Here is a 72,089-nt window from a genome sequence, read left to right as displayed (position 1 = left end):
CAGGGTGTAAGAGCCGCTGCTGGATCGTCATCGACAATTCATCTGACATCAAGCACCACTACTTCTGACAAACCTTCAGAGGTATTCCTTCGATTTTACATCTCATCTGTTAAATATTATACCTTACACTTGTTTTGCAGCAATAAATGAGTACATCGGCAAGCGTACCAGATGTCCAAGCTCCACAACCAACAAGTGCCGATGCCCCCCAGCCAACTGTTGCTGAGGCCCAAGCAAAATGCAAAGCCTTAACAGATGTCGAGGCACAGCCAAAATGACAGAAGTCCATGTCGATCCCCACATCTGCCCCAATGTCTGCAATCCGGCCAGAATCAGTCGTCGCAACTGAGCAAGCAATTAATCCTCCTGTATGGGACATACCATCGGTCATCATACCCCAAGAGCCAACCACCGATGAGGCCACAGAGGATATCCCATCAGCAATCTCAACCGATCCTCCACACGGCATACTCCAGGCCGCTTCCTCCAGCCAAGCACAGGAAATTGCCTTAAAACAGATAAGCCGATTGACCTAGTCGATTTATAATATTCATACTTATCTTTAGCTGACCTCTTTTTCCTTTCCCCAGGAACAAGACTCCCCAAACAGCCTATTTTCCTTCGCCATTGACATTTTTGACGATGATGGAGAGGAAATAAGTTCTTCCCTTGCACTGGGAACAATATCGGTAGAAATTAAGTCCAAGTTGGAAGCTCTCCTGCACTTGCTACAGCAGGATACCGCCCAACTGGTAGATGACTCGGACCCTGCAAAGGCAATTTTCAAAACGATCCGTGGCCAGGTCCCTACCGATGTTGAAGAAGTACTCTTCCCAGCAGCCCATTTAGAAAGCCGCCAACTGCAATACCAACAGGCTGCTCAACGCATTGCCGATAGAGCAGCTCAAGCTTAACTCAAAGAAGAGATGCTACAACTGAAACAAATTGCCGATGAGAAGCACAAGGGCATCGGCAACTTGCAGACTTCGGGCGCTGAACTTAAGCAGAAAATCTTAGATTTATCAGCAAAGAAGATTGCTCTATTGGCTGAATTAAAAGAAGTCGAGGTAGCCTTAACTCATGCTCAACAAGAAGAAAACCAGCTACCCAATGCCATCAAGGCCCTTCAGCAAGAAAGAGACATCCAGGCTCGCAAAGCTTTGGCCATGAAGAAAAAACTCAAGCCTGTGGAGGGTGCTGCCGATGAAGACATCAAAGAAATGGAGGAAGCCGACCAGATTCGCCTACGTGCGATATTAGCTATCCAATCTTTGTTAAACTTGTAAATCTTGTTTATTGCATCGGCACTTTATGAGACATTAACACCCTTGCATAATTCTAGCCGATAGGCCTGTTATCGGCACTTATACTTTTATGCATCCATCCAGATACTAGGGTAATATTTCTTTAAATACTTTCCATTTAATGCTCTGGGAAACACAACCCCTTCGAGGGTTTCTAGAATATATGCGTTACCAGGAATAGACTGATTTATCCGATATGGACCTTCCCAATTAGGAGACCACTTTCCAAATTTTGAACTTTTAGTCCCAATCGATAAAATCAATTTCCAGACTAGATCTCCATCGGCAAACTCCTTTACCTTCACCTTCTTGTCATACCATCTGGCTACTCTTTTCTTATTTTCTTCGATGCTAACTAAAGCCCTTAACCGATGACTCGCCACATCTTCCAACTCATCCTTCATAAGAGTATCATAATCATCGGCTGTCAGCTGATTTTGAAAACGTATTCGCCTAGAGCCAATTTTAATTTCCCAAGGCAATACTGCATCGTGTCCGTATACTAACTGATAAGGCGTTACTTTGGTTGCACCATGATATGACATCCGATATGACCACAAGGCTTCATTTAATACTGTATGCCACCTCCTAGGATTTTCTTCAATTTTGCGCTTAATGAGTTTGATGATCCCTTTGTTAGAAGCCTCAGCTTGACCATTAGCTTGAGCATAATATGGAGAAGAATTTAAAACTTTAATTCCCATACCTACAGCAAACTCATCAAATTCTCCCGATGTAAACATAGTACCCTGATCGGTAGTGATAGTCTGAGGAATACCAAATCGGTAAACAATATGCTCCTTCACAAAATCGATCATATTAGCCGATGTTACCTTTTTTAAAGGAATTGCCTCAACCCATTTTGTGAAATAATCGGTAGCAACCAGAATAAATTTATGTCCTTTGCTCGATGGCGGATAAATCTGACCGATGAGATCGATAGCCCATCCCTGGAACGGCCAAGGCTTGATTATAGGGTTCATAGCCAATGCAGGCGCTCTTTGAATATTACCAAACTTTTAACACCCCTGACACCCTTTAAAATATTTAAAACAATCTTTAAGAATAGTCGGCCAATAGTATCCATTTCTTCTGATCATCCACTTCATCTTGAAAGCCGATTGATGCGCCCCACACACTCCTTCATGAATTTCACCCATCAAGCTTTTTGATTCATCACTGCTAACACATCTAAGTAAAACTCCATCTATAGTTCGATAATATAATTCATCATCGAGGAGCACATACTTGGTAGCTTGGAACCTTACACGTCTTTCAACCTTTTTATATGGATCCTTTAAATAATCGACAATCTCCCTCCTCCAGTCATCGGTATTAACTGCCAATGTTAGCACTTCCTGAATAGGCTGATACCCTGAAGCATGCTGAGCTAGTCGATTAGCCTCCTCATTATGCAGTCGAGAAATGTGTTCAAGACGAAAATCTCTAAACCCTTTCAACAATTGCAAACATTTTTCATAATACGAAATTAAAACTTCACTTCGGCATTCATAAATCCCAGCCAATTGATTTATAACTAGCATAGAATCACTAAAGATTTCAACAGCATCGGCACGTATCTCTTTCAGCAATTCTAACCCTTTTATTAAGGCTTGGTATTCAGCCTGATTGTTTGTCGATGTAGCAACAATCGGCGATGAAAACTCATACTTCCTTCCTTGAGGTGAAATCAACACAATGCCGATACCTGCTCCTTCACCACATGTGGACCCATCGAAGAAAAGTGTCCAAGGAGCAACCTCCAGAGAATCCACTGCATTACAATGCTGAGTGACAAAATCAGCCATAACCTGCCCCTTAACTGCCTTAGTCGATTCGTAACGTAGGTCAAATTCTGATAATGCTAAAATCCATTTGCTGATTCTACCACTTAATATCGGCATCGACAGCATATACTTGACTACGTCGTCTTTGCATATGACCATACATTCGGCAGATAACAAATAATGTCTTAATTTGACACAAGAAAAGTATAAGCACAGACATAATTTTTCGATGGCCGAATATCTTGTTTCAGCATCCACTAATCTTCTGCTCAAATAATAAATAACACGTTCTTTCCCTTCAAATTCTTGAATAAGAGCTGAACCGATAACGGTATCATCAGTTGACAAATACAACCTAAAAGGTTTCCCGTGTTGAGGTGAAACTAGCACCGGAGGATTTGTTAAATATTTCTTAATTTCATCTAGGGCTAACTGCTGCTCAGCTCCCCATACAAATTCCTAATCGGCTTTCAATTTAAGTAATGGACTGAAAGCCTTGATCTTACCCGACAGATTAGATATGAATCTTCTGATAAAATTAATCTTACCAATCAAAGATTGCAATTCAGTTTTATTGGCAGGAGCAACCACCTTGTTAATTGCATCAATAGACTTCCTACTGATTTTGATGCCCCGCTGATGCACCATAAAACCCAAGAACTGACCTGCCGATACACCAAACGCATATTTACTAGGATTCATCTTCAATCCATGCTTTCTTGTACACTCCAATATCTTTCATAGATCGGCTAGATGTTTTGTGATATCTCCAGACTTAATCACTACATCATGACTATCCACTCAAACAGCCCTACATGACCTGGACATCTAAAAGCAGTCTTGGGAATATCTTCTTCAGCCATGAATATTTGATTATAATCTGCATTACCATCCATGAAGCTGATAATTTGATATCCAGCTGCAGCATCAATCAACAAATCAGCAATCGGCATTGGATAGCCATCCATCGGTGTGGCTTTGTTGAGATTCCTGAAATCAATACAAACACGAAGTTTTCCATTTTTCTTATAAACAGGAACCACATTAGAGATCCACTCTGCATATCGACACTGCCGAATAAACTTTGCCTCAATTAATTTAGTTATTTCGGCCTTAATGTCAGGAAGTATATTAGGGTTGCATCGGCACGCTAGCTGCTGATGTGGCCGAAATCCAGATTTGATAGGTAACCGATGTTCAACTATCGATTGGTCTAATCCAGGTATCTCAGTATAATCCCAAGCAAAACAATCTTTATATTCTTTTAACAAATCAGTCATTTGCTGCTTACACTTGGAATCTAACTTAGCGCTAATAAAAGTAGGTCTTGGCCTATCGCCATCACCAATATCTACTTCTACTAAATCATCTGCCGATGTGAATCCTTGACCTAATTTTCCATCATCGGCAAACCTATCCATTAAAATTCTTCTTCAGAACCGACTGCTTGGATCGGTGGAATTTCATAGTCAGCAACTCTAAGGAACTCTTTTTCCCAAACTTCTCCTGATATGCATTTAGTTCGCTCATAAGTATCTGATTCTGCCGATGCGATGATATAAGAAGAATCACCAGGAACAACTTCAATCTTATCCCCAATCCACTGTACGAGGCATTGATGCATTGTAGAAGGAACACAACAATTAGCATGAATCCAATCCCTCCCTAGAAGCAGATTATATGCACCCTTGCCATTAATAACAAAGAACATCATCGGCAAGGTTTTGCTGCCGATGGTCAATTCAACGCATACTGCCCCTTTAGCCGGTGACACATTGCCTTTAAAATCCTTCAGCATCATATCGGTTTTGGTCAAGTCTTGATCTCCCTTACCAAGTTTCCGATACATCACATAAGGCATAATATTAATCGCAGCCCCTCCATCGATAAGTATCTTAGATACAGGCTACCCATCAACTCTGCCTTTCACAAACAAAGCCTTAAGATGTTGTCTCTCGTCATCGGTAGGTTTCTCAAAAACAGCCATCATTGGATCTAGTGTTAACTGAGCTACTTGGTCAGAGAGAACAACTTCCTCCTCACTATCAGATAGTGCCAGAAATTCCATCAGCAACATGAATACCATATTAACATCTGCCGATGGACCCTTATTCTTGTGTCTTACCTGCCACTGCTGATGACCGGACCTCTCATTGGAGAAATTTTCCTCTCGGTATAAATCTTCCTGATGCTCACGTTGCATCCTCCTCCTCTGTGTCTTTGTTAGACCCTCCAGGCACCATCGAGGAATCTTGGTTTTCCACACCGGCTGATAACAGGTCTTAGTTGATTCCACATGGCGTATATTAGGGTCCCTGTAGAATATTTCTTCATCGGGAACTCTTGCGTTTGCCATCTCCTCAAGCTCCTCTTGATTCCTTAGAAAATATCCAGCGCGTTTACCAAGCCTCTCATGTACACTAAGTCTGCCCCCAACCGATCATGCACTGATGCTCTGCCTTTGATCGGCTCATTAATAACTAAACCTTGACTGCCAGGTTGAAACCTCCTTTCTGATCGATTGACTCCATAATAACCATTGCACTCAGGGCAATTTTCAATAGTTGGCAATTTAATACCTTCTTCCCAGCAATGGATGAAAAATGGGCACCTCCAATGATCTTTATGCCGATACCATTCTTCCTGACGTCTCTCTTCTTGCTGTTGTCGATATCGGTTATTTCGCTGACGCCAACTCTCCTGCTGCCTTCGATGAGTAATCACAATGCCAGGTCGAGAAGGATTTTTGGAACTACTGCTTTCTCCCAGCAAACCCTTACTTTTTGCATCATCGGTAGTTATCCGATGTTGGGGATCTACTGATGCGTTTTTCTCAGCAGCCTCTGACATCAACACCTTGGTCTTCCCTTTGGCCTCCAACATATTTGCTGGAAAAGGGTGTTGATCAATTTTCATCGGCTTCTGGGCCTTGGAAGTACCAAACTTAATTCTCCCAAATTCAATAGCCGATTGTAACTGTTGCCTGAACACCTTGCACTCATTTGTACTGTGTGAAGTTGCATTGTGCCATTTGCAGTACAAGATTTTCTTCAACTCTTCTGCCGATGGGATCACATGATTAGGTGACAGCTTAATCTGGCCCTTTTGAAGCAGAAGATCAAATATCTTGTCGACCTTGGTGATATCAAAGGTAAACTTTTTTGGCTCTTTTTGACCAAAGGGACAAGATATCGGCTTTTTATTCTTAACCCACTCAGCTAAACCGATAACTGGTTCTTCATCAGAATCAGAATCTCCTACTTCTTCAACAAATGATACTTTTTTACTCCAATTCTTTTTAGGTTCAAAAACCCTAGTATCTTGATCAGAGATCCTTTGCACGAGATGACTGAGGCTTTCAAACTCCTGAGAAGCATATCTGTCTTTGAGATGTGGCAATAACCCTTGGAAAGCCAAATCGGCAAGCTGTCGATCATCCAGCACCAGACTATAGCACTTATTCTTTATATCTCGTAGCCTTTGCACAAAGCTTTCTACCGATTCATCATTACGCTGTCTCAATTTTACTAAATTGGTAAGCTTCTTTTCATGGATCCTAGCAAAGAAATACTTATGAAATTGTTTTTCTAGATCGACCCAAGTAATAATAGAATTTGGTGGTAATAAAATGAACCATGTAAATGCCGATCCAGACAAAGATGATGAAAATAGTCGAACTCTCAATTCATCTCTGCTGGCTGCCTCTCCACATTGAATAATGAAGCGATTGACGTGTTCCATTGTTGATGTATCATCTTGCCTAGAGAATTTAGTGAAATCTGGCACCTTGTACCGATTTGGAAGAGGAATTAAATCATATGCAGGAGGGTATGGAGTCCAATAAGAATAAGTATTGACCTTGGGCTTTATCCTAAACTGATCCTTCATAATTTCTGCTATCTTATCAGCCCAAAAAGCATCAGCCTCCTGCTGACGAACTGGTTGAATTTCTACGGGAGGTGCCTGCTGATATCCCTCCACATATCTTTGTGGCCCACGATCTCCAGCAATCGGCATATTTGCCGTTACTTGTGGTCCATTAACCTGTTGGAAAGGATTCATTGGCTGAGCTGCCGATGCTTGATTCTGGAAACCAGTTTGCATATGACCTTGTTGAATCCCTACAACCTGCTGATTTTGCTGAACTGTATGTTGAATAGGTAACTGTCCTGACCAACCATTATTAGAACTCATCGATACAAAACTTACCGATGGCTGGTAATTTGCTGACATTGTTGGATAATTATAACCAGCTTGAGGCATAAACTGAACCCTAGTTTGACTCATAGCAGGGGCTTTCTGCTGTATCGGCAGTAAGCTTGCCGATGGACTTGAATTGGGTGTTTAAACCAAAGGCATCTGGAAACCTCCTGGAGTTGGTTGCACAGTAGTTGCTATGGCATATTGAGGCACTTGAGCCATCGGCGAAACAGCCGATGGTATAGGAGCTTTTCCTACTGCATCAAACACTTGAGGCAACCCAGGATTGAAAGCAGATGACTCCGGAGGCATACCATATCCCCACCAATTAGCAAAAATCTGGCTATTCTGAGACACAGGGCCTGACATAGCTGATGCCGATAGATCTGTATTAAGCTGAATTCGTCCTGGTAGTACCGGATCTGATCGTATCGGTGTAGATTGAATATTAGGTAAGCCTGCCGATACTAAAAGGGAAGTAACTTCTGTACCCACAACGGCTGAGGGAGCCAATGGAGTATTGACAGATGCCGGCTCTAGTTGGTGATAGGCAGGCCCAACGTAATGCGGTGCCGCTTGTCCTTCTTTGAGAGTTCGAACCACAGCATTATGAACAGTATTGGACAACACATTGGAATGATTAATCAAAGCATGATTTACTGCAGAATTAACCATCTCTTGAAGTTTACCAGGATTGGAGTCAAAGGTAACCTGCCAAGGCAACGACAAATCTTGCTTCTGGATGACTTGTCCACTCTTGTTCAGGCTAAACGATTTCAGACAAAGCTGCTTGTATTCTTCTACAGCCTTTCCATAGCTTGCCTCTGCTCTTCCTTAAGATCTTCTTCTGATACCGCGATAATGTTCTCTGAATTAATCTCGGAATTGAACATATTGATCGGATTGATTGGTCCCACCGAGCGTGCCAAAAGATGTGTTGATGCAAAAGTGAACCTACAAACACAAAGGGCTAATACCCGAATCGATATCCAAAGCGTGCCAGTCGATTTGACCTGTTAATCGACAAGGATGAAGATACGAGCACTTTGGTCCTGACAACAGCGATACGCCCGAAAGTCACGGCCAAGAGGTACTCACGCGGAACTTGAGAATCGCCAAAGGTTGCACTGAAGCTATGCAACTCGCCGAATCAATGGGAACTCGTAAAAAGGAAAAATATGCAAATTGACGAAGTCGCCGAAAAGTAAGTAGATGCAAAATAGGAGTAAGAAATTGGTTTTGATATTGATTGATATATATTTTTACATTGCCCCTCACTCTATATTTATACCCTGATCTAAAGAGACATAACCAAACACAACTAGGACACCAAGCCCATATCTAAGGAAACACGTGACTCTTACACGAATCATACTCTAACAAATATAGAAAAGGAAATCAACTCCTATCTATTTCCCTGTCCGCCTCAATTACGATGGAAATCTCACCGTCCTCCTTTCCATCGGCATACTCCCTGTCTCATCGGCAGTAGTCTTCAAGCCTTCCTTCATCGGCATCGACAATAACATTTCCAACCTTATCGGCAACACCCGAGTCTAAATCGACCTTTCCATCGATCACCACCATTCATCGGCAACCATCTTTACAAGCTGATTTTCATCGGCTGTTAGCGTACACAGTAACTTTCCTCTGCCGATTAGCCCACTCTGATCATTTTGACACGTGCAAAAAACGTTGTCAACAACATGTGAGCTTGTACTTCCGTTCCATTATCAGCAAGAAGTGTGCATGCGGCAAGCCCCTCTTCTAGAACTCCACTACATATACATAGGCCTTCACCTTCCCAAGTATGTCTTTCTCCATCAACATTTTCCTCATCGCCTCTAACTTTGCTCTGAAGACCCGTGTGATGAGATCTGGGCGGTCTTGTGGTGTCTGGCCTGGATAAAGTTCATTCTTGATCTCATCCCAGTTAGGGTTGCACGTCATTGTGAGGAAGATATCAGGTTTACCATACTTTCGCACCAGAGCCATTGCATCCATGTATTGACGCCTCATATCACGGGGTCCTCCGATGAATGATGAACACAGGACAGTACGCCTTTCAACATTCTCAGCAGATCCTTCACCTGAATGCATGCTGTCCACCAGGCCTTGGTATAGGTCAGTCCTCAAAGTATCCTGATTGTTCCTCATGTAGTCTAAACATGAGCTCTCAATCTTGATGTAGGTGTCGACGATGAACTACTGGAAAAGACGTTGTCCATAGAGTATTGGATTAAATATCCCTGGTCGCATCTAGAACTTGTAGCAGTAGTAGTCGTGCATAGAGACACATGTATTCGAAATAGGTTCTACAGGGAGACATTGTTCGAATTAGTATCATACATTAACAGAAAAGAGTTTATATTGCATTATTGAAAAGAGTTCAAGTTACCTCCATCATCATCGTCACCATTCTCAGCACGCTTTTTGTGGATTGCTCAAGCTCGATCAACTTGAGCCATAGTCACACCCACTTTTGGAATGCAGTTGTGCCACCTGAGCTCACCCATTAGAAAGAACACCGGGTATGACAGTGGGTCATAGCATGCATTATATGAGCGGATGCCATGTATAGACTGATCCTTCCCTTGCAGGAGAACACTATGCTCAAATTGGCCGTGACGCTCACTCCCCTCAACCCAGACGGTGGCCACCTCTAATGTCAATGGCACGTTATATGTTCTCTGGTCAAGCCGCTGGTCAAGGTTCAACTCGACCGTGTAATCCTCGAGGTTTTCAACGTGTCCCATACTCCTTAGTTGCTGAGAGTAGGGATTCCCATTAAAGATACTAACCAATTGCTCTATAACTTCTCTATCTTTTTGGGTGCATTGCTCACGACACTTGCTCATCTGATGCTCGAGGGATGGATCATCGTCATAAAAATAAAGCTCGAGGTGTCGCTTTTTGACACCATCCTCTTTACCAAATGATCGTATATTATGGTAAATCTGGCCATGGGCATGGAATGTGTAGACACCACAATTTGCATGTTAGTGGTCACACGATCTAGGTGGCAGTACAGAGAAGTGAAAGAGAAGTGGCCATTGAAATATCTGATGTTTGCACGAAAGTGCCTAGCATCAGTGTCCGAGCTTGACCACAACCTCATGAGCTCTGGTGGTGTCTCAGGAGTTGAAAGATGAATCTTTTCACCCCAACAACAGAATCCAGATGGTTCACCCTCTAATTTCTTTGCGTTGTAGTGCTCGTAGTTTGGCATCGATGGTAGCATGTGTGACTCTAACGGGACATTAGCGTAAACTCTATCGTATGGATCCAGGACATTAGGCTCACTGTTCTCTTCCTCATCCATGTCGAGAATGTGCTCAAGTCGGTCCCTCCTCGTCGTCTTTTGACAAAATGTTGATGTGTTACGCGTTGAAAGAATGTTTTGACTATTACATGATGTACCTTGTCCGGCGAAAAAGTACGCCTCATCCTCTTCCTCGTCCTCCTCAAATATGACATCCTCATCATAGTCTGTGCAACACGGCCACATATATGATGAGAGAAACATAATGGCATACAAAAAAGGATAAATTTAATAAAGAAAATATCATCCTCGACCTAGAGTCTGGCGTATGAGCTTGTGCACCGTTTGGAGGCATTGAAGAGGTACCGTCAACTACAGACGGTTGTGTCTGTGTACCTGTGCAATTATTAGGTGGTGGAACTGGAGTTTCCTGGGTGACACCACCTGTAGTAACAAAAGGTATGAGTTTTTAGAATAGAAGAGCAAAGGTGAAAGTACAGACAATATATATTGATCAAGGCTAATTACCGTTGTAAACCACACTCGGTTGAGTTGGGTCGTTCGAATCATTGCACTTTCTATCCGCACACCCTCTAGCACTTCTTCCAATGTTTGCTTCAAAAGCCCGATTGTGATGGGATAGAAGAGCATTTCTCTCTCCAGTGATCACTCGTTGCCTATGTATGGTCTGTGTCGCAACTACTTCAGGGGTCTGGACTTCTAGATTTTGAGCTACAGTCGACGTGACATTAACAGGCGTGCCCCTCAATTCACGTATTTCCATCTCGTGTGAAGACGCTTCATGCGATTGAGGTGAAGAAGGGAAAATAAACTGAGGGTTAAAATGAGGGCTCTCCATGGCTATTGAGTCTGGATGCAAATTGTTTGCTCGGTGTTCTATCACCATCCTATTATATTTTTTCTTGCTCTATTTTCGTTTTAACTCCTCTTGTGGAGTCATTTGTAGTTTTTTGTAGCATTTTTCTATGCATACAAGTCACGCCGTCTCTTATTTAAAAGCACCTTTTGTTCAGAAGACATTGCAGCCCTTCATGCTCTATCTAGCTCACGCTTACGCTCTTTTAGACACGTGACAATATTGTCGATGGAACTGGATGCATTTACAACACCTATATATAATAGAAAAGTACGGTCTCAAATAAAATACAGAAGGGCACATATTGTAAGAATATTAATTTATTATTACAGTATCATGAACCACAATTGGGTTGCCCACTATACTTTTTCTTCTCAAATAGATAACATTAATGAAAAAAACAATGTACCTAGGTTTAGATCAGATGATGCATCAGTCATGTCAATCATGCCACTTTGATCTATACATTTATCAGAGTATTCATCTACATATATATAATAACATGATATTAACCTTGGCCTCGGCATCATACAATCACAAGAAAAAATAATTAGTATTTAGGAAAAAACCAAAATGATACATGTGTTATCTTTATCAATCTTCATGGGATTGTATAAGTTGTTTCGATGTAGCCGGTCACTATCTTCATAGACATCAGTGCTTTCCGTGGTCTAATCAACTCCAACTGGTACCACATGGCATTCACTATATATTAAATAAACTAAAAATGGCAACACTGAATTCAGAAAAGCAAAATCAGATTTACCTGCTTTTTCTGATGATATTGTTCACGATGCTTTCTATTTTTTCATTTCTTTCTTCCTGAGTCATTGCCACCAATCGTGCCTTTTCCCTTTCCCTTTTTAGTTTGATGGCATCCGTATTTTTCTTTGTCTGATGATACTTTTCCTTAAGTTTTTTATTTTTTTATCCCTTTCTTCTTGAGTCATTGATGCATGTCGTACTTTTTCTCTTTCTCTTTTACGCTGCGCACGTTCATCTATTTGCGCTTGTGAATTTGATGTTGTATGGTCACCTGTTTGAAAATAAGTTGATAAATATTTGCTTAATTACCATAAATAATACAAGTGAATGCATCTATGGACATGAGTATAAACAATTACCTCCATTGATGATGTTTGTCAAGTCTTCAAATGGTGCACGACCTTCATTATTTTGCATATGTTCCATTGTGATTTCACTGAACACAAAATTAATCAATAAATTCGTATTATCAAACTTGTCCATGAGAGAGTTGATAAAAAGTTCCATTGACGCTAGAAAGAGTGAAATACTCCATTCGTCTAAAAAATTCCAAGCGGGGAGTCACGGAGGGGAGGGGAGCGATGTCGCGATCGCAAGGGGAGCGACGAGCAGGGAGGAGACCGAGGCAGATGGAACACGTGAGCGTGAAACCAAATGAAAGAAGAAAAAAGCTGTTCCTTTTGCAAATGCAAAGAGGGGAAGTAATTAAATGTAGACAGATTTGGCAAGGTTCTCAGAAATGCAAAGAGGTTTCCTTTTGTCTTAATTCTTTTTTCTTCTGTGTTAATTGTCTTTCCTTTTGCTCGTTGCCATGTATGCTGGTGCATGCAAACATGCAATGTGTATATGGATAGCACAATAATTTTCTACTTCCTATTTTGCCGTGATTCCTCTATCACATGACAGGCAATATTCAATCAAGGAAGCATGCAATGTATATATGGATAGCACAATAGTTTTCTACTTCCTATTTTGCTGTGATTCCTTTATCATATGACAGGCAATATTCAATCAAGGAGATGTCGTGGGATCGCAGGCGTGGATAGACGGACGAACCAAAACAAATGTCGTACAAAAAAAATGTCCACACTTTATTCTTTTTAGTTACAGGAGATTATAGCTTATTTGTTGATTTGTTGACTAAATATGAGCGGCAAGCAATGACGGTACTAATTTTTTTAGTTTGTGTAAAATAATCTAAATGTCCTTAAGAGGCTTACACATGATATTTATATTAGGTGAATTAGAGCTCGGTAAAATTGTTGCTATTAGGAATCATATTTATTCTAACCACTTTACTCTAGTATTTTTGTAGAGATTCTTAATGAGTTATTCAACAACCCCCTTCTCATTCCCCTCTAGCCATCAAAACCATATAGGCTATTCACTTGATGTGATTTGTGCTTAGATGCAATCTGGATATCTTTCTTTATTAACTTGTATCATGTGATGTTTGCAAAATATCAAATTTGGACATCTGTGCAAAAATATTACATTTGGGTATTTATAAAAAAATGAGTTGTCATTTGTATAATATATACACAATAAATCTGTAAATAAAAAATCATATTAATTATTGGGTCATTTATGCCTGTGTCTTTTAGGCTTCACTCGACACCGTTAAGTCCCCTTCGGGTGGAATCGGAGCAACGGGAAGCTTCGGATTTAAAAAAAACAACTAGAATAAATACACAAATACAAAGTTAAAAAAAAAACAAGAGCATCCATGCAGTTAGAATTGAAAACGAAGACAATAATATAATTGGCTCCCAACCGCCGCCCGACTCACTCGCTTGCCTTCTATCCGCTTTGACGCACGGCCCACTCGCCTTCTCTTACGGCCGCACGGCTCGCCTCCTCGTCCGCGCAGCCTGGCCGCTCAGGCCCTGGTCTACGCCGTCTGCCAGCCCCCACTCGTCCGTCCAAGACCAGCAGCGCAAGATGCCGGCGCGGGTGAGGCCAGTGGCGGCGCATGGGCTCTAGCGGCGTGGGAAGCTGTTGTGCCTCATCCATGACGGGCTGACGGCCGGCGTGGTGTGCGACGCTTCCTCGTGCGTCGTCTCTGAAGGCAGCGCCGCGATCAGATGTGGTCGGTGGCCATGGGTGAACACGGACAACCACGAGCTCTGGTCTCTCCAGGCCTAGTCCAATGGCTCTCGGTGGTACCTAATGACATATGCAGCGGTGGTCAAGTTCCGGCCCCTCCCGCCGCATAGCTCCTGCGGCACACCATGGGTGCTCGTATCCCTACCACTGAGGCACAGAGCAGCTTGCCCCATTGTGGATCTCGGCCAGGTGCGGATCTAGAGATATGGCGGGCCGCCAGACCTCACCACCGGTGAGAACCCCCTCCCTCCCCACGTGTGGACTGTTTTTTCTTTGCTGGACGTAATGCTGTCGAGATTGACGCGAGGTTGAAGACGACGGAACATGATAACAATGGGATTTCCAGCTTTGCACGTGCAAACAGTAAAGTCCTACATATTTGCCACGGTCGCTGACGTGGCACGCCACGTGCACACCAGCTCGGCAGCCCCCTACGAACCTCTACAGTAGATACGAAATGACCTATTTACCTTCGCTCCTCTCCCTCCTCTAGCTGACGCGTGGGCCCCACACGTCAGCTTCTTCTTCAACCTCTAGGCTCGATCCGTCACGGCGAACCAAGCTCCTCTGTCGGCCCCTATGGCCCTATCCCCTCCATCTCCTCTGCCTATTTAAGCAGCTCTGAGGCCTTCTGCACACACGCCGCATCCAACTCGCCCAAGCTGCCCTCCTACTCCAGCGCCGCCGCCGCCATTGTCGACCTCGCCCGGAGCTCCGATCTCCCTGCTCTGACCACCCCCGTGCTACGCAACAGCGTGGGAAGGAGACAGACCTCCACCCTTGGCATCATACAGCACCGGCGCGCGGTCTGGCTAGGTGTGCCGGAGGTCAAGGAGGGGCAGCAGCAGCGCACCCGGGACTGCACGAGCACCTCCCCTTCCCTCGTTGCCTGGTGACAGCTAGATGTTGAAGGAGAAGATGGCACGTGGGGCCCACGTGTCAACGAGTGGAGGGAGAAAAGAACTAGGGATAAATTGGTCATTTTGTATATCGTGTAGGGGTTCCTAAGAGTGCCACGTCAGCGAAAATGATAAATATATAGAAGCTCTACCGTTTACGATAGCAAATCTATAGATGCACACGCAAAGCTAGAGGTGCCGTGCGTAAGGATGATAAAAAGTTTAAAATCCCAATAACAATTGGACTACTTGCTGGCGGTGGTAAACCTGGGCCACATAACTTCTCTCTGTGTTAAAAGATAGCACAGCTATCCAAGGAAATAGTAACAATTTGGTAATTGCCAATTAGCGTTGTATCAAAGAGCTATTTCTCGCTACAAACAAACCATGGAAAAGAAACAACGACTTCATAAAGCAAATCTGCAGCCCACTTAGATTTGGACACCATTAGGACTTTGGATAACCCATTCCCTCCCAACACAGGTGGACTAAAGAGGGAATGAACTAAATTCTCTCCCAATCCCTCCAAGTTTATAACTTTATATCGAAACAAACCCTTAGTGCCATTTAATCTAGAAAAGGATCCTCATGTATATCACATTTAATCTAGAAAAAGGATCCTCCTGTATCATTTTTCTAATCCCTTAGCAGAAGAATTTCAGACATACAAACGTGAATTATTCTATCCCAATAAGATAGGTACGACCCTAATTCTGCATTTTCCACATTGATTGGAGCAAATCTGCCAGGAATCGCGGATTAGAACATCTGTAATGAAATTGGCATCTAAAAATCATTATAAATTCCTTTCACCGATACTATGGTGAAACGGCAACATCCATACCTTCGCAGCTCTGCGTGTTGGCCAATGGTCCACGGCAACAGCGTCGTGAGTTTGCTGGCTAGCAGGGTAAAGAAGAAAAAGGTTTGTGCGAAATCACAAGTGATAGGTCAACCATGTTTGATTTTGCATACATAGTAAGTTTGCCATAGGTGAAATTTCATCCTGCATCCGCCACTGAAGGAGGTTGAGTTCTATTGTTTGGTTTCATGTTCCGTTTTTGTCCGATTTTCCAATACCCTTCCGTTCTAACTTCTTCTATTTTTTCATAAACATTAAAAAATAAATAATAAATATAATACTACGGATTTTTGAACTCTTGATCTCTTTCTTAAGAAAAAGAAAGATTTTCATCAGATGTTAATGCAATTTTGTTGATTAGGGACAAAATTTATCTTACTATAACCAGTTTAGCTTTTGGTCTACCTAATCAAACTGTGAACTAAAATTTTGACGAAATTGTGGTCAATCCGGTCTAAATAAATTTGTCTAAACTGTATATACATACCAGTGTAATCCCAAACAGAGAGTTACCATATGAAAAATTAAGAGACAACTCCTGTCATAATTATTAGCGGACAGACCAGTGCTTTGATTATGGATCCACAGAGAAAGAAAGTAATGCAACTCGATATTTAACTATATCAAGGCATAAATAGTTTGGTAACTATCTCTGTGCTTTGTAATGAAAGAAAAAAAATCTATCAAGACTGTATTGTAAATTTGATACAAACTTAATAGGATATTGTCATACAATTGCCAACATTAGCTTATATTATGGATGTTACAATCATCAAAAAATAAATTACAGCTTTTAAAGTTTATATAAATGATAAACATAAATAGATATGTACCATTCCTATAGTTGTTTTTCATGAATATTTGATAGTTTTTCCCGTTGCAACCTACGGATATATTTGCTAGTTTCTTTTCCTATATGTGAGCTTCGTATGTGTCAATATATCTCTGAACAAAATGCATGTTTACAATAACAAAACTCTTCCCATCTGAGGTCTATGTATGTGACTGAAGGCCACAAACCTAAATTGTCGCTAGACACGATTATCATCTTTTGATAGGTATCCAAGTTGCTTAAGATACCACAGAGCTCCCTCTGCCGCATGCTCATGCGCTACTTTCTTTTGTAGCTTAGGATCGCTATAGCACTCCAAAAGGGTCGCTGAAGTTCCCGTGATCTGAATAAGGACCTTACAAGTGAACCTGCATGTAAAAAGACATAAATCATAGGTCACTCGACACCGACATTGTTTCCCATACATAGAATAGTTGGCCACAAGCAATATAGTCCAAAAACTACAATGATAGATATAGTTCAGCTTTGCTAATATAGAAAACTGCATGAACAGAGTTATTTTAGCCAATGTTCCCAAAAGTGAAACGCTAATTACCACTCCTGAAGCTAGAACACAAACATAATTCCAGCTTCAAGGACAGAATTCTGATTGTAAAAGATACAAGTCAATAAGTTTTCTCGCTCAGATATTTAGTAAGTAGATGAGCTTACTTTCGAAGGTGGCTTGGTCCTTCATCTTTGCATAACTCAAATTCAGGAGGTTTCCAATAGTTTGCAGCACATAATTCATAAAGGAATGACCTTGCTGTTTTGCGTACCATATCACCTGTCAAGGTAGGAGTACTAAACAATATAAGGATATTACCTCCAAAATTGATCAAAATCACAATATGGTCACATTTCACGTGCGAAACATAACCTCCAAACATGTTTTATTGTATAGTGAAGTTATAAATTTTGTAACTTTTCATTCAAAAATGTTTTTAAAATAAAGTGCACACTTTATGGGTACTGGTTATGTTCCATGCAATATATTAAGTAATAAGTATACACTACAAGGTTGAACAAAATATGCAATTGCCCCTTTCCATGCAGAACTTTGTTGTAGCATATTTCCTATGCTAAGTGTGTATCACAGATATTACGTGTAGTTTGACAAGCACCACAGGCATCTAGATGCCATAAGGATATATAAAAGATCAATAAAGGATTGAAGACCAATGGCTACTGTAGATTTATAAATGTCATTAAGGGCACTTCACATGTTCATCAGGTTGGTTGGAATCTGTAGTTGACACCTTGCTTCATTCGAAGCTTTAGATGACAAGCATATTTTATAGAGAGAAAAAATGGAGTTTAGAAATTACCATACCATGATACTCTTTTTGGTTTATTTTATCAGTTAGCCCCTCTAGGTAGGCAACCATTCTGCACGACCACATTGGACTTATTGTTCCTTCCATTATTAACATCATTCTTGTCAACCATGTTATCTCCTGCTGTACTCTGAATGGAGGTTTCAGACCTCCCGTTCAAAGACACTTCTTTATTTTGAAAAAAGATGTTTCCTTCCATTTCTCCATTTATCAGTAGATTCTTCATTTGTATGTCATCCTCAACATTGATTGGTTCTTCATCATAGCCTATCAGTTCTGATTCTTTTTTCGTGGTAGCACGCAAAATTTCCTCCAGTGACTTTCTTTTATGCCTGTATCCATTATTCTGTGTAAACGTGCAAGGTTTCATTATTTCCACCAATAAGTTGACTTTGCCATGCCTTCTAAGTAATTAATAAAAAAAATCAAGAGTATGAAAACTATGGTGCTAGAGAAACATGCAATTTCCGTTTCATAACATATTGCCAAAACAAATATACCTTCAGTTTTGAAAGCGCTTCTTGTGCAGCTACCTTTCTAGCATCTTTCGAATTCCGGTTTACTGCAGTACAGCTTATCATCTTGCCATCTATGTTAACTTCTACTTTGACATGGAACTCTCCATTGTCCTCCGTAGGTTTGGGAAGTCTTAACTCAAAACCATTATATTGACAAATTTCTCGGAGTTCTCTCATAGGATCAATGTGCATGCCACAGAAGCTCAATATTGGCTTTAGAAGCATTAGCATTAGCTTCCAAACATGGTTCAGGTTGAAGCCGGAATCTAAAAGCACCGCACCAACACAAGATTCAACAATATCACCAAGAACCTGCATGGTTACAGCAAAAGAATGCAAACTTTGATGAAAAACAAAATACCAAGGTGTCTCCTATAAACTACATGATTCATTCAGAAAATCTATTTTCAGAAAGAGTTCCTAATGTATTAGATAAGCTGAACAGAAGTTTTGAATTAATCCTATACTTGAATGATCTAGGATTCCAAATACCTGTTTATCTTGCAATAGCTATACCTCGAATTCCACTCTCTAATCTTGTATTCCCTCGGTCCCAAATGTGGGCTGTTTTAGGATTCTAGCTGGTCAAACTTCTTTGACTTGACCCATCGACATATTTACATAGGTTGGCAATATATGGTTGATGTTGCTAGATTCATCATGAAAAATACTTTTATAACATATAACTTTCACTATTTCAAATGATATGATTTATAAAAAATAGGAAGTCAAAGTGTCGTTGGAGACTGTCACTGTCCTCAATAACTTACATTTAGAACCAGAGGGAATATAGAAAATTCAAGAAGCTCCTTTAGCAGTAATAATTAATCGTGACTTTTTGTTTCAACTCAAAGAAAATAAAGAAGTGTTATTAAAGAAATGTAGGAAAAATACACTGAGAAAGGGGTCATTCACAAATTCTATAGAAAGATAACTGAAGTTTTTGCAGCAAGTAAAAAGAATCAAGGAAAGCATATACCTTTGGACATGTTGGTTCTTCTAACAAGTCTTTCTCTGAACTGGAAAGATTAACATAATTCTCAAATTTATTTACCGCTGCCGTAAGAGATTTAGAATCCTTTATGAGATATTTATGGATAGATTTCTTAACGGCCACATAAGCAAATGAATTATTATTCACAGCTAATGATTTCAGATCTGTTAGTTGACCAGGCTTGAGATCAGGGTAAGCTGAGTAGAGGTACGAGGCCATCAAATATTCCAAAACAGCATCTCCAAGAAACTCCATCCTCTGATTAAAAATGTACATAATATGCTGAAGTGAGTGTGTTCTTTACTATCAGAATAGCTCACTAGCAATTAGATAAAAAGGGAAAAAGGAAGGTCAGACCTGGTAGCATCCTCCAGAATGCTTATTGAATGAAGGGTGTACAAATGCTTGGAGAAGAAGACCCTTGTGCTTGAAGGTGTAGCCAATCAATTCTTCAAGCTCAGAAATGTTCATGTAATTCATGAGAGACAAATTGGAGGAGCTTGCATCTAATACTCTATAGAGAGCTGAATTTTCGAAATCAACTTTTATCCCAATCCAATGTAGGAATGCAAATGCAGCTTTGAATCCACACTCGACAATAAAAGCTCCAACAAGTGACTCAACAACATCTGCAATTGTCTTCCTATGCAACCAATGATGTGATTTTGTACACCTCAAGTTACAGTTTTCACGTCTATCTGGGTCGATATTCTTCGGGTGTAAAGTCGCTTCTCTGTCAGGATTGCAAACAACTTTACAAGGTCTTCCCAGTGCAAAGAACTGAGTAGGTTCAAAGTGTTGATCCCGTATGTATACCTATATTTTGCATCAAGATGTTTTAAATTTTGTGTAACACCGCGAGCAACAAATTATTCTCACCTGAGGTGGTAAAGGGAAAACATGTGCACAAAATACAGGAGTCATGATTCTCTACTTAAACTTCTTGAAGGCCAATAACCATAATGTAAACAAGAAACATGATAAAATAGATCAGAAACAGAAACAAATGTGTTCAACAGCATTGGATGGTAATTAAGAAAGAATCAAATTAACATCAAAGCTAAGTTGCACAGGGGCTGGACAAGGGGGATTTGATGCAGGGGTGGAGCCACATTGTGGCTTCTGGGTGTGACCGTGCCATCAAAAGAAGTCAGAATCAAGTTATAATGCCTAATTTTGCACCCTAGCAGCCCAAGCCTATGTACCGACAGCCCAGGAGCCTAGGCTATTGCTTGAATATAGTGCATATGAATGTAATTGTCCCCTTTAGAACGGATTTGGTAAATCATGGGCACCACTGCTTTGTAAGTTTTTCATGTGATCGGCAATTGTTAACCGATGCTGGACCACTGATAGGCTAGATAATACCCACTGCCTTATGTGTAATCAAGCTCCTGAATCGATGCAGCCCCTCCTGATTTCTTGTGTGGTCTATGGCTGCGTATGGTGGCGCTGCAAGGCTGACACAATAGGGTTTTCCCCATGTGGAGCCAAGCTCTTAAACAGGCCAGCAAGCAACTTAAAAAGGGATTTAATTCCTTGGTTATTCTGGTTGCGTTGGAGTTACGAAAATACTGCAACAAAGGAACCTACTATGGTGCTTCTCTAGATGTGAACAGGGTTGGTGTTTTTTGTGGTTCTTAAAAAGGAGCTCCAGCATGGCTATTAGTAGGACACACAAAGCGCTTTAAGGCCTTTGTTTTTTTTTTGTCTGTTCTCTTTCTCAACCACTGAGTCATATGCCCTAACTTATTTTGCATGGGATATTTGATACTGTACTCCTGCATGTTAAAAAATGCAACACTAAGTCCCAAGTCACAATGTGGCTCTGTTTATAAATAGTTGGGACAAAAATCATGATTTAAACTTTTGCCATCTTGTGCTTGAGGTTCAACCGTTCAACCATGTAACCATGTCAGCACAAGGACAAGCACATTGGATCTCTTCTACAATAAGATAGGATGAAATAACTGCTATAACTATATAAAACTTAGCATAAAATAAATATTGGGATCATTGATACAATCAACTCACCTGCAAATTTCTTCTAATTGATAACTCGTATAAATTCGAATTACTCACTATATCAGAACGTCTCCTGGTCAACTGACCTTCATCAAGTCCTTCATATGAAATAAAGTTATGGCGCCCAACTACATACTTCAAGAAAGCATCACCTAGGACTTCTAATCGCTCCAAAGAGATCCTCTCTAAACACCTTTCAGTAGTCAGTGCTTCAAGGATCTGTAATGAATGTCATAAATCACAATTACCTCAGCATAGATAACAAAATCAAATTAGAAGTTTCAGCCTCAACAGTGCGAAAGTTAGTATTACTTACACCCGAGGCACTAATTTGAGAAGCCTCTGGGAAATAGGATGACATGACATCCTTCAACTCAATAGCCACCAACAAATTCTCCAAGCGACACATTAATGATGGTAGCAAGGACAAAGAACTACCCATATCTTTTGAGAACCCAGTTATCTTCAAAGAGCATAGCTCTGGAGGTAACTCCACAAAGTGCTCCATCAATTCACGACCCTCAGATTCTTATAAGAAACAGTGAAGGAAAAACATAATATCAAAAGTACTGTACAAGGATCAGAACCATCAAAGAATCACAGCAATCATCTCAGTGCTTAAAATCCATAAAAGCAGGAAGTAGCAAAATACCAGATCAAATACATTAACATGCAGTTCATGAATCTGATTAAAATTTACAGTTGAATTGAGTTGAAAGTAAAATAAAATAAAACAAATGGTTGAACGAACTTCTCTCCAATATATGTATAACTAGACAAGTTATACTTTGCTTGGTACTGCGTAAGCCACAGCCATCCATGAGTGTCAATCAAATGGATGAGATCTTTTGATACTAGGACATGCTCAGTTACCTGTTAGTGGCAATACCAAATTTGGTTGGTCCCGACACCAATAATCATAAGGTAATTATGATATTGCTCATCTGGATCTGAGAAGAAAACCCTATTAGGCTCATACCCACAGAAGTGGTCATCTAACGTCTGTTAATATACTTCTGTCTGGCAACTGTACATTTTAGCACTTATGTATCTCCTCAGCCAGACAGCTTCGAGGCGCCAATGTTGCCGTCTGGACTCTGCACACTAATGAAAGTATCGTTCATATCTAACTAAGAGAGTACTGGGTACAGGTAACAGCTTTAACTGTCACTGCTCTAGATGCCATTGACTGCCCCTTTTACAGTGCTTCCTTTTTTTCTTTTTTCTTTTTTTTGGGGGGTGGGGGTGGGGGTGGGGGGGATGGGGCAATAACAGCGGGGTGCTAATATAAACATCAAGATAATATAAAATCTGCATATTCTGTAGTAAATGAATTCAATATGCGCTCATGATCACTCACATTGTTGTCATCCAATGTTAACATTGTCTAACGTAGGGCCTTGGTTGTAACACCCCGCGTCCAAAACTGCTTATATGGCTCAGTTCCGCACGTGGAACGGGCCTGCATACGCGTAGCACCTCTCTTACACTTTCGTCCTCGCTTCGTGTAAAAGGGTTAACCCGGAGGTGCTACATTTGGAACAACAAGGCTTATAAGCTGGCCCTCACCTTCCTAGACTTCCAAGGTGGTACTAAACCCACCAATCACAACCACACATAAGCCACTTGGACCAACTTCACAACTACTACAGACTACTAATGGGCTGGGGTGTTACATTGGTCTTCTGAATCAATATTCATCTGGGTTTTTTTTTCAAGTGTTCGTATTACTCTGGAAAAAATTGTCACGGGATCTTTTTTATGATTCTACTAGCTCATGTATTTTTTTCTACAATTCTAGATGCATGTTTTCTTTACATACTTGAAAAAATAAAAAAACAAACTGGTAATTGAAATCTAAATAAATATGATCATGATTCATCAAAGCATTGCTTATTATAAACAATTAATCCATAATTCATCATGTACTAGAACTACCGACTAGCTTTAGGGCGAAGATGGAAAAGGCATAGCTGCACGATAGGCGTACATACTATCGGGGATGGTTTGATCACTGGTTCACGCAATCCGGCGTCGCAGACTCAGCAGGTCCCATTTAAATAGCGAATCTTCGTTCGCCAGCACCAGCAACTAAATTTTTGCAGCCAAGTCAACGGAACATGGACCAAAAAACAGATCAAGAACTACCCTATGACTTGCATTTTTTGTCAGGACCAGCTGTTTAGGTAGTATATGTATATATACATACAGCAGTATGTTTCTTAGAGTTCTGAATACAGCTGAGTCTGTAGTATGTATACTTAGTGAGGCCCTTGATTTTGGGGGACCCGTGGGCCGTGGCAGCTGCCCCGCTCACACCCCTCGAGGACCGGGCCTGGGAAAAAAGAGGGCAGGGGCAAAGAGGTTACTTTATGCCTCCATGAGCGTTTGACACTTTGACTTGCCAACAACGGCGTAAAAGGATAGAATTTGTAGCCAGATACCATATAGGGGATAATTCATTTTTGACGGCAAATTAGGGATTCAAGTAAATTGCAATGGCGTAGAAAGAATTATCTCTCGTGGCATACAATCATAGCTACACAAGCGAGGATTAACTAGGATGCTGCCTGGTCTATCGGTCAAGCAAGCAGAGGACTGACTGCACAGGTGCTTGCACGGTGGTGTGATAACTTGCACGGTGGTGTGATAAAGATACGCCATCTGCCATTGTTTCTTTTTGGCATGTAATAGCTTCTGGGTTGTATGGTTGTGCCTGGAACCGTTGTTGTTAAACTGTGTTTGTGTGGGTTTTGATAGAGGCTTGTCTCTTGAATAAAGTAGGTTAGTCCTAGGTCCTTTCTCAATCCGCCGTTATCCCTAATCTATTTCTGGTCATCAAACTGCTTGAATTTCCATAATGAAAGTAATGGAAATGGTGTCTCATACTCTCATCATTTCAAAAGAGAGAATTATCTCCTTGAAGAAGACTAACCTGTGCTCTCAAGTTGTCGATTATGAAGCAGATTACGCAGACAGAACAGTTGCTTAGCTTTCAAAAGTGGCTGCTCAGGATGGGAAAGCTTGATATGTAACCTGATTTCAGTAAAGCGTAACATTATGAAGCAGTTCAACAGATGCATCGCCTACCTCCGTATTATAATAATGATACAGAAATAATGACGCATGGCTAGTATAAGATCAAGGCAGATACTGAAAACTACGAGTGATACAGCTCTATTACAGAAATATGGATAAATAAATCCAAAGACACAGTTCTGCTGGATATTTGTAGCTAGTTTGTTCTCAACATAAAGGATGTATGCTATCATAGGAAAATTCTATTTACTACAACTGAATAATCCACTTTGTCCATTTGACACCCCTAAACAAAATTTCAGCTCAATTCACTCCCACAATCTAATTCAATTGGCCTAATCTACACCCTGGTGTTTCTCTCTTTTTTTCACGTGCAGGTTGAGATTTAAGTTCAACATTCTTGGGGTGATAGAGTACACGATATCCCATGTTAGAAAAAATACATTAAGAGTTTTTCATTACAGAAGGATACACATAGGAAAAAGTTCACTTGACTACCCCAAACAATCAACTTTGTTTGTTCGACTGCCTGCAAAAAATTCGGCTCAATTTGCTCCCCCAAATTATTTCAGTTTGTCCAATCTAACCCCTAATGATTTCTTTTTCTTGTTTGTTGCTTTGCATGCAAGTTTAGTTTTGAGTTATAATTTTGCAGGGGATAAAGGACACGATATCTTATCTCATTAAAATACATTAAGAAATTTTCATCACTATTTTTCATACAATTTTGTGTTTCTCAGGTTAGTTTATGTGGGGGTATGCCCCCCGGTATCCTCAAGACAAGACATGGGCCGCACCATCAGAGGTGGCCCGGCCCACAACATCAAGGCGTGCACGGCGCTGCTCGGCGTGCACCGCAAGATATTGTATAGTACCAAATAGGATACTTTACTTGTAACCCTGTCCCTCCAGACTATATAAGGAGAGGCAGAGGGTCCCCTAGCGGACAAGATACATACATCTACATGGTCATCCAGATCAATACAATACACCAAAGACACAGGACGTAGGGTATTACGTCGATCAGACGGCCCGAACCTATCTAAATCGCTGTCTCTGTGCCTTGTGTCACCATCCGGTTTCTGATTACGCGCACCCCCACCGACAAATCTACCTTCGCGGGATACCCCTCGGTGGACTGCCGACGATATTCTGTCAACAATTGGCGCGCCAGGTAGGGGTGTGCGCTTGATCCATGGCGAGCCAGATGGACCTCAAATCAACAGCGCGTTCTTGTCATCAATCTCGTGGAGATCCATGCCGGTCCACGACGACGATTCATCACTGGCTACACCAGCCCCCGCGACAGTAGATCCGATCTCGGAACCACCTCCGAGGTCGTCTTCACCAACAACTCACCGCGCGCCAGGTGCTCGCCATCAACGCCAACCGGATAACGTCATACGTCGTCGACCAAACTTTCTGCCTAAAGCTAAGTCACGTTTTAATATTCTTCTAAATATTCTCCAATCTTCATTAATCGTCATAATGTTTCTCCGAACTGTTTTCTCCATATTTGCTCTCCAAACGATTTTCCGAACCCCCGAACAGTCATGTTGATGCTCGGACGCCTCTAGAGACGACCCTATCTCCGGCTCCTCCCTACACGTACTACGGGCTCCACGCTCTGCGTTATGGGTGGTCGGCAGCGGCTCCTTGGTCACGCCTGTTCCTCCTACACGTGCACGGGCTCCGCGCTCGACGTTATGGACTATGGACTAGCTAGGGCTGGAGACTCAGCTACACACTAACTGTTCGGGCGGTTTATATTAAACATAAATATATCTTCACGAACTCCGCCTATGGTGGGGCGCCTTTGGTGTCCCAGCATAGCAGGTCCCAAGCCCTGGTAAAGGAGGGGGGTTGTGTTAGGCGTGGCGAGCCAATGTAAAAACCTAGCCACTTAAATGGAGATGAAACCCGAAAGAAAATCGTTGGGGCGTAACCCTCTTAGCGACGCGCCATATCGGAACCCGGGTATGGTGTTAAATGGGCAAGGGCCGGGTCGTCACCCCCGTGACGCGCCGTGTCGTGATCTGGGCATGGTGTCAAGTAACCAAGGATCGGGTCGTCGCTTCCTTAGTGGCGCGCTACATCGGCGCCCGGGTGTAGTGAAAAATGAGCAAGGGTCTTTGCATCAGAGTCGACGGGTGCGAAGGGTAAGGAAGCTAGTCGAACCAACTAGGATCCGTTTAGGTAGTTGGAATGTAGGGTCACTTACAGGTAAGTTAAGAGAATTAGTTGATACCGCGACTAGGAGGCGTGTAAATATATTATGCGTTCAAGAGACTAAATGGAAGGGTCAGAAGGCGAAGGAGGTGGACAATACAGGTTTCAAGCTTTGGTACACAGGGACAGTTGCAAATAGAAATGGAGTAGGAGTTTTGATTGATAAGAGCCTCAAGAATGGTGTGGTGGAAGTGAGAAGGCAAGGAGATAGGATTATCTTAGTCAAGCTTGTCGTTGGTGATATGGTTTTGAACGTAATTAGTGCGTATGCCCCCCAAGTAGGCCTCGACGAGAGTGCTAAGAGACAGTTCTGGGAAGACTTAGATGGTCTGGTTAGAGCTATACCTAGTAGTGAGAAGCTTTTTATAGGAGGAGATCTTAATGGGCATGTAGGTACTACAAGCGCAGGTTTCGAGGCAGTTCATGGAGGTTTTGGGTATGGTAGTAGGAATCAGGAGGGGGAGGAAGTTCTGGACTTCGCGGTAGCTTTTGACTTGATGATAGCCAACACTTTCTTTAGAAAGAGAAAATCTCATCTAGTGACCTTCAGTAGCGGACAACACTGTAGTCAGATTGACTTTGTCCTCGCAAGAAGAAAGGACAAACGAGCATGCTTGGATTGCAAGGTGATACCAGGGGAGTGTGTTGTTTCTCAACATAAGCTTTTGGTGGCAGATTTTCGTTTTCAGGTGCGTGCCCGTAGGGATAAACAAGCTAAGATTGAAAGAACAAAGTGGTGGAAACTGAAAGGGGAGACGTCAGAGGTATTTAGGGAAAGGGTTATCAAAGAGGGCTCTTGGAAGGAAGAAGACGACATAAACAATATGTGGGACAAGATGGCAACCAACATTCGGAAGGTAGCCTCAGAGGTGTGTGGAGTAACCAAAGGAAGGGGACGCGAGGCTAAAGATACTTGGTGGTGGAACGAGGAAGTCCAAAGGGCTATTAAGGAGAAGAAAGAATGCTATAGACGCTTGTACCATGACAGGAGTGTGGACAACATAGAGAAGTACAACTCAGTGTTATCCTAAACGCTAAACGGTAAACAGTCGGTCACCTACCGTTTAGCCCATTATTCGGGCAAAACGGGTGTTTAAACGGGAAAAACGGCCGTTTAAACGGGAAAACAACCGATTAAACGGAAACGGTGTACCACCGTGTAGCGTTTAAACGGTGTGTAAACGGGCTAAACGACCGTTTAGGCGAACAGTGAGTACAAGGTGGCAAAGAAGACTGCAAAGCGAGCTGTAAGTGTGGCAAAGGGTAGAGCGTACGAGGATCTTTACCAACATTTGAGTACGAAGGAAGGAGAGAAGGACATTTATAGGATGGCTAGGGTTCGTGAGAGAAAGACACGGGACTTCAACCAAGTTAAGTGCATTAAGGATGAAAGGGAGCATCTCTTGGTAAAGGAGGATGAGATCCGACATCGATGGCAAGAGTATTTTGACAAATTGTTCAATGGTGAGAATATGGACACAACCTTTCAGTTGGATGACTCTTTTGATGACACCAATAGGCGCTTTGTGCGGAGAATCCAAGAATCTGAGGTCAGAGAGGCGTTGAAAAGGATGAAAGGAGGTAAGGCGATGGGACCGGATGGTATCCCAATCGAGGTGTGGAGATGCCTCGGGGACATAGCTGTAGTATGGTTAACCAAGCTGTTCAACCATATTTTTCGATCGAACAAGATGCCTGATGAGTGGAGGAGAAGTATATTGGTACCGATCTACAAGAATAAAGGAGATATTCAAAGTTGTACAAATTACCGGGGAATTAAGTTGATGAGCCATACTATGAAGCTATGGGAGAGAGTTATCGAGCATCGCTTAAGAGCAATAATGCGGGTCTCTATGAACCAATTTGGTTTCATGCCCGGAAGGTCAACCATGGAAGCCATTTTTTAATAAGACAAGTTATGGAGCGGTATAGGGAGAAGAAGAAGGACCTACATATGGTTTTTATTGACTTGGAGAAGGCTTATGATAAAATACCAAGGAATGTTATGTGGTGGGCTTTGGACAAACATAAAGTCCCAACGAAGTACGTCGGGCTCATTAAGGACATGTACAGCAATGTTGTGACTAGAGTTCGAACAAGCGATGGAGACACGGATGAATTCCCGATTAAGATAGGACTACATCAAGGGTCAGCTTTGAGCCCTTATTTGTTTGCTTTAGTGATGGATGAGGTCACAAGGGACATACAAGGGGACATCCCTTGGTGTATGCTTTTCGCGGACGATGTAGTGCTGGTTGATGAAAGCCGGACAGGAGTGAATCAGAAACTGGAGTTATGGCGGGAGACCTTGGAGTCCAAAGGTTTTAGACTTAGTAGAACTAAAACTGAGTATATGAGATGTGACTTCGGCACTACTACTCGGGAGGAGGAAGATGTTAGTTTGGAAGGTCAAGTAGTGCCTAGGAAGGATACCTTTCGATATTTAGGATCAATGCTACAGAGGGACGGGGATATTGATGAAGATGTTAGCCATAGAATCAAAGCAGGGTGGATGAAGTGGCGGCAAGCGTCTGGTGTCCTATGTGACAAAAGGGTACCACAGAAGCTAAAAGGCAAGTTTTATAGGACGGCGATTAGACCTGCTATGTTGTATGGTGCAGAATGTTGGCCTACGAAAAGACGACATATTCAACAGCTAAGTGTCGCGGAAATGTGTATGTTGCGTTGGATTTGCGGTCATACAAGAAGGGATCGAGTTCGGAACGATGATATACGTGAGAGATTAGGGGTAGCACCAATTGAAGAAAAGCTTGTCCAACACCGGTTGAGATGGTTTGGACATGTGCAACGGAGACCTCCAGATGCACCGGTGCGTAGTGGAATCCTAAGTCAGGATAGTAACGTGAAGAGAGGCAGAGGAAGACCGAAGTTGACTTGGGTAGAGGCAATAAAAGGAGACTTGAAAGGATGGAATATACCCAAAGACTTAGCCTTAGATAGGAGTGCTTGGAAGACAGCTATTCACGTGCCTGAACCTTGATTGCTTCTGTTGGGTTTCAACTCTAGCCTACCCCAACTTGTTTGGGACTTAAAGGCTTTGTTGTTGTTGTTGTTGTATAAATATATCTTCACGCCAACTGATCGTCAAACTGCATACGTCATTTCATCACCATTGCTGATTTTTCTCTAGAGTTCATTTATTTTTACATCATGTACTACCCGTTCTACATGTTTGTATTGCAGGATCATCGTCCACCTGGTGCTCGGACTTCTCCACCGATCAACTGGTCGGACCGCTTGGTTCATGGACTCCGTCGCCGACCAGTTGATCGGACTGATCGCCAGCTACGCCGGTTACTCCTCGACGCACGGATACTTCGTGCTCGAGGACTAAGTGGGCACACTTCACTGCACGGACGTCGTCAGCTACGTCGGTGCTCGGACCTCGCCGCCTACGCCGGGGACTCCTCGGTGCTCGGACATCACCGCCTACGCCGAGGACTCCTCGGTGCTCGGACATCGCCAGCTTCGCCGGGGACTCCTCAGTGCTCGGACATCGCCGCCTACGCCGGGGACTCCTCGGTGCTCGGTCATCGCCGGCGACGCCGGGGACTCCTCGCTCCACGGTGCTCGGTCATCGCCAGCGACGCCGGGGACTCCTCGGTGCTCGGACATCGCCAGCTTCGCCGGGGACTCCTCAGTGCTCGGACATCGCCGCCGAGGACTCCTCACTCCTCGGTGCCCGGACAACGCCGCCTACGCCGGGGACTCCTCGCTCCTCGGTGCTCGGTCATCGCCGGCGACGCCGGGGACTCCTCGCTCCTCGGTGCTCGGTCATCGCCAGCGACGCCAGGGACTCCTCGGTCATCGCCAGCGACGTCGGGGACTCCTCGCTCCTCGGTGCTCGGACATCGCCGCCTACGCCGGGGACTCCTCGCTCCTCGGTGCTCGGTCATCGCCAGCGACACCAGGGACTCCTCGCTCCTCGGTGCTCGGTCATCGCCAGCGACACCGGGGACTCGCTCCTCGATGCTCGGTCATCGCCAGCGACGCCGGGGACTCCTCGCTCCTCGGTGCTTGGACATCGCCGCCTACACCGGGGACTCCTCGGTGCTCGGACATCACCAGCGACGCCGGGGACTCCTCGCTCCTCGGTGCTCGGACATCGCCAGCGACGCCGAGGACTCCTCGCTCCTCGGTGCTCGGTCATCGCCAGCGACGCCGAAGACTCCTCTCTCCTCGGTGCTCGGTCATCGCCAGCGACGCCGGGGACTCCTCGCTCCTCGGTGCTCGGACATCACCAGCGACACCGGGACTCCTCGCTCCTCGGTGCTCAGACATCACCAGCGACGCCGGGGACTCCTCGGTGCTTGGACATCGCCAGCGACGCCGGGGACTCGCTCCTCGGTGCTCGGACATCGCCAGCGACGCCGGGGACTCCTCGCTCCTCGGTGCTCCTTTGGTGGTCGGATCTTGCTACGTCTCGTCGGTGTGCTATCAAGCTGCTCCATGTTGTTCGGATCAAGGTGCTGATCTTGGGTAGCACGTCTGGGGTCTTGATACGAGCATGTCAGACGACGTCGGCAAGCTTTGAGACTTCTTTTTCTTTGACCCTGCTACAAGATTCATTCTTCATCTTCTAGCAGACTCGGGGACTAAGTGGGCACACTTCACCTTGCGGTGAATGTGCTTGTTCTCGTCTCGAGGCTACGCCCGGGGACTGGCTGCCTGCTCGGCTGGTCTTCTACTTTCTGACCCTGGCACCACACGACTACGTCACCTACTGTCAGGCTCGGGGACTAGCTGTGGGGGTATGCCCCCCGGTATCCTCAAGACAAGACATGGGCCGCACCATCAGAGGTGGCCCGGCCCATAGGATCAAGGCGTGCACGACGCTGCTCGGCGTGCACCGCAAGACATTGTATAGTACCAAATAGGATACTTTACTTGTAACCCTGTCCCTCCAGACTATATAAGGAGAGGCAGGGGGTCCCCTAGCGGACAAGATACATACATCTACATGGTCATCCAGATCAATACAATACACCAAAGACACAGGACGTAGGGTATTACGTCGATCAGATGGCCCGAACCTGTCTAAATCGCTCTCTGCGCCTTGTGTCACCATCCGGTTCCTGATTACGCGCACCCCCACCGACAAATCTACCATCGCGGGATACCCCTCGGTGGACTGCCGACGATATTCTGTCGACAGTTTAGCTTTGCATGCTCCTAACTACGAAAACAATCATGAACAATTCTTAATATATACTTTTTTAACACAAGTTATGATGTCCTTTGTCACTCCACACAATCTGAAATTAAAAACTAAATTTGTATACAGGGAAACAAAAAAAGATATCACTAGTAGGGAGTAGATTGGACCGATTGAAATAGTTTGGCGGAATAAATTGAGCCGACATTTTGTTCAGGGGTTTAAGCAGAGAAAGTGGATTGTTCAGGATAGTAAAACAAACTTTCCTGATTATCATATTACATAGCATAATACTTATAGTTCTGAAATGGTATGCAAAACTCTGAAATCTTAGAGCTTTGTGATCTAACTATATTTGCCTTGCTGGAAGCTCAACATGGTATAGTACATTTTTGCAATATTTGTAAACAACAATGTATGTTAAGAATGGCATGTAAGAAATAATTCATCCTTTTACCTTTCCTTAAAATGTTCTGCATAAGTTGCACCGTTCAACTCACTTTTAGCATTTGTTCCATCCAGAATGGAGTCAACGAAGAAAAACACGTCGGTGTGGGGAGTATATACCAAACTGCCAATGACATCAGCTTTCTTGTACGTTCCACCAAGAAGCTTCAAAGACTCATTTGGCAAACATGAATCAGGCAGAGACAAACCCATTGGATCTTGAAATGCAGGTGACGATAAACACTTCTTTATTGTTGGCCAATCAATCATATTATCACCATAGAATTTCTGCTTGATGGGAAGTAAAAGGTAAAATGTTGAATCCATGTTCAATGCAGCATCATTCCCCAACAAAATATAAGATGAAGTGAACTCGGATCTGTCCAGGAGAACTTTCAAAAACATTTCTTGAAAATTGTGTGCGAGTATCATCTGTAAGATAAAAGAAAAGAGACGTGTCAGGCAATGTTCCCTGAAAATTGTGTCTTAGCATTTGAACAGATAAGCAAGACAGTGCCTCTTCTTTGTTAAACTCAATCTTTCCCAAATATTTAATTCCTGCTTTCACAATCCTCGCATGAGCAAGATGCAATTCAACATCCAACTTTTCAGATTCCTCTGGAAGGCGATTGATCACAAAAAGACCAAACATCTGATATCGTCTATCTGCTGGTTTGGGAATAAATTCTATGTAATAGAAATGCAACTTCAATGAGCAATCTAGTTTGCATCTTGAAGGTCTCAGAACTGCAGGGATTAACATCTCATGAAGCTCTTCCCTAAAACTTTCATCTGAAACATGGAAAAAAAATGCTTAAGCCAAATTACCAATATTATCCGCATCATATTCTGAATAATGAACAATGACCATACCCTCATCTTTGTTGCTTTCTGAAATATTTGTTGTTGATACCTTCATCTTTCTAGAGCCTTGGCCAGGTAGAAGAAAATCTGTCAAAGCACCGAGTTCATGAAGTTTAATGCATGCTTTCAAGCATGCATCTCTCTTAGCTTCATCTTTCGATGGACAGGGTTGACCATTCACTTGACGGAAAGCAGCATTTGGTGGAAGAATTAGTCTGCAAACTATTCCATCAATGTCATCGACAAAGAAGAATGATGGGGAAGGAACAAAAAACCTGCAACAAGATGTATCAAATTATTCTAGTAGAGTATTTACATGACGCAAAATGGGTAGAATAATAAACGATCCTTTGCATACATATCTCTAGGAAGGTTATCACAGTAGCGATGTAATAGAGATACACTGCAAGCAGTGCTAATGGAAGCACCAGTATCATTGACTCGATAGATGTTCTCCTCAAGGCAATCGAACATATCATTTGATGTTCTCAAGTTAATCTCTTTATCCATAATGCTTTCACCAGTAATATAATCATCAAGTAACTTCTCCTGAGACTGATTTCCCCTGGTAAATATCAAAATGAAGGGCTTCAAGGTCTAGAACCAAAAACAAGGAACTAAATTCAAGGAAACATTAATAGCATTATGATAGGTTTGTGTAAATTAGCCAGTGTAATCGGTGAATGCAGGCGCGTGCTCGTGGGTGGGTGTGTTATGACCGGCGTCACATATACCAGGCGGAGGCCCATTAGTGGCTGAGCTTGTGCGCCGGCATTAGAGGGCTAACAGCCCATATTATCTATTATTTAGCATATTTATTAGATATATCCCTTATTTGTGAGAGCTATATATATGGCTTGTAAGACATTTGGATAATTAAGCAGAAACAATCTATTGTTTCCGGCTTCCCCTGGGAGCCGGGAGTTCCTAACCCTAGCCGTCTCTACTGTTCACGCGTTACTGTAGCCGCCGTTACTGTAGCTACGCGAGGGTTAGGGCTACAGCCGCAGCCCCCATCCTCCACCACGGCGTCCAGCCGCCGGCAGCGAGGTTCCCAGCCTGCTCCACCTCCCTCTCACCCCTACAGACTCCGTGATCTACGCGGTAGGATCCGTAATCCTATCAGGGTGTTACGAAAATGACCTCTCCAGGAGAAAAACATATTTAGATTTACTCATCCGGGCACGTCCCCTTGACTGGATAAAGCTATTAACAGTTTCAGGGAGATCAAACCGCACAACAAGGCAGCAAGTCTGAATGTCAAGTCCCTCCTCACCTACACTAGTAGCGACCAAAAGGTTCACCTGCAAAAAAAAGTGAGGAAAAAGGGACTGTAACACAAGAAGCATAAACATATATACTGGTGTTAATGGAGATAATAAAGATAAACCTGACAAGGACTATTAAGGATGGACAGACTCCAGATTATACCTCACCCGAAGAGAACTTTTCAATGATAGAACCCATCTTGTCCCTTGACATGTTCCTTAATCCCGAGTGGCATCCCACAAGAAACTCACATTTCCAAAAATCAAGGCACTTCAGATTTTGGAGAATATGTGCTACTACTCTTGCGACAATGATTCTTTTCACAAAAACAATGCATTTCATGTTTTCCTCCAGCCTGTAGAAGAAACCAAAGAGAAAACAACCAGGATGATGCCAATAGAATTGAAGGCAGAAACTTGTTTTAAAATGGTTACAGCTAAAACATTGAAATTGCTTAGTTTGTTGTTGGGTTTTGAACATATTCAAGGCCTACAGCAAACCAATAGAATATATATAATTTCAACAATGCGGCAAACAAGTACATCACTGGCTAGGATGTATGTAAGTATAAACTTCAAACTCATGCAGAAGTCTCGAAGTGGCCATCCTAGCTGTTATGTGGGATAAAGATCGATGATAGATCTATTGAAACAACGGTTGATTCGCCTTCCCTCTGGCCAGGTGCATATTATGATGGGTATTGTCATCTCTCAGCAGAGACCACAGGTTATGTATGTAAAGTAGTAAGGCCCTTGTTATCCCAACTCACACCAAATTAGTTAAGCTATGAATTATAATGTGTATGAGGTGTTTTCAGCTAATGAAGTTGTGTTGATGTTTCCAATTCATGGCATAACTAGTCTTTCTGGTAATTCATAGTGAACTTAATAACCATGTTGTCAGCACCATTTTCTATATGAAATCCCAGAAATCAGTTGTATACCTTTCAATTGTGCAAAATCTTATATCCTGACATGTATCCCCTTCATATTTGTTCATAACTCCATATTAGCTTGCTAGCTACCATAGCCAGCTGGGTAACTACAAATCTTCAGTGGATGCATATGAAGCTGAGTTGCCTTAAAGGGAGAGTTGTACATCTAACTTGATGAAGACTATGAATTCATATTCTAGTCATTTTAGGCTCAAGCGTAGCCTATAAAATTTCTAACTGCTTGTTTGTGTACTATAAGATTGATCCTGGGGCCAACCAATTACTGTAAGCTGGCAGGCTATTACCTGTAGTCTGTACAGTTATGAGATTCTCAATGCAAGGCAAGGTAGGGATTGTATAATTATATACACAACTGATATCATATTTGATTGAAAGAATGTGGTGGCAGTGAGACCAAACTCAGGCACCTGGCAGGACTGTAGCTTATAATGCCTTAAGTACACGACTGAAAATCAAAGATATGTCATATGTTTCTGAAAAATGATAGTAGCACAAGTGATCATGCTTACCTGTATCTCGATAGAACGTCAATAAGAACTGCAAATTTTTTTGAGAAGAAAGGTTCTTCTATTGTCTCTAGGTCAAACGAATCAGCATCTGCACCTTAAAAACAAAACCGTCAGATTTTTTAATTGATAATATAAAAAAATTATGCATTTTCCAATTATTTCCAACAAAAAGTAACTCCAAAAGGTCCACTATAAACTATATGTATGACATATGCAGATCAGCTTGTTGAATAACATATCCAAAACACCAGCAAAGTGTACGAGGAGGGGAGTTCACCTTCTAAGATGCCGCGGCTTAGAAGAGACGTTGCTTTGTTTACATAGTCATTAATGTCAACCCCCTTTCCATCTAGACTACCGCTACTGGGAGAGAGAAAGGTCCTTGCAGCCTGCACTACAATCAAACAAATAATATCACATACGTGTTAAGTTCACACCTAATTTTGACATTAGGCAACAAAAAAAAAATGTGGCGGCCGAAATGGATGCCACAAGTGGGGAGTAGTGAATAGTCTGCCATAAAAATAGTTCAATGACATGTATGGCATGGGGCTAAGAATGTGTGGTAAGCCACAATCGTGGCATTAAGCAGAACACATACTTCACAAACTGTGGCAGGTCAAGGTTTTATCCCAAATTAAATAGGCCAACATGGAGGGGATCCAAGATTTTTTAATAAAAACAAACCACCATCCATCTATTCGTTGTGGTTTGGGAAAAATATTTGGGCCTGTCATCTTTTCAAGCCTCTCCTTCTGAGTGCAATGAATCTTGTGTTTATTACTTATGAAGAAAAAGGCAATACCAAAGCACACCAAGATAAATGTAATTAAAAAAAGATCTTGCAAGGATGTAAGCTATTTGGGATCAGTAAGCCTTCAAACATCTTCATATTGAGGAGGTTTGTCAAGTGAACATAATCACAAATGTCACTCAAGGATGCAAAAAAAGTACATTATAGTCAGTTTTTTAAAACAATAAGAATAAAAAATCACGTATACAAGAAAACACTGGGTAGCTTGAAACACATATGCAAGCTATTGGTTGTTACAGACTTCCAGTACAACAGTTCTACATTCCTACTGCTGCCAAAATACAAGGAAGTGAGGAACAGTGAAGAAGGAATTCAACTGAGGCGAGATTGTATAAAGATTTAAATGCTGGTTGAACAAACTGTGCAAACTCACTTGGAGAGCTCCAAAGAGACCAACTTCTTGCAAACAGAAAATCAAATTTTCATGCAACCTCCATAACGACTTCAGTTTCTTCTGTGACTCCTTGAAATTGCATGCACTCTCTCTTAACATGTATTCAGACTGTTCAAAGCACATTAAAAGCTGTTGAAGGACAAAGAAAAAAGAAAATAACCCAAAATTTCATGTTAACTGGACCAAAGATAAATCCTGTATAATTAAAAAAAATCACCTGAGACTTATAGCCATCAAGCTCATTGATGTAAGTCGTAATCAAGTTAGAGTGACCAACTGGGCCATAAAAGTACACTTCAATCTTAGGAGAAGCAATCACACTTTCAAGTTCTACATTATCAACTGAACAAACCTAGAGTACAAGTTTACAAAGCAAACAAACTGTCAAAATCATCTTAAGCCCAGCAGATTTATGGAGAACAGTAGTGGTATGTACCTTTGCATTAAGTAATTCCTCGAGACTGTTGATACATTTAGTGTAGGTAAGCTTGTTAGAACCACCTGTCATAGAAAGTATAGGAATGATAATTAGCCAGCCATGGGGAAGAATAGCTAAATTGGATGACACAGCTTTAGAGGAAGAATAACATATTGGTAGGCAACACTCCACATTTCATCTGTTTGTGTTAGTTTTGTTAGGAGAGAATGAACTCTATCCATTCGGTAGGCTTGAGCCCAAACATGTACATGGGCATATATGCATAGAAGCCCTTACACAAAGAGGAAAAGTACACAGACACATATACATCTATATCTAACCCCCCCCCCCCCCCCTCAAACTCAGGGTGGATCACGAAAACTGAGTTTGGAGAGAGAGAAACGATGTTGAGCTCTTGTTTGTGCCTTTGTGAAGAAGTCAGCCAACTGAAGCTCCGAAGGCACATAGCGAAGAGCTCTTGTTTGTGCCTTTGTGAAGAAGTCAGCCAACTGAAGCTCCGAAGGCACATAGCGAAGCGTAATGATATCATCCTGCACTTGTGCCCGAGTGTAAGACGCATCAACACCGATATGCTTGGTGAGGTCATGCTTCACCGGATCACGAGCTATGCTGATAGCACCGGTACTGTCAGACAAGAGAGGAGTTGGCACAGAAACTGAAACACCAAAATCCTCAAGTAGCCAGCGCAGCCAAGTAACCTCTGCTGTCGCAAGAGCCATAGCTCGCAACTCAGCCTCTGCACTCGAACGAGAAACCGCAGTCTGCTTCTTAGTCTTCCAAGCAATGAGAGAACCACCGAGAAAAACACAATAGGCTGAAAGAGAGCGACGATCAGAAGAGTCGCTAGCCCAAGTAGCATTGGAGTAGGCTTGGAGTTGAAAAGAGCTAGAGCGCGGGAAGAACAGACGGCGAGTAATGGTCCCACGAAGGTAACGCAAGACACGAAGAAGATGACTATAGTGGAGGTGAGTGGGAGCGGAAACAAACTGACTAAGAATATGCACAGCATATGAAATGTCAGGACGAGTCACACCCAAATTCTTGGGCGCCCCCTAAGTGTCGTTTCTTCATGTGGCTGGTTGCTCACAATCGCTGCTGGACAGCTGACAGGTTGGCTCGAAGAGGTCTTCCTCATCCGGACCATTGTCTGCTATGTGATCAAGAAGAAGAGAACATCCAGCACCTTCTCATTGGGTGTGTGTTTGCAAGACAATTCTGGTATGACATCCTACATAGCATCGGACTGGCAGCACTAGCCCCGCAGTCAGATGTTTCCTCCTTTGATGATTGGTGGGACAAGGCGGTCTTGACAGTAAGCGAAGATGCGCGAAAGGGACTGAATTCCCTCATTATCCTAGGAGCCTGGACCATCTGGAAACATCGAAACGATTGTGTCTTCAACGGAGCTACCCCTAGATTATCTACAGCTTTGAACCTTGCTAGGGAGGAAGCCCTCCTTTGGTCTTTGGCTGGTGCTAGGGGACTGTCCCCGATACACAGCTCTTGATGTTTAGAGGGTCTCTGGTCATGGTTTTCTTCTCAAGCATAGGTGATTAGTTCCAGTCAGTAAGTGGAGGTGTGTTGGTGTTGTGTTTGTGGGTGTGGGTGTGTTTGGGTCTCTGTATGACTCCTTTCTCTTCTATTAATACAATGATACGCAGCTCTCCTGCGTATTCGAGAAAAAAAGTCACACCCAAATAGACAAGACTCCCAACAATATGACGATATCGAGTGGGATCAGTGAGAGGTTCACCATCAGTTGTGTGAAGATGAAGATTAAGCTCTATGGGAGTCTCAATAGTGCGATGATCAGTGAGGGAAGAACGATCAAAAAGATCTTGAATGTACTTTTCTTGTGACAGATAAATGCCATCAGAGGTGGAAGAGACCTCAATCCCAAGAAAGTAACGAAGAGGGCCAAGATCGGACATGAGAAACTGCCCACTGAGACGTGCCTTCACAAATGCAATATACTCAGAATCATCACCAGTGATGATCATATCATCAACATAAAGAAGAAGAAGAGTGCGGCCACGAGATGAATTATGAACAAACAAGGCAGGGCCATGAGCACTCGGAGAAAAACCAACATTGCAGCTTTACGCCAAGAGCATTTGTTGCAACAGGGTGATGCTACAATTGAGGAGTTCTTTAACTAGCTCTCTAGTGTGTGGCATGAGCTTGACACTCTGGGTCCTCAGCTATCCCCTGCCACTTGTGAGTCCTGCAGGAAGCAACAGAGCCACCTTGAGCTTCGGTGCACCTACGATTTTCTGACTCGTCTTCGTGCTGAGTTTGAGCCTCTTCGTGCTCAGTTACTAGCTCTGATACCATGTTAGTAGAGAATGAACTCTATCCATTCGGTAGGCTTCAGCCCAAACATGTACATGGGCATATATGCATAGAAGCCCTTACACAAAGAGGAAAGTACACAGACACGTATACATCTATATCTAACAAGTTTGACCACTATTTTGTGTGTCCCTAGATACTTATAGAATTTCAATCCAAAGAACAATTCTGCTGCAACAAAATAATGGAGTTATACGACTATACGAGTATCCTTCAGTCACTGTACTTTGAGCTTTTGGCACTCACAAGGTTTGGAATAAAAGGATGAGAAACAGGTGTCCATCTTATTCCACTCTAATAACTCTTCTCCTTCTCTCCTAGGATTGCTCTCTAGTATGTTTCTATCCAATTTTCTTGCTTGCTATACTCCTAGTTTTGTAATACAGCTGAGCAAATTACCACAAAGACCTCAAAAGTATAAGAGATCATCCCTCCCTGTCATTTCAACTGATTGATCAATTAACCCTTTGGTATATTATCCTTGCTTTCATGCAAAACCTTATGTGTTGTGGATTGGAAAAGAATACCTCCACCACCTAGATTCAAGTTCTCCTCAACTTGAATTTGGATGCCTATTTCTTCTTAATGCAAGTTCAACCATATTTTTCGATCGAACAAGATGCCTGATGAGTGGAGGAGAAGTATATTGGTACCGATTTACAAGAATAAAGGGGATATTCAAAGTTGTACGAATTATCGGGGAATTAAGTTGATGAGCCATACTATGAAGCTATGGGAGAGAGTTATCGAGCATCGCTTGAGAGCAATAACGCGGGTCTCTATGAACCAATTTGGTTTCATGCCCGAAAGGTCAACCATGGAAGCCATTTTCTTAGTAAGACAAGTTATGGAGCGGTATAGGGAGAAGAAGGACCTACACATGGTTTTTATTGACTTGGAGAAGGCTTATGATAAAATACCAAGGAATGTTATGTGGTGGGCTTTGGACAAACATAAAGTCCCAACGAAGTACGTCGGGCTCATTAAGGACATGTACAACAATGTTGTGACTAGAGTTCGAACAAGTGATGGAGACACGGATGACTTTCCGATTAGGATAGGACTACATCAAGGGTCAGCTTTGAGCCCTTATTTGTTTGCTTTAGTGATGAATGAGGTCACAAGGGACATCCCTTGGTGTATGCTTTTCGCGGATGATGTAGTGCTAGTTGATGAAAACCGGATAGGAGTGAATCAGAAACTAGAGTTATGGCGGGAGACTTTGGAGTCCAAAGGTTTTAGACTCAGTAGAACTAAAACTGAGTATATGAGATGTGACTTCGGCACTACTACTCGGGAGGAGGAAGATTAGTTTGGAAGGTCAAGTAGTGCCTAGGAAGGATACATTTCGATATTTAGGATCAATGCTACAGAGGGACGGGGATATTGATGAAGATGTTAGCCATAGAATCAAAACAGGGTGGATGAAGTGACGGCAAGCGTCTGGTGTCCTATGTGACAAAAGGGTACCACAGAAGCTAAAAGACAAGTTTTATAGGACGGCGACTAGACCTGCTATGTTGTATGGTGCAGAATGTTGGCCTACGAAAAGACGACATGTTCAACAGCTAAGTGTCACGAAAATGCGTATGTTGCGTTGGATTTGCGGTCATACAAGAAGGGATCGAGTTCGGAACGATGATATACGTGAGAGATTAGGGGTAGCGCCAATTGAAGAAAAGCTTGTGCAACACCGGTTGAGATGGTTTGGACATGTGCAATGGAGACCTCCAGATGCACCAGTGCGTAGTGGAATCCTAAGTCAGGATAATAACGTGAAGAGAGGCAGAGGAAGACCGAAGTTGACTTGGGTAGAGGCAATAAAAAGAGACTTGAAAGGATGGAATATACCCAAAGACTTAGCCTTAGATAGGAGTGCTTGGAAGACAGCTATTCATGTGCCTGAACCTTGATTGCTTCTGATGGGTTTCAACTCTAGCCTACCCCAACTTGTTTAGGACTTAAAGGCTTTGTTGTTGTTGTTGTTGTTGTTGTTGTTGTATTTCTTCTTAATGCAAATCCCCCTACTTCCTTCTAGATCGATCTATTTTTTCTTTAAAAACATAAACAATATGTTGCACTATCATAAAAAGCTAGTAATCTCATTCTGTATTATGCTGGCCATTTAACAGATTACCGATCAAACAATGGTACAGATTGTACGAAGGCAAGAATAATGGACTGCATAATTTGAAAGCTAGGCATAAAGGGAAAGAAAATAAGATTCAAGCACTAACCAAATGAGAAAAGGGCAAGAATATATTCTGACTACAACATAATTTGAAATATGAGAAAGATGGAAATTAAGTTAATACAGTTGCTAGCAGGATAGGTTAAGACCATTGACGAGGAATAAAACATTTAAGTAAGAACATCATTACCTTTTCCAATAATCGGTGAAGCAGTCATGCCAAAAACACGAGGATGTTTATCAGCGCTATTGTAGAATTCCTGAAATATTGTTATAAATATTTTAAGACTAAGAAGTCCGCAGTTCATGTAACTTTTTTTTTTTGAACCAGGAAAACAGCAGGGGAAGCCCCCACTGTTAGATTTTATTAAAACACAAAAACAAACACTGAGCAAAACAAACGGAAAACACTTCAGCTAACCCCAAGCGAGGCTAGAACAAGAAGAAAAACAAAGAACCACTAAACACAAGAATCAAACTAGGAGAGAAAAACAGATAGCTTGTTTTCAGAAATCTTATACGCTTGTAGTCGAGCTTCATTTTTTAGAGATCTTCTCCAGGAAGAGAAGGAAGGAGGTCCTCTCATAAAAATGAGGTTATTGAGTTCATGTAACTCTCTAAAGAGTCTTTAAGAGGTATAGTACAACTTCTGCATATGTTCAATTGATTCAAAGCAATGAAATTTCATCAATTTGTCATTCCAACTACCTGATCAAACCTTCATAACTGCATAAGAGTGTTTGTCATGTATTCAATTAAACGTTGAGAGGAAAAGAAGGAAACAAGTAGCTCTGGATCATCACCAGGTTGTGGCTCAATGCAACAATACCATGCATCATGAAGAATACAGTGACATATGTATATAAGAACAGCAAAAGCCATAAAAGATGATGCGCCAATGTGATAATAAATTATATCTGGTGCATCTACCATCCATAACAAAGTAAACGGCTATAGCATACTCTAGCTCAGTTGATGGGAGGTGCGGCTGGGCACCCTCCACGCCTGGGTTTTCGAGTCCTCTTCAACTCGAATTCAGGTGCCTATTTTCTTTTTATTGACAGTGCCACCTAGTTACTCCTAGGTTGGTTGAGAAAATGAGAAGTGAATGGTAATGAAGATTTAGCAACTACTCCCTCCGTTCCAACTTATAAGTTGCTTTGACTTTTTTGGTAGACATAGCAAATTCGATGTACCAAAGAAGTCAAAGCGACTTATAATTTGGAACGGAGGGAGTACTATAAGAAACAAATATGAATGCCAGATATTGAGAAGCATATGGTTGTGAAGATTTAGCAATTATTTTTCTAAGAAACAAATATGAATGTCAGATATGGATTCGAATAAATTTTAAATACTCATATATGTATATTAGAATATTGTGATAATCTGTATCTTAGGATGTCAATGGAACCATTGTAGAATTCTGAGAATCCTTTGCACACATTAATATAGGTACAAGCACATGCGTAATCTCAAGTTATACCAAATGTATTCCGCATACTGATTTTATTAGGAAAGGATCCATTAGGATCAATTGGTATTAGGACAGGATCCATTAGGATCAATTGTTATTATTAGGATAGGATCCATTAAGATTAATTGTATAGGATAACTATCCATGTATAGCCTAGCTTCCTTGTATTATACCACCTACCTTGTACCACAGGTTGATCATGGCTATATATATGCAAGGCAACCCCCCCCCCCCCCCCCCCCCACCCCCCACAATGGACGTGTGGTGTGATTCCCATACCTTTCTACAGTTTTGAAACTGAAAATATATAGGCAAGTTCATCATCAGCAAAAAAAGGTTGTACATCCAATCTGTTCCAAAGCCTCTAGAAGTCTAGAGGCTGAAATTACCCACCCACATGTTTAGCACCGAAAATATCTACAGTATTAGTTTCTTTTTTTTCTTTTTTTTGGCAAGTTACTACATTAAAATCCTGTCAGCCATAGCAACACACTTCCTGTCATCAAGATAAATTCAACAGAAATGAAGAATTAATGTTGCACAGGTACAGGAGGAAGTTCTGTGACCTGAATATTAATTTCCAGAGATTGCAACAGATGATAGTACAGGCACTGAAATTGTACGCGAGCAGTTACCTTCATAATTTGTGCATATGGATGCCTTTTTTGTGCTTGTGCATGATGGCATTCATCAAATATCAAAAGTGCAATTAAGTCCATCTTGATGAAACAATGACGCAAATTGTGCAATAATATTTGGGGAGTCATTACAAGGACCTGAAGCGGCAGAGAAAGCAGAACAAGTTAGGAAGAAAAAAATTATGCATAAGAAACAATGATGGTACAGATAGATTATGTTTGCCCAAAGTTGCGTGCAAAAGTTGATATAAATAGGTTATGTTTGCCAAAGTTGTGTGCTGATACAACTGTTGATTTTTCATTTTACTCAAGAGTCAGAACACTGGTTGAAAAATGATCATAGGCTAAACACATCTCTGTCTGAATATTTTTCTCCACAACATGTCAAGTACTATAGCTTTATTAATTTATACTAGCTACTAAAAATCTTCAAAACAGGACTATCAGTGGTCACTTGGCAGCTGCCAGCAAAAAGAACATATAGCACACCATACCTCGTATTCTCGCATCTCTTTCTCCCATGCCTGGTGATCTCTAGAGTTTTTACCACTTCCATAGTAACGTTGAACTTTAAAATTAGTGGAATCCGCAATCACCATTGCTTGCTACAAAATACAAATACAGAAAAAGAGCACTGACTAAACATGTAAAGGTGCACCTGGTACCGAAAGTTGTGGTCACAAACATCCATAAAAAGAAATGAGCGTGTACTCATAAAAAAAATGATAGCATGACTTCATCCCCACCAAAAATGAATATAGATATAGTGAGAAGAGCAGGGAGCTATTCTACCTGACGGACAAGGGGTATGGTCGGTGCGAGGAAGACGCAGACCTCGCGGCTGGGTTTGCGGATGAGGTGTCCAAGCTCATACATGAGTAACACGGCAATGTGTGTCTTCCCACATCCTGTTCCAAGGTACACCACGATGTTCTCATCGACTGCCCTCTTGCAAAGATCCAGCTGATATCTAAATACCAAAAGCTAGCAAACCATCAGTGTTTTTTCCATACTCCCAGTATTATTTGAAGGAAATCCTTGATTAACAAAAGCTAAGGTAATGCAGCAGAGCGACACTAATTTGTCTGACAATATTTTAGGAAAAAAAAAGAAACTTAGGGTCTCATTGCTGCTACATGCAACATTCAATGAAAAAGCTGCCCACCATTTGCCACAAAGTAATAAGGCCTTGTTTAAATCCAGAGTGTAAAGTTTTGGGGTGTCACATCGGGTGTTACATGGGGGTGTCGCATGGGATGTTCAGATACTAATAAAAAAATAAATTACAGAATCCGTAAGTAAACCGTGAAACGAATTTATTAAGCCTAATTAATCCACCATTAGTACATGTGTTACTGTAACACCACATTGTCAAATCATGGACTAATTAGGCTTAAAAGATTCGCCTCGCAAAGTAGTCACAATCAGTGCAATTAGTTATTTTTTTAGTCTATATTTAATACTCCATGCATGTGTTCAAAGATTCCATGGGATAGTGTGTAAACTTTTGGGGAGGAACTAAACGTGGCCTTAGTAGGGCCATGTTTAGTTCACCCAAAATCCAAACTTTAGCACTATGCAAAAAGAAGATTCCCCGTCACCTCAAACTTGCGGTTCATGCATTGGAGTACTAAATGTTGACGAAATCAAAAACTAATTGCACAGTTTGGTTGTACTTTGCGAGACGAACGTTTTAAGCCTAATTAGTCAACGATTGAACAATTATTACCAAATACAAATGAATGCTACAGCGCGTTACAGTAATGAACAGTGTTTTCGGTGGCGCCGATTCGGGGCAACTAAACATGGCCAAGGCCTTAGTAGGAATGATGACTACAAGGCACAATCACCACGACATCTCGAAGAGTTATTACTTGTTCATTTATGCATTGACACGTATCTGGGGTGCTGCATTGCCATAAAGTAATTGCGTAGACAGGCTGAGGATCACACATGCTTTTAATGCCGAGCAGGCGATCAACAGGACCGAATCCTAGAGATTAAGGGATATCACGTTCTCGATCTTCGTAACAGGAGGCATTAAACATCCATAGCTGCAAATGGCGGCAGGGGTATTCTAGGTATTCCTTGGAATACCCATATTTTCTGTAACAAAGTAATAAGTCCTTGGAATACCCATATTTTCCCTGATCTCTCTGTATTGGGTATACTAAAATGTCTAATTCTACGAGTGCATTTAGTTCTTGCTGTTTGGTGAAAATTATTCTCGAATACCCTGGTGGAGAATCCAGGCTCCGCCGTCCAAATCGCAACTTATGCGAAAACTCAAACTCTCTCACGAAACGCTTCCTATCAAACAATCTAAAAAAAATGTGGAAAACCGAAACCGGTAGTATCAGCCGTGAAAAGTAAGTTAAATGGCAGGAAGAACAAAAAAAACAATCGCGTCTCAAAACCTGCCTAAAACCTTCACGAACTCCCGACAGATGAGCAATACACAGCGAATCGATGATCTCGCACAAGAAATGAACAAACAAAAATCCGCCACTACCATAGAAACTGCGCAGACAAATACGCCCGCCGGCCCTCCGCGCGAAAATCTAAAAACAGATCAGAAGAAGGATAGGAAGGGGCGCTTACTTGCGAGCGATCGTTCTCGGATCCTTGGGTTCGCCCGCGGCCGCGCCGAAGCTAGAGCTCTCAGCCTCGTCCTCGCCCTCGCCCATGGCGGAAGCTTCGAGCGGAAGCACAAGGATGTTGGGGAAAGTAACAGAACAGAAGGCGGAGGTGTATGTGAAACTGCCGTGCGCTGAGAGGCTGCGTTGAGGTAAGCACAGAGAGCTGGGAGCTGGTCTTGTCGCGTCAAATGGGTCGGAGGGAGCACGAGAAGAGAAGGCAGGGTACTGGGCCCCGCTGAGGGGGGGTCAGGGTACCCGTCTAGTCGAACTGTCTCGCCGGGTTTTTGTCTGCGGGCTGCGGAATTGCGGATCTGCCGCAGGAGGCGTGCGTCAGTGCGTGCAATTGATGCGGTAGGCGAGAGGGGCCAAACGGGTTGCCGCTGACGCGAACGGCGAGCTACTGGCCCATGGGCCTAGCCGAGGTATATTGACTGGCTTTCGGCGTGGCGTGACTACAGCCTGATGACGGGCGACTTGGGAGTTGGGACCGTGCCGCGTGGTTGGGGGAGTATCTCGTAAAAAATTAGTATTCAAAATCTATTCTAAAATTCATATCTTATTATTTTAGCGTACAAGTCTCTCCTTAGAATACAGTAATTTCACACAAATTGTGTAAGAATTTCACAAAAAATTGCTACAAACTCTGTGCTGTAACTGTTTCTGTGGTCTTTTATGATAATAAAGGCCGGGAATAAAAGGCCGGGGCAACCTGCCCTCAAACTCTAAAAAATTTAATAGAAATTATGTAGGAATTTTACAGAAATTAGTTCATTTTTACTAAAAAACATGAGAAATAGGAAAAAATCATTCGTTCGAAAAGGGTTCTATACATTTGATACTGTTAAATATTATACGGTTTAGGCCCATATTTTATTTAATAAATCAATTAATTCTATGCCCTTATTAAATGATGTGGTACAATATAGTTTCAGTCCCGTATAGGATTTTGACTGATTGTTGACTCAACTTAAATAGGCTACACACTTGTTCACCTATAGAGAAGTTGAAAGAGGCCAAAGGCGTGGCCACCGTCGCCGAGCCGAGCCGTGCACAAGCGCCACTTGGGCTAGCTAAGGAAGAGAAAGGGGTACGGGCGCTAATGTGGAGGAGTTACTTACGGGTCCGTTACCATCCACTACGGTGGTGATTACTCATAATCACTTCGACTCTTCGTCTCCCTGGTCTCTCTGGTATTACCTTCCCTCCCATCTCCCTGTTGCCTCACACGCCATACCACTCCTTCCTCCGGTCGAGTTGCATACGAGTACTCCCCGTCCCATCCTCTTCGCGCACAGAGCTTTAGGAGAGCAGGCCTCTGGAACCGGCGTTCACATCGGAACACCTACTCGTGTGTGTGCGGGCGATCAGGTTTTTAGGGAGCATCTCCGCGACTGCTCGTCGTCTTCATCTCTTTCCTGTTGGTGCCCTTTCTTCCTCGGATCGGCTTCATCTACTTTCTGGTGGACGTTCGAGGGACGGCACTACGTACATCTTCCTGCACCGACTGTGGTCCGCGGCTTCGAGCAACTCACCATGAGTAGGTCTAGAGCCACCGGTGCCTTGAGCATGGGTCACTCCGTAGGGTATATCTCTATTCTTAAATTGGTTAAGTTAAATCTCTTTTCCGTTATGATCAGTATGATGTTCATCAACATATTTGCTGCTAATCTGAGTAGTAGTAAAATCACATATGTGCACATATTTGTCAATACAAATTTGTTGTTATTATTTTTGGATTAATTTTAACATGAAATTGCCTAAATTCCTAACAATTCAAAAACCTGATTTTAAGCAATTTTTTGTTAGTGGTTTTGCTGCTGCTTTGAAGCCAAATGATTTTGATAGAACAAATTACAAGACATGGCGTGCTAAGATGGTGTTGTGGCTTACTGCTATGAACTACTATCACGCCACACAGGGAAAACCTAAACAATTCACTCCTGAGGAGGAGGAAAAGTTTCAGGTAGCCGATAACCTGTTTCGAGGCACCATGATTAGTGCACTTCATAGCAAGTATGAGAACAGCTTACCTCCATTACATGTCAGGCAAGGAATTATGGGATGCACTTCATGCTAAGTTTGGTGTTTCTGACACCGATAGCGAGCTGTACGTCATGGAGCAGTTGTTTGACTACAAGATGGTTGACAACCATTCTGTGGTTAAACAAGCTTATGAGATACAGGCACTGGCTAAGAAACTCGAACAGTTCCCATATGTGTTGCCCGATAAGTTTGTGGCCGGCGGTATAATCGCTAAGCTAACACCTTCTTGGAATGGATTTTGTTACCTCTCTAAAACACAAGAGACAAGAGTTTAGCGTGGCTGAGCTTTATTGGGTCTCTTAATGTTGAAGAGAGGACGAGAGCAAAAGACATGCGTAGAAAAGGTGTTGAGTCTTCTAGTGCCAATATGGTGCAGAAGAAAAATTCAAATACATCTCGTAATAATAAGAAGAAGAACAAGCAAGAGAATAACTCGAAGCCTAAACAAACAACCACTTTTAAGAACAAAAAGAACAACAAAGATGGTGGTTGCTTTGTTTACAGAAGTGATGAGCATTGGGCAAGTTCATGCCCTAGACCGCAAATTTAAGCAACAGAAGAAATCTGCAAACATGGTTGTTAGCGAGGCTAAAGAAGGAACATCTAGGTATGGTAATTATTTACCTACCGTTCTTTTAGTTTGTCATTCGCCTGAGTGGTGGATAGACACTAGGGCTAATATTCATGTGTGTGCTGATGCCTCTTTGTTTTCTTCTTATCAGGTCAGCGGGACTAGAGCCTTGCTAATGGGGAATGGGTCTCATGCGTGTGTTCTTGGTATTGGTATGGTCATTCTGAAGTTCACTTCAGGAAAGGCGATGCTATTGAAGAACGTGCAGCATGTCTCCTCCATCAAAAAGAATCTAGTTAGCGACTCTCAATGTTGTTGAGATGGTTAGAAAATTGTCTTTGAGTCCAATAAACAGTGTACTGTCAAAGTATAAACTTTTGTTGGTAAAGGTTATGATTATGGAGGCTTGTTCCGCTTATCCTTGCATGATGATGTGTGTAACAAAATTGTGAACAATGCTATTATCCCTGATGAGTCAAATATTTAGCATTCATGTCTTTGTCATGTTAATTTTGGTTGTCTATCGCGACTTGTAAATCTGAATTTAATCCTAAAAATTAATTTGCTCAAACATTCTAAGTGCTATTTGTGTGTGCAATCTAAGCAACCTCGTAAGCCTCACAAGGCTATGGAGACGAGGAACTTGGCGCCATTAGAACTAGTCCATTCCGATCTATGTGAGATGAATGGAGAGTTGACTAAAGGTGGTAAAAGATACTTCATGACTTTTATAGACGATTGTACTAGATTTTACTATGTGTACCTATTAAAAACAAAAGATGAAGCGTTGCATTACTTTAAGATCTATAAAGCTAAAGTAGAAAATCAACTTGAGAGGAAAGTTAAACGGTTAAGGTCTGATCGTGATGGAGAATACTTTTCAAGCGAATTTTCTGATTTCTGTATAGAACATAAAATTATTCACGAGAGGGCACTGCCATATTCACCACAATCTAATAGAATTGTCGAAAGAAAGAATCACACTCTAACTGAGTTGGTTAATGTCATGTTGGAGACAGTGGGTCTATCTAAGGAATGGTGGGGTGAGGCTATTTTGACAGGCATGTCATGTCCTAAATAGAGTTCCTACAAAGAATAAAGAAATCACACCATTTAAGGAATGAGAAAATAAAAGATTAAATCTCTCATATTTGCGCACTTGGGTTGTTTGGCCAAAGTAAATGTGCCAATTAACAAAAAGCGCAAACTTGGACCTAAAACTATTGATTTTGTTTTCCTTGGTTATGTTATTCATAGCGTTGGATATAGATTCTTAATTATAAATTCTGGGGTACCTGACATACATGTTGATACTATCATGGAGTTCTAGAGATGCTACATTTTTTTAAGTGATTTTCCCATGAAAAATATGCCTAGCACATCTAGTTATGAACCTATAATTCCTCATGAGCAATTTATTCTGGTAGAACATTCTGAGGAACCTCATATGCATAATCCTGAGGAGGATGACATTGTAGTCACTTGAAAGAGTAAGAGACAATGGACTACAAAGTTTTTGGTGATGACTATATTGTGTACCTTGTGGATGACATACCAAAAACCATTGAAGAGGCATATTCCTCTCCTGATGCTGAGTTGTGGAAGGAAGCAGTACGGAGTGAGATAGATTCAATTATGTCTAATGGAACTTGGGAAATTGTTGAACGTCCTTATGGATGTAAACTAATAGGACGCAAATGGGTGTTTAAGAAAAAACTTAGGCCTGATCGTACAATTGAGAGGTACAAGGCAAGGACTTGTGGCCAAGGGTTATACCCAAAAAGAAGGTGTAGATTTCTTCGATACTTATTCACCTATTGCTCGATTGACCATAATTCGAGTGTTACTTTCTCTAGCTGCCTCTCATGGTCTTATCATTCATCAGATGGAGGTAAAAATGGCTTTCCTAAATGGAGAGTTAGAGGAGGAGATCTATATGGATTAGCTAGATGAATTTGTAGCAAATGGTCAAGAGGGCATGGTGTGTAAGTTATTAGAAGTCCTTATATGGCCTGAAACAAGCTCCTAAGCAGTGGCATGAGAAGTTTGACAGAACTTTGACATATGTCGGCTTTGTTGTAAATGAAGCTGACACATGTGTATACTATTGGTATAGTGAGGGATGAAGGAGTGATCTTGTGTTTATATTTTGATGGCATACTAATCTTTGGAACCAGCCTTAATGTGATTAAGGAGGTTAAATACCTGTTGTCTAATAATTTTAAGATGAAAGACTTTGGAGAAGCTGATGTTATTCTTAATGTCAAGCTGTTAAGAGAAGACAATAATGGGGTTACACTTTCATAATCCCACTATGTGAAAAATGTATTGAGTCAGCTTTGGGTTTAGTGACTGTCAACCTGCTCCTACGCCTTATGACCCTAGTGTGCTATTAAGGAAAAAAATCGAAGAATAGCAAGGGATCAATTGAGATACTCCCAAATCATTGGTTTGCTTATGTATTAGGCTAGCGACACAAGGCCTGATATCTCATTTGCTATGAGCAAACTAAGCCAGTTTGTGTCAAATCTAGGAGATAATCATTGACGTGCTCTTGAGAGAGTACCAAGTTATCTGAAAGGTACTATGAGCTATGGCATTCACTATATCGGGTACCCGAAGGTACTAGAGGGTTTCTATGATGCTAATTGGATATCTAATGCTGATGAGCTTTATGCCACAATAGGTTATGTGTTCTTGCTTGGAGGTGGCACTGTTTCCTAGAAGTCTTGCAAGCAGACTATTTTAACAAAGTCAACTATGGAAGCAGAACTCACAACATTAGACACCGCTAGCGCTGAGGCCGAGTGGCTTCGTGAACTCCTTATGGATTTACCGGTTGTAGAGAAACCTATACCGGCTATTTCTACGAACTGTGACAACCAAACTGTGATAACTAAGGTAAACAGTTCTAAGGACAACATGAAGTCCATAAGGCATGTTAAGCAGAGATTAAAATTTGTTAGAAAAATTGAGAAACTCTAGAGTGATAGCATTGGACTATGTCCACACATCTAAAATTCTAGCAGATCAATTCACTAAGGGACTGTTGGAAGCTCTAGTTTGGTTTTGGTGAATTAATGAAACCCGAAGTGCTAACCTAGTTCATCAAGTGATCATGAGATAGGTGGCACTACTCCAAATGATGAAGAAATTGTGAAGATCATGATGATGGTGATGATAAAGCGCTTGGACTTGAAAAGAAGAAAGAAAAAATAAAAGGCTCAAGGCAAAGGTATAAATGGTAGGAGCTATTCTGTTTTAGTGATCAAGACACCTAGAGAGTGTGATCACATTTAGGTTCGATAGCCATACTATTAAAAGGGGTGAAACTCGTATCAAAATGCGGTTATCAAAGTGCCACTAGATGCTCTAACTCATTGCACATGCATTTAGGATCTAGTGGAGTGCTAACACCATTAAAATGTTTGTGAAAATATACTAATACACATGTGCACAAGGTGATACACTTGGTGGTTGGCACATTTGAGCAAGGGTTAGGAACTTCACTGGGGGAGTGTCCACCCATAGAGTACGGACAGTCCGATGGTGCCACCGACGCTTAATACAGAAAAGACAAAGGTCACTAGAAGTGACTGGACACTGGCCTTGGTTAGACCAGAGCGTCTGGTCAGTAGAAGCTGCAAAGACACTGGCATCGGTCTCTAACCAGACACTAGGTCACTTAGTGACCGGACACTAGAGGGTTGCGTCCGGTCCTACTGACGTGGCAGCGCACAGGGGAGATGTCGAGTGATCAGATGTTGGGTGAGTTCGATCGAGTATGACCAGATGCGTCTGGTTATGATTTCTCGCCTCTAGATGCTTACTGAGAATGATCGGACGTTAAGGTCTAGCGTCCGGGCACTTCGCAGCAGCGCGTCCGGTCATCACTTGACCGTTGGGATCAGGTGCTCAAAATTTGAATAGAGGGGACACATGGCATGCATCGCGCGACTGGACGCTGAGGTCTAGCGTCTGGTTAATCTGACCAAGGCATCTGATCGGCCTGTGTTCAGTGCAGTGAGGAGCCCAACGGCTCTATTTCATGGGGGCTTCTATTTAAGCCTCATGGCTAGCTTAAGCTCACTCTCTTGGCCATTTGCATTGACATAACAACCTTGTGAGCTTAGTCAAAGCCCTCCCACCCTCCCACTCATCTCCATCATATATTCAACATCTTTGTGAGATTGTGAGAGAATCTAAATGCATTGCTTGAGTGTTTGCATCTAGAGGCACTTGGTATTCATGTTTCGCTGTGGGATTCGCTTGTTACTCTTGGTGGTTGCCTCCACCTTGATAGCTTAGAGCAGTGAGGATCGTTGAGTGGAGGTTGGTGATTGTCTTTGGCTCTGATCGTGGTGATTGTGAGGGGTTCTTGATCTTTTCCTGGTGGAGAGTCAAAAGGTATTCTAGTGGATTGTCCATGGCTTATGTGATCCTCATCTTGTGTTGGTTGTGCGGCACCCTATTGAGGGTTTGGCGTGTGATGCCAATTAGCGCGTGAACCTACAAGTGAGTGAATCGCCACAATGAGGACTAGCTTGCCGGCAAGCAAGTGAACCTCGGTAAAAATTATTGTGTCCTTATTTGATTCCGAGGTGATTGGTCTTCATTGTTATTCATTCTTGTGATTGATTGACTCCTTCCTCGATACGGCGGTATAACCATATTGCTCACTCTCTTTACATTACTGTAAACTAGTTGTCAAGCTCTTTAGTGTAGCTAGTTGTGAGAGCTTGTTAGTTTGGTCAGTGTGGCTCTTTAGTTAGCTTTTGAGAGCACACTCACTTAGTATAGTATCATAGCTATTGTGTGGATAGAAACTATATAAACTAGAATTGTGGTAGGTGGATTGCAATTTTAGTAGGCTAGCGCAACACTTACTTCACCTCATAATTGTCTAACCGGTTTGTCAAGTGTTGTTGTAGAAATTTTTAATAGGCTATTCACCCCCCCTAGCCATTAGGACCTTTCAACTATCACGTAATGTGATATATAGTGTATTGAGTGCAATGGGCTTAAGACCCACATGAAGTCTATCATGGTGGTAACCTATTCTATGTGATCAGAGATCCTGTGAAGTAGTATGGTGAAACAAGCCACGAATAAGATGTGAGGAACATCCCTTAATTAAACCCATGTCAGATGCACTTCTTTCCTTTTCTGTAAGGCAGGTTGGTTTTTGTCGGGGACCTAATACCGGGGGTACCCAATGAGGTGGAGCTAATAACCATCGAACGTTAACGCTTTCGGTCAGATAAGAACGCTACTACACTTCTTGTCCGAACGACGGAAGATTGGTTCCGCCTCGCCCGACCCCCAAGGGCTAGACTCCACCTCGCCCGATGGCTGAGGGCTGGCTCTGCCTCGCCTAATGTCTAAGGGTTGGCTCCACCTCGCTCGACAACTGAGGACTGGCTCCGCCTCGCCCGATGGCTGAGGACACGCTTTGCCTCGCCCGATGGCTATGGGCTGGCTCTGCCTCTCCCGACAACTGAGGGTAGGCTTCGCCTCGCCCAACGGCTAAGGGTTGGCTCCGTCTTACCCGACGACTGCGCCCTGCTCCTTCATAATGACGGGCACGAGGTAAGACAAGACATTCAAGTCAACCGCAGTACCGAGGACTATACCCTGCATGCCTACAGAAAAGTACCGTCAGGATACGATGGGACGGGCGCTTTAAGCCCTTCTAGGCATGGCAGAGCCCAAACAGTGTTGTAGGCACTGACTTTGATCTTATAGTGTTGTGGGTGCCGCCATCAGCCTTTGGGCGCGGATCCTAACATGAGCATACGACAACCAATATAATACAAGAGGGAACTCACGTCATCAACAGTAATAGGCGTATAGTCACTTCCCCGTCTACTCTCCGTAGAGTCATGGCTCGGCACCCTGACACACCGCACCGTTTGCCGGGGGAAGATGGGACGTGACCACTCGCTGAAACAAAGCCAGAGCCCGGCCCTATGAGGATCAGCAAACATGCCATCCCTGGCACGGTTTGCCATGCGAACAGAGCAGGCTTAAGAGAAAAGAAAGACCCGGCTCCTTCGAAGGACCTTCTCAACCTCTAGTTTTTTTTCTCTTTCTCCCATCTGTAATCTCTGCTCCCCTTGGTCTATAAAAAGGAGGGCAGGGCACCCCACTAGAGAGACAGATCGATTCCACACATAAGACACAGCCAAGCCACAACCGAGCTCTTGGTATCCTTTCATTTTTTCCATCAGAAACTTGGGACCCATCCCTCTCTCGACCGTTTGTACCCCTACTATGAATTTTTTCGGTACTAATAACATGAGCAGCGACAAACTAGACGTAGGGACATTCTGCCCGAACCAGTATAAACCTTATGTCCTTTAGTATACCATCCGAGCTTAACGCGCAACAAATATAAATTTACTAGTTGGTGTTTGTTCAAAACACCGTCAATTTTATACCTTAATGTGTTTCAGAATGGCTTGTTGAAGCAAATATGTTGTCCTACAGAACATCTTTTGAGAAACACGCCTATATGAGTTCGACTGCTTGTCACAGTCTATGAGATTTGGGTGATCTCTAGATAGTCATAAATGGGCTAGGAGTATGACTTATATGCTCCAACCAGAGGGGATGTTTTTTGCAGCCTAGTATCAGTAAAGGGCATAATCCATTGTATAGTTGTGAGTAAACATAATTTTTGCTCTAGGTGAAAGTTTAACTTAACAGTCTCCATCGAAACACTGGTATATCAAACGACAGAGAAAACTAAAAACATTTCTTATGTGCCCTAGAATTTGATGGGGATTATTGAATATTATATGGGTTTAGACCCATATTTTATTTAATAAATCAATTAATTTTAGGTCCATATTAAATGTTGTGGTACAATATGGTTTTAGTCCTGTATGGGATTTTGACTGAGCCGAGCCGAGCGATGCGATGTGTGTCGTGCACGAGCATGGGTGTGGTTTGTTTTTTGCCACTTGGGCTGGCTAAGGAAGAGGAAGGGGTACAGACGCTAATATGGAGGAGTTACTTACAGGTCCGCTACCATCCACTACAGTGTGACTACTCGTAATCACTTCGACTCTTCGTCTCCCTGACCTCTCTAGCATTACCTTCCCTCCCATCTCCCTGTTTCCTCACGCGCCATACCACTCCTTCCTCCGGTCGAGTTGCATTCGAGTACTCCACGTCCCATCCTCTGTGCGCACAGAGCTTTGGGAGAGCAGGCCTCCGGAATCGGCGTTCGCATCGGGACACCTGCTCGAGTGTATGCGGGCGATTAGGTTTTTGGGAAGCGTCTCCACGACTGCTCGCCGTCTTCATCGAAACGTCTTCATCTCCTTCCTGATGGTACTCTTTCTTCCTCGGATCGGCTTCGTCTACTTTCCAGTGGACGTTCGAGGGACGACACTGTGTACATCTTCTTGCACCGACTATGGTCCACGACTTCGAGCAACTAACCATGAGTGGGTCTGAAGCCACCGGTGCATTGAGCAGGGGTCCCTCTGCAGGGTACATCCCTATTCTTAAATTGATTAAGTTCAATCTCTTTTCCGCTATGATCAGTGTGATGTTCATCAATATATTTGCTGCTAATCTGAGTAGTAGTAAAATCGCACACGTGCACATATTTGTCATCACAAATTTGTTATTATTTTTCTGGATTAATTTTAACATGAAATTGCCTAAATTCCGAACAGATACTTCATCCACATTAATTAATTCCACACGAGCTAATTAGACTCAAATATCGCAACTAATATGCATGCATGCATATGTTTCCTTAATTATGTGAGTCCATATATATAATTATTTTGGGTGGTTATCGAAGAAATAGTCCGTTTAAGAAGAAACACCTCTAAAGATATTCATATTGCTACTTGTCAATAGTCTTAAAAGTTGTCTCATGTAATATCATATATGGTTTTATTTATGATGTGAGAGAGAGAGACGAGGGAAAGAGGTTGTTTCGCGAAGCAACCACGTCATGAGAAAAAAATAGAACTATTAAGACAACTATTTTAGCATTGTAGGATTTAATGATGCTGTGCATAAAATTTTCTTTGTTAATTGTAAAAATTAAGAGGAATTGAATTGCTTTAAGACAACTTAAAAAGGCAACCCATTTTATGTACTGGTTGTTCAATGGTACCGTGATTACGTGCCACTTGTGTAAGACCATCTATAAAAGCACCTGCATCGTATAGTGATCCCAATTTTTTTTTTATTTTTGAAACTAAGGGCTCGTTTAGTTGGCGATTTTTTTGGCGAAATGGTACTGTAGCACTTTCGTTGTTATTTGACAATTAGTGTCTAATCATAGTCTAATTAGGCTTAAAAGATTCATCTCGTGAATTTCGTCTGAACTGTGTAATTAGTTTTATTTTTTATTTATATTTAATGCTTTATGTATGTGTCCAAAGATTCGATGTGACGAAAAATCTTGAAAATTTTTGGGAACTAAACACTAACTAAACACCTCGTGTAGGTGTTGTTTGAATGAAAACGGTCCAGTGTATAGTGCAATGTGCAAAACTAATTCTTCACTCCTTTCCAATAAAAAATAATGTTTCTCTTTCTTTTCATAGTACTCTATGGCTCGTTCGTTTCGTTGAAAAAGTAAGATAAAATACTGTTCTAATTAATTTATTATAAAAAAATACTATTTCAACTAAAAAAAATAAATTAAAAAATATAAATTATAAGATAAACGAACAGTGCCTATATCCGAAAGAACGCAATTCTACCGAGATAAAGTTAGCGATGGAATCAAATAACACATTTACCCCTAGCCCTTGTTTAGGTGCCGATTCCGGACAACCAAAATTACTGTGATAATACTGTAGCGCACTGTAGCATTCGTTTGTATTTAGTAATAATTGTCGAATCGTTGACTAATTAGGCTCAAAACGTTCGTCTCACAAAGTACGACCAAACTGTACAATTAGTTTTTTTGATTTCGTCAACATTTAGTACTCTATGCATGTACTGCAAGTTTAATATGATGAAAAATTTTCTTTTTGCATAGTGGTAAAGTTTGAATTCGGTGGGAACTAAACGCCCCCTGCTTCTTTTGACTCTGACACACACTATACACGAGGATCGAGGCATTCACTTGAATTCGACAAAGTTCTCCACTGCCACACCAGCTCGAGCAAGGAGAGCTTGTGGACATGAGCGAGTGTATGTGCGCGTGGTATATAGTGGGATCCATTCTACGTAGCTTGTTACGGAATTAAAAATGTGTTCTTTGTTGGATGTTAGAGTCTAAAGTTGCATTATATATCGGAATGGGGGAGTATGACACAGGAGAACAAGCAAATAGTAAAAATGTAGGGTTTTTTTTAAAACTCTTTTCACAATTACACCCAGTGCAAACTCTAGCACTTATTGATAGCGTTTGCTAACAAGCACCACCCCAGCAACGTGTGACACCATTTCTAATTATCCTCTTTGCTAGCAACACCAATGTACTTACCCTAATAGGTAAGTTATTAAGATCAATTTCCCTCTATGGTAGTGTTTGGTTCAGCTCCGTAAGTGGTAAGGTAAATAGGATCAGATTGCAGGGCTAATGCTTACACTGTAATGGAAAAGTGGAGATTGTTTGTTTACTCGCTGCAGTGGTTTCAATTGTCATCCATGTGTTTGGTTTGGAACAATATAATAGAAGACTCGGAGCCTAAACTTGCCACGCTTGGAGAGGCTTTGCCTGACGAACGACGAAGGTGTGCGTGGCTCATGACAGAATCCCTCGCAGCCGAGGAGGACCAGAATGGGAAGCCGAGACAAAGCATTGGGGCTAGAAACTGGCGCTGATGGCCCCAAATCGTAGAGAAGATGAAGAGGAGGGAGAGGCTCACTGAAACCATGGATTCGATTGGGATAAGGATATTAATGGAGGTGCACACACATCTGGGCCAAGGAGGACGTCGTGGCAGGGTCGGCGGCGAAGCGACGAAGACGCATGGGAGACATGACGGCACATGCACGCGGGCGGTTCGGGTGGGGATTTTTCTTGCGATTGTGCGAGGGGATCGGATACCGCTGGAAGACGAGCGGTATTGCCGTTGTACTGGCCGCATCCGTTAACGTCGTGATCTGTTACAAACATGCGGAACCAAACAGGAAGCAGTGGGATCAGTTTGCGTCGTGAACCGATGACGAGCCTAAAAGCCCCGACCAAACAACACCTATAATCTATGCTAATATGCCTAAAAAATCCTAGAACTTTAAGTTTTTTAATGTAAAGAATACTCCTTCCGTCCACAAGTCTCCATCATTTAAGCAAAAAAAATTCAAAGAGTCTCCATCATATTAGATGGGGACCACGGGTTTGGCTTCACATACACGCTGCGTATTTAGTGCTCGTTGGCTACTCCTTGTCTATATTTATTGCTCCTTGGTTGCTCATTGACTGCGACTCCTTGGCTGCTCCTTGCCTTAAATGCAAATTAGCGTTGTTTATTACTCGTTGGTCATTGCGCTGAAGGTTAATACGATGGAGACTTATGGACGGAGAGAGTAATAGTTTCACTCAGGCCAGTCTCAACGTAGGTTTCACCAGTGTTTCATAGTCATTTAACGAGGTTCCACGTAGACAAACTGGTTGAGGTGGCAACGTAATCAGCCTGTTCGTTTAGCTGTGGCTTGTCATAAACGATCGTAAATTTCTAGCCGAAATAGTATTTTTCTCTCACACAAACCAGTTAATAGTACTTCTTCACGAACCAGCAATGATACGAACCAGCCAACCGAAGATGTAGAATAATGATAAAGAGACTGAACTCGTTTCATGGAGATGAAACGACACCTCTCGGTTTCCAACGTCTTGGAAACAGGACGACACCGCCAGTGAGGCCGGCGAGTTTCATCCGATGCGGTTGTGGAGATCCCGTGCGCCGGCTCAATGAAATCCGCTTCTGCCGCACTGAGGCCCTCTTCGCGCCAATCTTGTGGGCATCTCCTGCGTTTCTTCGATTCGATCTTCTATTTCCCCTCCATATTTAGTCAAATAACCGTGTGTTCTTGTTCGTTCCAATAGATTCAGACTCCTCGGCAGTAGGGGCTGCCCAAGTCGCAAGTGCGATGGCGTCCTGAGAGAAAAAAGAAACGAGCGGTGGCAAGTGAACCTTCTGCCTCTGATTTCTTTGCGCTGCAAATCAGGTTTCTGACTTTATTCTCGGGAACCCGAGTGTTCTTGTTCGTTCATATAGATTCAGACTTTTAGAGGGGGTTGTAGAATGAGTGTTTGACTCGGTTTTACATGGGTTCGACTCTTGCTTTTACATGGGTTTACTGGGGAGGATTTGTGGTTTGAGGAAGGGTGCATCCTGGGTGGAAGTTCTGCTGAGCGGCAAGAGTGCCCACAAGCTGTTTGCGAAATTGCTCCAAAGGTGTTCGTAGGTTATGAGCTATACCAAAAAAGACGGAGTGTGCGTGGGCTATATCATATGAATGTTAAAGTAACTGATATATTTTTGTTTATAAAGTTTATTTATCTACGTAAAATTTCAAATACGAGAGATGACAACATATGGTAACCTTTGTTTATTTGCTCATGTGACCATATTCTAATAACGTGCTAATACTCAGAAAATATCAAATGGCCACGTAGTTCACATTGCACATTTGATCATAACACCATAAACAATTAAATGCTGTAGCTAGCCTATGAAACCGTGATATGAAATTATGCATTGAGAGCAATTACAATAACAGACTGTAAGTCGACTAAATGCTGAGGTGGGGGAGAGAGGGGAGGAGAGAGAGGAGAAGTGGGCTGTAAGCTTACAGCCGGCTTGGACACAAGAACCAAAAAAGTCTGTGAAAGAGACAAGTGGGCCATGTATTAACTGTAAAGAGCTAACTACTATATGAGTGGACTGAGAGAAGGTGAACCTTATAGTCAGCAAGCCAGCTGTATTATTAGCCTTGCTCTGAGGAATGTTGTTTCATTCATATGTAGAGCTAATGTAGTCATCTTGAAAACAGTGATACGAAACACTCCACTAAGACTGACTTCGTAGTATTGACTAGACTCGTGCCAAAAAAAAATGACTAGACTTGTTTGGGTCCATCTTGTTAACCCTTGCTTTTCTAGAAACTGTCACTCACTTGTCGTGGAGCAACGACTTTTGGAAACACCCAACTTAATAATCCTCGCATAATGGCTAAGCCGTCATGATGAAATGATAATTGATAATAACCATATAAGTAGACAAGTATAGTCAGTCTGTTCGCTTGCTGGTTTCAGTCAGTCCAAACCAGTCAGTCAATAGTATTTTCCTCTCATAATAAATCAGCACCAGTCAGTCCAAACCAGTGCAGAAACCAACTAACGAACAGGCCGAGTAACGGCAGGGGGCGTGGGTTAGTAGATTCAACTTGTACTCCACCCTATAAAAAATACAATTCTTACATTTTAAGAATAAATCATCATAGGACAATAAAAATGACGCATGTGGCCCCCTGTTACTTTCATTCCATCCTTATCTTCTGGTTGGACCAAGGTAAATGAATACATCCATAAAGTCTCTATTTTATTGTCATCATACATCTATCTTGCACTTCTTTCTATGATATATATCAGCCTGTTTGTTTGTTGGTTTCAGCTAGCCTAAACCAGCCAGCCAACAATGTTTTTCTCTCACAACAAACAAGCATCAACCCAAACCAGCCCAGAAACCGATCAACGAACAGGCCCGTAACTAGAGTCGGAGACCCCACAAACTATTTCTAAACTAGAGTTGTAATTTTTTTACGGGGCTGTCGAATCGGCAGATGATGTGGAGCTGTTGATAGAAGGGCCCACGTGTCAGAATTAATTAATGGTAGCTTTTTTCTCTGCCACAGGTATCACAGATTGGTAGTTGGAATAAAAAAATACAGCATGCATGCACTTGGCTAGCTCCGCGCTAGCGGCGAACAAATCCCAGCAATTTGCTTTTTTGTCCACGTCAGTCCGAGCCTCCTCCCAAGGCTAGTCAGCTGGCAATTTGGACCCCTGTTGGGACGCCCTAAGTACTTTGTGCTAGAGTTGTTGCAGGCCACATATCACCCCGGAATTACGTGCCTAGAAGCAAACCCAAAGGGTGGTATGTCCTATACATGGCGAAGTATACTTCGAGGCATAGAGCTAGTAGAAAGTGATGATTTGGCGAGTGGGTGATGGCCAAAATCTCAACATTTGCAGGGTGCTCGGCTGGTACAGTCTTTTAATTTGTTTGAGTTTATTCTCTCACGAAACACTATTTAATCACCCAAATCCAACCAAAATCTACTGTTCATCGTACCAGCCGAACATGGTCCCATCTAAGGTTTGCCAAGGGAGTGGACGAGAAGGCCGATCACTCCACGCGGCAATAACCTGCAAACTGCTGTGGACGACTTGATTGACCCCGAGTGATTGGGACCGGGAGGGAGGAAGAGGCCAAGCTGATCTTGGCCTTGCAGTTAATGAAGGAAGGCAAAATTGGCTAGCCTGGCATTTTGATTCGAAAGGAGCTTCTCATATTTGGATGACTAAAAAAATAAGGGACCGGTGTAGAATATAAATGACGGGCTAAAAAACAGAGGGGGTGCAACTCAAAATTTAGATTCTTGTTGCGTCTCTGCTCTTTCTTGAGAAGTGATCACATTATTGTTTTAGGTCGTTTGCTCTACCTTGGAGTGGAGCAACTCAAAATTTTGATCCAATCTGCGCAAATACGAAAAAAAATATTATGCAATCACAATTAATGGCAACATGCATGCACAGGCAGGTGTGCGTCCCTAGCACACACACTATCACGAACCCTGATCAAATCGACTAACAAATCAAAATACAGTAGCACAAATCGAGTTTCTAAAACACTCTAGATTATTTCGGATTACATGAGATGGTAGTTAGGTGGAGAAAAAGGAGATAGAGAGTCAGAGACTCGCCGCAAGTAGAGCTTGCTGCTGGTTTTGTGGTTTGTTTTCTGACTCTGCATGCATTTTTTTTACCGCGCATTATTACAGACGGAGCCATAGCCTTACATGCGGAGCCAGTTTTTGTTGCTCTGGCTCCAAGCACCAAAATGGTTCCGGCTCTAGACACAGGAGGGCAAGAGCGCTCCTCTACGTGATGTAATTCCAGTCTTATTAATATATCTCACTTGTTCTTCAGGTGATAAAGACATATGAATATGGGTTCCATCAAGTGCACCAATGCAATCCTTAAAATGTGGATATGCTCTCTTGTCATTCCTAATCCTGTTGTGCACATTGCGAAAATTAGGATCTGTTGGTCTCAAGAAATCTTGTGCCATGGCAACCACACAATCTAGAACTTCATGAAATTTTCTACTAATGGTTTCACCTGAGTGTTTGAACTTATTTTGTCCTCTTCTATTTGACTCACACCCACCACATGTGAATAGGAAAATGACCAACATTTCATATATATTCATGTGTTTCGATGGTTTTAATCCGTACCTCTCAACCAACACATCATGAAGATCATGAAAATAACCTCATTCATCCGAAGCATTCGATGACACTCCCTGGAGTGTTTACCGTCTCCATCAGCCATCCCATTCCACTTTGTTGTGAAAACATGAACCTCGGCAGTGCCTTGTTCATATACAAGTCATGATAACTTTGTGCTAATTTTGCACTGCTCTCAACCATTTTTTTTTAATTCCCCATCACTAGAATCATCAGACTCACTTGAAGACATCTGTGAACATTGACATAAATGAAATGTAAGATACAACTGCCATACATAAATGAACTGCAAGAAAATAAAATGTAGCATACATGCGACAAAAAAATGTAGCATACATAAATGACATCACTCTCACTACCATTTCTACTTTTCATATTTATCGTTGTACTTCCTCCTAAGCCAACTGAACCTAATCTCATTAGTAGGCAAGGTCATGAACATCTCCCTTTGCTCCTTCTTCACAAACAGTTCAGAAGCAATGTAATGTTCATTGCTATCATAGCCGGCCCCACAAGCAATCACAACCTCCATCACTTCATCAATAGAGTATTTTCTATGTCTCTTCGAAACATATTCATTGGCTGAACTTGCCATACTTGTTACTGCTTCTTGAATTAGGAGTGCATTTCCAGACTTCACCTTCTTGCCACTTCTTTCAACAGGCCTAGCCAATCTCGTGCCACTTGCAGGTGGAGGAGAAATATCAATATCCTCCTCTTGTGTTTCAGGAATGGAATCATCATCTTGTGACTCAAAATTGGTTGCCTCATCTTATGTCTCATCAACATTTTTGGTTGCTTCAACATTCACAACATGAGGAGACCAATGATCAATACCAATAGTAGTGATGTCAGCAAAACACTTGGCTAAGTCATCTTCATTCTCAAGGCACTTCTTTTTGAACTTTCCACAGCCTGGAATGTCCTGAAATAAGCAAAACAACACATATTATTATAAGTATTACCAACAGATTTGACATATGGAAAACAAATATAGCAAAAAATTTGAACCAACTTACAAATCTAGCTTTTTTCCACCATTCATCATCCATAGCAATAGTCTTCTTTATAGGATCCCAACCAGTCCCTGTTTGCCTCAACATTAGTTTCTTCCATGCCTTGAAATCTTCCTTCATCTTGTCGCATTTATTTTTGATCTGAACCTTGGTAGCCACAATTCCAGTATTTTCTTTGAACCCTTTCTCAACCTCAGTATAACCAAGTGCATTCAAGTGTGTGTTTGGCCGATTTCCTTTTCCAACTTGTTCGACAAACAACATACCCAGCACTCGAGTGTTCTCCGAGTTTGAATCAATTTCAGGCATCTATCGAACTCACAAATTTCATATTAGAAGGCAAGTTACCTAATTTCTGTTACCCAATGTATACAAATTTCATATATGAGGTTCTCATTATACTGAGCAATTTCAACTAGAATATACTGAACCACCAACATGCTAATGCATCGATCTATCTAATGAATCGATCTATCCAACAGGCTATTTTCAGCAATCTAGAACTACAATAGGTTCTCATTATGCATCGATCTATCCAACAGGCTAATTTCAGCAAACAAGACTCTAATGTTACAGAAGCTAGTGCACACTTCAGTTGCTACAATAATGCATCGATCCATAACATAGCATGCAACCCAATTCCAGCAGCATTGAATGACGGCCAAAAGGCACCATACATGTAATTGCAGAGCATGTAACGGTGGCCGATAGCAAAAACAAAGCAGGCACCATACCTTGTGAACGGCGGCGGGGGATCTCCGAACGCCTATTGGCGGGCCTCTGCGGCCGTCGGTGGGGGATTGGGGGGTTGCGGCCGGCGTCGGGGCTTCTGCGGCAGGCGGCGGGCCTCGTGCAGACGTGGCGGGAGGCGGAGCTAGGCGGACGGGCGGGGCGAGGAGACTAGCGGCGGGCCTAGGGCGGTCGGCGGTGGGGGGTGGACGGCGGCCGCCGGTCTGCCTGGCGGCGGCGGAAACCCTAACGGTGGCGGTCTCGTGAGAAGAGTCGGGACGGAGGGAGGCGCAGGATGGGGAAAATGGGATGCGCGCGGGAGACTCGGAGAATAGAAGTGAAACGTTTTTTTGTGTAACCAGTGGCATTGGTGAGTAATTACCCACCAACTACATGAGAAGGTTCAAAAGAGAGGGTTCTGGAGCAGCAAAAAAGGTGCTCCAAAACTCTACCTCTATTTACACTATAGCTCTATGGAGTTAACAGCTCCATCGAGTTTTGGAGTTGGGTGTTTGACCAAATTTTTTGATGAAGTTGCTGGAGTTTAGAAGTAAAGCCATGACTGCATCCACTCTGGTCCCGAAGCTGCACGCGGAACCATTGTGGGAGCCACACCAAACTGACCTCTAGTACACAGTGCAATATCCCTCTTGTTGAACGGCCATTGTGCAGCCCATGACATGCAGCCCATGCGTAGGCCCATGACATGCACACAGGACACCTAGATGATCTCTCCACGACAACCTATATCTCTGGTGCCAGAAGTGCGATGCTATAGTGCTGGAATAGTTGTCAGGGAGAATGGTGTTTTTACCCCTGTTCAATAAGCTTGTGATTTTACTCTTTTTTTTTCAACTTTATGTTTTTACCTTTATTATTTTGAACTGAATGATTTATTTGCCCTTGCTTTTAACGCCCGTCAGATGAACATGGATTAAACGAATTAAAAAAAATTATAAATCAGAAAAACAAAGGCCAAATGACCATAGTGCTCCCTATCCTTGTCTCATCGTCCCAAACGCATAGGGCGTTGTCGCTCACGTCGGCTTGGGCGCGGCTTTTCCAGCGGCGGCGGCGGCTGCAGAAGCACCAGGGAGGGGAGGCCACGACTCTAGGTTCGGGCGTAGGGAGGGGATGCTTCCAAGATCCCCGCCACGTCGCCGCGCGCCACCGTGGCGCCCGTGCCGCCGGTCATGCCAAGGGAGCTCGCGCGGACCAGGTTCGCCGACGCCGCGGCCGCGGCCGCGCCGGAGAGCCCCAAGCACGAGGCGGCCGCCGTGACGGTGCAGAAGGTGTACAAGAGCTTCCGCACGCGCCGCCGCCTCGCCGACTGCGCCGTCGTCGTCGAGCAGATCTGGTGCGTGCGCCGCCCTTCCTACACATAATACTTCTTCTGCCTCTTCTTCCAGAATCCGCGTCCGCATTGCGCCGCGTTCGTGTGCTTGCTAGACGCTGACCCGTGCGTCTCGATCGATGCGATTCCTGCAGGTGGGAGCTGCTGGACTTCGCGCTGCTCAGGAGGAGCTCCGTCTCCTTCTTTGACATCGAGAGGCAGGAATCGGCGGTGTCCAAGTGGGCGAGGGCAAGAACCAGAGCTGCCAAGGTTCGGTTCGCATCATCTCTAGCCTGTCCAAAAGCTGTCTTCTCTCAGCATTCCCAGTTCTTCCGATATGAGATTATTACTAACGGCATTCGCAAATCACACCAAATTCAGGTTGGCAAAGGGTTGTCCAAGGATGAGAAGGCCCAGAAACTTGCTCTGCAGCACTGGCTCGAAGCTGTGAGTATTTAGATATATTGCTGTCAGTTAGGCGCCATGTGAAGCACTGAAACTCTGAAATTTGACGAACAGATTGACCCGCGCCACCGGTACGGTCATAACCTTCACTATTACTACGACTGCTGGCTGAGGTGCGAGAGCAAGGAGCCATTCTTCTACTGGTTAGTGTCCTTATCTGAACTGAACATGACATTTTTATCTTCTTCTAGATATTTCATCAGCTATTGAAAATCTGACTTTCTTGTGCTTGCCTTGTTCAGGCTGGACGTTGGAGAAGGCAAGGAAATCAATCTCGAGCGGTGTCCTCGGTTGAAGCTTCTGAGCCAGTGCATCAAGTACCTTGGTCCGGTAAGCCTACATAAATTATTTGGAGATGGTATCTCGAGAGACTGCCTGCTGAAAAAAAATCAGAAAATAATGATCCAAGCTGTATTTGTGCAGAAAGAAAGACGAGAGTATGAGATTGTGATTGAGGATGGCAAGTTTATGTTCAAGAAGAGCAGGCAAATCCTCGACACATCCGGTGGACCAAGAGATGCCAAGTGGATCTTTGTTCTAAGCACATCCAAGAATCTGTATGTTGGACAGGTAATTTTCAGCCGCCTTGGTGCTGCCAATAACACAAAGTAGCTTCTTGGATCACCATCTCATCATGTAACTAAGACTGTCCATGAATCCCAATTGCAGAAGAAAAAGGGCACTCTTCAGAGATGTGCCATGCTTCAAAATTTTTGCCTGTTGTATTCAGCATTCTAAACTGTTCCGACGTCAATGCCGCAGATGAGCCCAGATGAAGACGACGAGGAGTTCTGGAGCAGGCTCGGAAGCATCCCCTCCGACTGCTGCGCCGCTGCTGACAAACCTGAACAAGATCAACAGGCCGCAGCTCAAGAAACCAACCCTTGCCAGGCACCTCAAGAAGCCACTGAATCGACCACACCTGACGAAGTCTCCCAGCAGGAAGAAACAAGCAAGAGTCTCAGTCCCACTGCAAGTGTCACGAGGAAAGATTCAACCGAGGACGCCGAGACCTCAACGTCCGGCCACTGTGCCCTGTCCGAAGATAGTCAAGAGGAGAACAACGCCGCCGCCGCCGCCGACAATACGGCCGTGCCGAGGGAGAAGATCCTGCAGAGGATCAGCTCGAAGAAGGAGACCAAGTCGTACTAGCTGGGGAAGCAGGTGTCCTTCAAGTGGACCACGGGCGCGGGGCCCCGGATAGTGTGCGTCCGGGACTACCCGTCGGAGCTCCAGCTCCGGGCGCTGGAGCAGGTGCACCTGTCAGGTGGGAGAGAATTTGTTGAAGTGAAGGATGATGGATAAGTCTCATGTGTGGCTGGTCTTTGTGGGGCTATGATGCTCACATGGTCATGGTCCTTGTGGCTGTTTTTCTGTTTTTAGGACAACATCTTAGACTAGAGGACAGCATCTTAGAGGACAACATCTTAGACTAGAGGACAGCATCTTAGCTAGGACAGCATATTAGCATCTTAGACTAGCATCTTAGACTAGCATTTTGGCATATGCTTGGCTGGCTAGCAGCCTATAAATATGTAACCCCAACCCCTCAGGTTGGTATGGCATTTGTGTGAGCTTGTGTGAAAAATAGACAAGAAAATTGCCCCAACTCCTAGTGTCATCCTCTCTCGATGAGAGTAAGAATTCTCCTACTACAAGAGTGAGAATTCAGCGACTAACAACTGGTATCAGAGCTATATTATCCTGTAGCCTGAGCATCTCTTGCTCATCTTCTCTCTCAGCCCCACAACAGCCCCAGCTGTTGGCAGCAGCAGCTCCTCCGGCCGCTCCTGTTCACTCCTCTCCTAGCTCGTCTGAAGCAGCCCTCTCCCCACGCAGCAGCCCCCCGGTAGCGCGTCATGTCCGCAGGGCAGTCTCAGTGCTCGGTCTCCTCGAGCACGCGGCGTTGGCAGGAGGCCAAACTTGCCGCGGCAGAGGAACGCGAGCGAGCGGCGGCAGAGACCGCTGCGGCGGCGGCAAGGGCGTCGAGGCTGGCAGTGGCAGAGCTGGCAGCAGCCAGAGCGGAGGCGGAGGCAGCGGCGGCGACGAATGCAGCTCGTGCGGCGGCAGCGGAGGTCGAGGCTCTGCGCGGCAGCATCGGCAGCTCCATTTCCGCTGACGACACCGTCGATGCGGACCTCGAGCTGCTAGGGAGGGAGGCAGCGCGAGCGCGGGCGGCGCTATGGGCAGCCGCGCACGTCCACGAGCGTGGCGGTAGCCCAGACAGGCGCGGACGCGCCGGCGGCGCTCCTGGAGGAGGCGCGCACGGCGGTGGCGCTCCTGGGGCAAGCCGCGCACGCCCACGAGCACGGCGGCAGCCCAGACAGGCACGGACGCGCCGGTGGCGCTCCTGGAGGAGGCGCACACGGCGGCGGCGCTCCTGGAGGAGGCACGCACGGCAACAGTGGCGGACGGGTCGATGGAGAGCGCGACCTTCACAGGCAGCGTGGCTCTCTCTCCCCGGATCGGTAACCAGACGGGTCGATGGAGAGCGCGGCCTTCACAGGCAGCGTGGCTCTCTCTCCCCGGATCGGTACCATGGTTACCACGGGCTCCAGGCTGTTGTCAGGGACGTCGGTCCCGGCGGTGGGTGGCCTACCCTCACCAAGACCAACTACGTCGAGTGGGCTGCGGTGATGAGGGTAAAGCTCTAGGTGCGGCACATGTGGGAGACAGTCCGGTATGGCGACATCGACTACGACCTAGATCGATGGGCGCTGGATGCTCTCATCGTTGCAGTCCCACCCGAGATGTAGTTCTCGCTTACTAGCAAGCGGACTGCCAAGGAGGCTTGGGACGCCATCGCTGCGGCACGCATCGGCAGCGACCGCGCCCGCAAGTCCACACTGCAGGCACTTCGCAAGGAGTGGGAGAACCTGGCCTTCAAGCCAGGTGAGGACGTTGATGACTTTGCTCTCCGTCTCAACACTCTGTTGCAGAAGATGGTGCAGTTCGGCGATGACACTTACGGCGAGGAGAGAGCTGTCAAAAAGCTCTTCCGCTGCGTCCCCGAGAAGTACAAGCAGATGGCTCGCTCGATCGAGTCTCTGCTGGATCTCTCCACGATGTCGATCGAGGAGGCGATAGGTCGCCTCAAGGTCGTCGACAGCGATGAGCCACAGTCCCTCTCGGGGCCCATCACCACTGGCGGGAAGCTTCTCCTCACTTGGGAGCAGTGGCTTGCCAGCCAAGGTGACCGGAGGAAGGGGGAGCCTTCTTCCGCGACAGGCGGCCGCAAGCGTGGCAAGCCACGCAAGGCGCGCAGAGACGCCCAGGCCGGGGCGCGAGGACGTGCCGAGGGTGATGCCCACGGAGGCGCCCAGGGCGGCGCCGCCGACAGGCACAAGCCAGCACGAGACGACGCCTGCCGCAACTGCGGCCAGCTTGGCCATTGGGCCAAGGACCGTCGACAGCCACGACGCGGCCAGGCCCACGTCGCATAGGCGGAGGAGGAGCCGGCTCTGTTCATGGCACATGCCAGCATCGAGCTACCTCCAGCGGCACCGGCCGCAGCGGCTCTCCTCCACCTTGACGAGCCAAAAGCACACGCCCTCCTCGGCGACAGCTCCGGCAACGACAAGACTGACGGGTGGTGCCTCGACACCGGCGCCACCCATCACATGACCGGTCGACGGGAGTTCTTCACCGAGCTTGACTCTAGCGTCCGAGGCTCCATCAAGTTTGGGGATGCCTCCGGCGTGGAGATCAAGGGCGTCGGCTCCATCATCTTCACCGCCGTGTCTGGTGAGCACAGGCTGCTCACCGGAGTCTACTACATCCCCGCGTTGAGGAACTCCATCATCAGCTTGGGACAGCTGGATGAGAACGGTTCGCGCGTGGTGGTTAAGGACGGAGTCATAAGGATTTGGGATCGTCGTCGTCGCCTTCTTGCCAAGGTATCCAGAAGTGCAAATCGACTCTACGTCCTTAACGTGCAGGTGGCACAACCCCTCTGTCTCGCTGCTCGTCGGGACGACGAGGCGTGGCAATGGCATGAGCGTTTCGGGCACCTTCACTTTGAGGCCCTGAAGCGGCTCAGTGCCACGGAGATGGTGCGAGCCTGTCGTGCCTCGACCATGTGGAGCAGCTCTGCGACGTCTGCGTGTTGACGAAGCAGAGGCGACTCCCTTTTCCCCAGCGGGCGAGCTTTCGAGCCAAGGAGAGGCTCGAGCTCGTGCACGGGGACTTGTGTGGCCCGGTGACACCGACCACACCGGGAGGACGACGCTACTTCCTGCTGCTCGTCGACGACCTCTCCCGCTACATGTGGGT

General features: G+C 43.6%; 1 protein-coding gene and 3 pseudogenes across 1 annotated transcript; 1 reads left to right on the top strand and 3 right to left on the bottom strand.

The window, feature by feature from the left end:
• Window positions 1-9,017: 9,017 nt before the first annotated feature.
• Window positions 9,018-12,012, bottom strand: LOC136491348 (uncharacterized; annotated as a pseudogene).
• A 4,788-nt stretch (window positions 12,013-16,800) lies between these two features.
• On the bottom strand, window positions 16,801-47,369 carry LOC136491120 (endoribonuclease Dicer homolog 4-like). Its single transcript, XM_066487345.1, is given in 26 exon segments — window positions 16,801-17,262; window positions 17,567-17,681; window positions 18,228-18,270; window positions 18,272-18,577; window positions 18,732-19,061; window positions 19,729-20,001; window positions 20,101-20,559; window positions 21,778-21,987; window positions 22,085-22,296; window positions 24,704-24,804; window positions 32,670-33,091; window positions 33,177-33,451; window positions 33,533-33,798; window positions 33,882-34,088; window positions 34,667-34,827; window positions 34,955-35,147; window positions 36,257-36,350; window positions 36,534-36,645; window positions 37,444-37,593; window positions 37,682-37,816; window positions 37,901-37,965; window positions 42,637-42,706; window positions 44,559-44,699; window positions 45,056-45,166; window positions 45,354-45,531; window positions 47,163-47,369. Coding segments are annotated over 26 exon segments (4,884 nt in total). The 5' UTR covers window positions 47,249-47,369; the 3' UTR covers window positions 16,801-17,093.
• A 13,248-nt stretch (window positions 47,370-60,617) lies between these two features.
• LOC136491118 (IQ domain-containing protein IQM2-like) lies at window positions 60,618-70,300 on the top strand (annotated as a pseudogene).
• Window positions 64,252-67,095, bottom strand: LOC136491119 (L10-interacting MYB domain-containing protein-like; annotated as a pseudogene).
• Window positions 70,301-72,089: the final 1,789 nt, after the last annotated feature.

The sequence above is a fragment of the Miscanthus floridulus genome, chromosome 11, assembly GCF_019320115.1.
Source record: "Miscanthus floridulus cultivar M001 chromosome 11, ASM1932011v1, whole genome shotgun sequence".
In the NCBI taxonomy this organism is placed as follows: domain Eukaryota; kingdom Viridiplantae; phylum Streptophyta; class Magnoliopsida; order Poales; family Poaceae; genus Miscanthus; species Miscanthus floridulus.
This window is presented reverse-complemented; position numbering and strand designations above follow the sequence as displayed.